Raw genomic sequence first — 72089 nt, 5'->3', positions numbered from 1 at the left:
GTTTGGAAAATTAAGCCCTGTTTTTTTTTTTTATCTTTCCTTTCTATCAAAGGCAGAGAAAGGGGAAGAGGTCATCATTGACTCTGGAAGGGTAGCAGAGCCCTCTATAGTAGCTGAAAAAGAGAAACTCAATAGAAGAAAGTCTGTTTGGGCCAAGATGATAGAGGATGGTAGCCTTGTGAGACCTCCAGTCCCTTGTGTGAGATGCTGGCAGACACCCGCCAGCTGTAGCGCAAGACACTCCTGGGTTTGTGAGGAGAGCCGCCGCTTGGGACACTCACAGGGGTATCACTGCAGAAAAATCACCACAGGAGAGGCAGGAAATGGAAGACCCATGTGGAAGTCAAGACGGCTGGTTTCAGGGTGCATGTGGGATACCCCCCGAAGACTCCTCAAACAATTTGGGATAAATTTGAAGGGACCGGGCTTCTGTAGAGCAAGTATGGACAGATCCAGAGAAATACTGCTTTGTCATCAGTACTACACCTCTATTCTTTAAAACTGAATAGCTTTATTTTTTTCTCTTATAATAGTAGTGCATGCTTGTACAAATTCCAGAAAATTCAGAAAACTGTGAAGGAGGAATATACAAGTCAGTTGAGCTTTCACTGTGTAGAGATAGCCACTGTTAACTTTTGAATAATAGCTTACTCACTTCCTGGATTTTCAATTTCCAGGGGAAATCACACACACACACACACACACGCACACACGCACACATACACATGCACACACACGCACACACACACACACACGCACACACACACACACACACGCACGCACACACACCCCAATGATAAAGAGAAAATCTTATTCTGTTTACCTGCCTCTCAGGCCAGGCTGGGGAGCTAAAGCTTCACAGGAATCAGGCAGGAGAAAAGCTGAACTATCAAGGTGGTGGGAGTCTGAGTGACCACCATGCTCCTTAAACTTTCAGTATACTTTTCAGCAAAAACTTACAAAAGACTTGCAGGGAATAGATTTATTTTGAAAGGACTGAGTTTTACATCTGGATTTTATGAAGTGAAACAAGGCCAGCTCGCAAGGGCACAGAAGTGTGGAGGCCGATAGAAACTACGTGATGTAAACCTCAGGGGAGGGTGTTGAACTCTCAAAGCCCTTGGAGTTGGTGGTAATCGCGTCCAAGTTTCACCAGCGCTAAAGCCAGTTCACCCCCAATGGGGTCCTTAGCTGGCTCCTCCTCCCCCCTCATATATAATTTTAAAAGAAATCCTTATACAAATTGCTGTATAATGTACTTAAAAAAAAAAGTTATACAAGTTTAGAAGTTATGTAATATTCTTTTGAAAAACTTTTCACTTAAAGCATATCATAAATAACTTTCTGTATCAAAAACATATCTAGATCCTAGTGTTTTAATAGCAGCATTATATTCTACTATATGGATGGATCAAAATATGTTTAACCACTCTTCCATGATTAAACATTTAGATTATTTTGGTTTTTCACTATTATAAACTATGCCACAACAAATACTTTGCATATACATCGATTTATATTTTTCTTATAATTTTTTAGAATAATATCCTGGAAGTGGGATTTCTGAGCCATAGAGTATGCCCATTTTGGAGGTTTTGAGATACATATTACCAAAGTGTCCTTCACAAAATTAGAAGCAATTATTCGCCCTCTACTCCTGTATGAAAGCCCATTTTTCTATATGCTTGCTGTTTATTTTTCTATACGATTCTTATATATTTTTAACAATTTCTTAGCTGAGAAATTGTAGATCTTTTTAAAAAATTGTTCTACTTATCTGATAATAGCAAGGATGTATTTTCTCCTTTTTTTGAATTGAATGACCATAGAAATGTAAATTTTCATCACATATATTGTAAATATGTTGTTCCAGTTTTTTTCTTTTTACTTTTGACATGGCTTATGGCATTTTCGGCAGTATAAAAGTTTTTCTATTTTCTTTTTTAACATATTTACATGTTATCTTTTGCTTTATGGTTCCTGTTTTTAGTGCCATACTGCAAAGATCTTTATTCATCCTAAGAGTATAAAATTATTCACCTATGCCCATATTTTTTCTCACACTTTTGTAGGTTGATATTTTGATTTTTAAACATACTGATTGTTTTTCCTAGAAAGTTAAAGCAATGATTTAACTTTATTTTTTCTCAAATAGCTAGCCAGTTGCCCCAATATTGTAATTTCTTCTGACTTGAAATGTCTGATTTAGGACAATCTTATTTTGACTCCAGACTGGGGACTGAGGAATGTAAGAAACACATATGGAATCTGACTATCTATGGCTAATGCTACTCTCATAATATCAAAGTTTTGCATTTCCGGAGCTGCACTTCACACTAACCCCACCATGCCTCTTGCTTGCCGTTTTCATTATGATGCATAATTTTGAGCATGTACCCATATACGCTGTTTACTAAGCAGCCAGAAGGTCATGCCCAATTTTTCTTCTGAAGACAAAATGGTTCTATAATTCTTTAAAAAAAGGGAAAAGCTGACTGTTTTTCTCTTTTCCCCCACTCAGCACAGAACACTTATGTGACCCAATGTGTGGGGTTTTCTAACTCTAAGCAATTCTCCACTTCTCTGCAGACACCGGCTGGGTGTCCTACAATTTAACCCAATTCTGATTCTGTCTGCATGGGGATAGCATCAGACCCCACAGGTTAAGGGCTCAGTCCCACAAGACTGCCCCCACTTCAGATGACAGTCCCAAGTCTAGGGGTCACCTGTGCTTCAGATTTATATCAGAGGTTCCCACGACACCCTCCTCAGATCCAATCATTTGCTAGAATGACTCACAGAACTCAGGAAAACAGTTTACTTACAGGTCACTGGTTTATTATAAAAGGATATAACTCAGGAATAGTCAGATGGAAGAGATGCATAGGGCACGGTATGGGGGAAGGGCATGGAACTTCCATGCCCTTTCTAGGGGCACCATCCTCCTAGCACCTCCATATGTTCACCCGTCCAAAAGCTCTACAAACCCTATCCTCTTGGGTTTTTATGAAGGTTTCATTACAGAGGTGTAATTGATTACATCATTGATTACATCATTGGCCATTGGTGACCTTCAGCTTCTCTCCCCTCCCTGGAATGGGCTAAAAGTTCTAACCTTCTAATCACATGGTTGGTTCCCCTGGCAACTTGGCCCTGTCCTTAGGAGCTTTCCCAAAGTCACCTCATTAATATAAACTCAGGTGTGATTGAAAGGGGTTTGTTACGAATGAATAACAAGACAGTCTTTTCACCTTCATTGTTCTATGACTTACGAAATTCCAAGGGTTTTAGGAGCTGTGTGCCAGGATCTGTGGATGAAGACCAAAATGTATATTACTTATTATATCACAGTATCAAAGTAATAAACCATTTGAAAACGACAAATTGCAAGAGAGATTTTCATTGTTTGACTACTCTAGTCTTAAAAAAATAGAATTCATTTTCTATCTCTTCCAAGCCTTCAAGAGGTTTCCTCTCTCAAGCCAGTTTGTAAAAGGCAATAAGCTGGCTGCACCTTTTAATGATGCTATTTCTGTTCTTGCCAGCCAGCAGTTAAGAATTGCTCCTAAGGACTTTGGATCTGAGTTTAGGCTGGAACTCTACAGGCATCTTCATTAACCTGAGCCCATGGGTCTGACCTGTGATGAACCGTCCTCTTTGCTTTAATTTCAAGACTCTAGTTCTTAGTAAAGTCAACCACAAGCCTCCAGGGAAAAGGAGAACCTTCCACCTGAACATTGTTTACTAACTTGTTTTATTCTGTCACACACTAAAATTATTTACCCAGAAACTAGGTACTGAACAAATCCTTTTGGCCATTGTGAACCCATGATTATATCCTAATTTATACTATAGTGTTTTGTGTATTTAGCATTTTTACTAAATTATATATTCCTTGAGGGCAAAATCTTTGTCTTGTACTTAATCGTCTTCTCCTGGAGCACCCAGTACAGTGCTGGGGACACAGAAAGGCAGTGTCCTTATTAACAGGTTTTGGCTTTAGACAGATCAGGGGTAGAAATCTGACTCCATCACCAATTAGCTGCATGACTGTTGTCTTAGTTGCTTATCTGCAAAATGGGGAGCTTATTTCCTCTCTTCCTCCTTCCTTTATTTGACAGATACTAACCGAGCACCTACTAAGAGCCAACAACATGAGATAAAAGATAAAATAATGAATAATATAGGAATGGTCTTTGTTCTCCTGGAACTGTTTTAAGATTAAGAAGGATGACAAAAATGAATATAATGATGGAATATAATGTGAGATAGATAGATAGAGGGAGGTGGATAGAAGTGGATAGGAATTGTTTAATAAATGAACACTGATGGGGAGAGGCAAAGGAAATGTGATTCTTTTAAAAATATATGATTGATTACCAGTGATAGAGAAAGAGGAAAGCAAAGAAAGAAGGAGCTGAGAAAAGAATTCAAAGGAAAGAGATGTGGATGCAAAAGAAAATTAAAAGAGAAAGAAGAAAAGGAGTAGGTGAAGAACAGATAGGAGTTTAATTTAAGCTAATAGGTTAGTCATTAAGACATAAAAGTGTCACCAAATTGTGGCCAGCCATATTGTTAGCAAATCTCACAGTATGCTCAACTCATTCATTGCTGGGTCCCTTGAGCCACCTTTTCCACCCTCTGACTTAGAGTTTAGTGATCAAGTGCTAAGGGACAGGAGAAATCAGGATAACTCAGAGGCTGTGAGCTTGTGTGACTGGAATAATGGTAACACCATTCATGGAAAAGAAAAGTTAAGCATAGAAATTAGTTAGGTCTCAGAATTTGACTTTAAACTTGTGAAATTTCAGGTATGAACAACTTGTCCAAATGAGATAACTAATGGCTAGTTGGAGGTTGGAATGCAAATTGGGGAAATGGTCCCTTTGGAAAGACCCATCTGAATAAGGCCCGTTGAAGCCATGAAACTGGATAATCCCTGAGGGAAGGATAGAGGCAAAGAGAAGTCAAAGAGTAAATACTGTACCTTGAGGGTCATCACCTGAGTGGTAACTAGGTTCCTTCAGATGACAAGAGGAGGAAGAGCAGCTATCAAAGGGAACTGGAGTTGCAGGTGGAAGAAGAACCAAAGAATGTGGTTTAGTAAACCCAAGAGAAGAAAATGTCTGTTTTAGTCCATTTTGTATTGCTATAACAGAATTACCTGAGACTGGGTAATTTATAAAGAAGAGAGGTTTATTTGGCTTATGATTCTGGGACAGCTGCATCTGGCATGGGCCTCAGGCTGCTTCTACTCATGGTGGCAAGTGGCAGGCAGCTGGCAGGTATGGGCAGGTCACATGATGAGAGGAAGCAAGAGAGAGAGAGAGAGAAGGTGCCAACGAGCTCTCGCAGGAACTAATAGAGCGAGAACTCACTCATTAATTCCTCCTCCCCCAGGGAGAGCATTAATCCATTCATGAGGGATCCACCCCCATGACTCAATCAGTTTCCAACACTGCCACATTGGAGATCAAATTTCCACATGAGTTTTGGAGGGGACAACCCATCCAAACTCCATCATTCCACCCCTGGCCCCCGAAAACTCATGTTCCTCTCACATACAAAATACAGTCATTCTATCCCAACATCCCGAAAGTCTTAGCTTGCTCCAGCACCAACTTAAAAGTCCAAAGTCCAAAGTCTCATCTGAGACCAAAAGCAAAAGTCCTTCTAGCTGTGAACCTGAAAAACAAAACCAAATTTATCTACTGCCAAGATACAATGGTGGAACAGGCATTGGGTACCCATTCCCATTCCAAAAGGGAGGAATAGACCAGAAGAAAGGAGAAACAGGCCCCAAACAAGTCCAAAACCCAGCAGGGCAGACATTATGTCTTAAAGCTGCAAAATAATGTTCTTTGACTCCAAGTCCTGCATCCTGGGCACAATTGGGCATCTGGGCCCCCAAAGCATCAGGCAGCCTCATTCCCACAGCTCTGCCAGGTGCAGCCCAGTGGGCTATGCTGGTGCCTGCAACTTTTCCAGGCCAGTATTCCACTCTGGTAGCTCCATAAGTCTGGGGTCTCCTTGGTGGTCCTGCTGCCTTGGCTCTACTAGACATTTCCCTAGTGGGGGCTCCGTGTGGGGGCTCCAACCCCACTTTCCTGCTCAGCATTGCTCTAGTAGATGGTCTTTGTGGTGGCTCTGCCCCTGTGGCAGGTCTCTGCCTGGACCCCCAGGCTTTTCCATACATCCTCTGGAATCTGGGTGGAGGCTGCCATGCCTGCACTGCTCTCACATCCTGCCGGCCTGCAGACTTAACACAGCATGGACGCCACTGAGGATTCAGGCCTCTACTCTCCAGGGCTGCTGCACAAACCACACTTGGGGCTGCTCCAGTTGGAGCAGCTGGGATGCAGGGAGCATGATCCCAGGGGCAGCTGTGCCCCAGGTCTGTCCTCCAAGATAACTCAGTCCTTCTAGGCCTCAGGGCCTGTGATGGGTGGGGCACCCTTCCAGAGTTCTCAAATGCCTTTAGGGCATTTTTTCCATTGTCCTGGTTATTAGCATCTGGCTGCCTCACTGCCAAGATAATGTCTTTAGCAACCAGTTTATCTGCTTCACCCTTGTGTTTTTCCTCCTGCTCTCCACTTTTCTACCACATGGCCAGGCTGCAAGTTTTGCAAATCTTTATGCTCTGCTTCCCTTTTAAATTCTGGCTTTATGTCATGCCTTTGCTGCCATAATTCAGAGTAGGCTGTTAGAAATAGCCATGCAGTGTCCTTAATGCCTTGCTGCTTAGAAATTTCTTTTGCCAAATGCTCTGGTTCACAACTCTTAAGTTCCAACTTCCACAAAGTCCAAGGGCATGGACACAATGCAGCCAGGTTCCTTGCTGTGGTGTAGCAAGGGTTATCTTTTGTCCAATTCCCAATAAGTCCTTCATTCCTATCTGAGACCTCATCATCTGCATGGCCTTTACTGTCCACATTTCTATCAGTATTCTGCTCGCCACCACATAAGACATTCCAAACTTTCCCTCATCTTTTTCTCTTCTTCTAAGTCCTCCAAACTCCTCCAACCTTTGCCCATTACCCAGTTCCAAAGCTGCATCTGAAAGGACGAGTCGACACCAGTTGACGATCCACCAGAGAGAGCCCGTTTATTAGGCAGCACACACACACATACATAGGGCTTTAAGGGAAGGCTGATTGGCTTGGGGTGGGTGTGGCCGAGAAGGACTTATGTGATCAGGGTGTGATCCCTTGGGGCATTTGGGTTCTTACATTCCTCAGTGTGATCCCTTGGAGCATTTGGGTTCTTACATTCCTCCCTTTTTCTTGTTTTAGGAAAGGGGACGTTGAAGTCATCGAGCTACTTCCTGCTGAACTGGGGCATTGTGGGGGGGGCAAAAGGAGGAAGGTACATAAATACCCATTATGAAACCCCAAAGGAGGGTGGAGAAACAAGTAATTTCAAAAGGGGAAAAGTCCATAAACGTTCCTTGAAGCCACAAGTCGAATATGCACCGGTTCCATTGTTCGTAGTTGGAGACTGGAGGGAGCAGCCAGGCATCGGTGGCAAGGACGTGTGGAAATGCGTTTCCTCTGTAAGGTGGTGTCTCTTCAGCATCGGCCGAGGCACTCACGAGATGAGGCGGGGGGTTCATCGGTACCCAAGGAAGATGCAAGTACCTCCTTTTTCTGCAGTGAGGAGGTCTAGTGCTCTGCGGTTTTGGAGGGTGACCTGAGCTAAAGAGGTAATTTGTCTCTGTAGAGAGGAAAGAGATTCGGCAGTGGAGGTCAGAGCCCCTTCAAGTTTAGCATTTATGTCTTCGACCACCCATCCTAAGGCTCCTCCCGACAGGCCGGCTCCGACTGCTGATGTTGTTCGGGAAATACCGGCCATGATTAGGAGGAAGGTGGCCCCTTTTTTGTCTTGAGGGTGGGTGAAGAAGATAGAACAGTTCTGAATTGGTGTACAGAGTGAGTTGAGGGACAATGGTGACGAGAAGGCATGGGGCAGTAAGATTGGACAGGATGGAGGTAGAGAGGGTTCCATTGCCCCAGAAGAAAGAGGCTGGTGGGGCGACGGTGTGGTTATAAATGGTTGAGGAAGGGAAGCGTTTAAGGGGATGGCTGCCAGGAGCGGTCACATGAGAGAAAACAATTTCCGGGAGAGAGAGAGAAAGATGAGTGTTTCAGATATGATCTGTTGCCAGGTGTAAATGGGTGACCCCAGGGAGCTAGCAGAGGGGCCTGAAAGCTCCCTGGGTGAAATGAAAAGAACAGGAGAAGGCCAAGGAGAAGGTTCATGTCTCCGGAATTGGGGGTAAGGCTGAGGTCCGGGATAGGCGGAGTTTGAAAGGGTCGGTAGGATGAAGTTCTTTTGCAGAAGGTGTGAGAGCGAGGGTAAGGCCATGGCGGGTGGTATGGGCCCTTCAGTTGCTGTGATCCCCGGGGGTAGGAGGGGCCTACCATACATGACTTCAAAAGGGGAAAGATTGGAGGGCCTCTTTGGGAGAGCTCTGGCCTTGAGTAGAGCGAGAGGTAGAAGACAGACCCAATCAAGGTGTAATTCCAGAGACAATTTAGTTAGTATGTCCTTTAAGGCTCTGTTGGTTCTCTCTACCTTTCCGGATGCCTGCGGTCAGTAAGGGCAATGTAAGTGCCAGGGGAGAGAGAGTGACTGGGAGAGTTTTTGTACTATCTGGGCGGTAAATTCAGGTCCATTGTCAGATTGAATGGAAGTAGGCATCCCAAATCATGGGATGATTTGGGAAAGGAGAGTCTGGGCTACGGTGGAGGCCCTTTTATTGGATGTTGGGAATGCCTCCACCCATCCTGAAAAGGTATCAACAAACACCAAGAGGTATTTGAGGCGCCGGACAGAAGGCATGTGTGTAAAATCGACTTGCCAGTCGGCTGTGGGTGTGAGACCTCTGGCCTGGTGGGAGGAGTATGGCCCAGGTTTGAGAGGGGTGTTAGGATTGGTACGCTGGCAGATTGTGCATGAGGAGGAGATTTTTCATAAGAGGGCTTTGTCAGATGGGGTGATTGAGAAGAAGGTCTGTAAAAACTGGGATAAAGCTTGGGGGCTAGAGTGAAACAGGTCATGGAGCAAGCGAAAGAGAGAGGACTTATCATCACTAGGTGGTTGGGGATGAGAGGGTGTCTGTGAACCCTGGGGGCCGTAAGGAAGAATGGGAAGTTGGTTTTGTGTCTGTGGGTGCCGTGCCGCAGTGCGTGCGGCGAGGTCAGGCTTACAATTCCTGCGAGTGATTGGGGAATCGTCCCTCTGGTGGGATCTGCAATGAATGATTCCTAATTTACAAGGTAAATGGGATGCCTTGATTAATGTGGAGATTAAAGCTGAGCTGGTGATTGTGTTACCCTTGGTGTTAAGCAGACCGCGTTCTTTCCATATGGCGGCATGAGAGAGAAGTGTATGAAAGACATATTTGGAGTCAGTGTATAAGTTAAGAGTTTTTCCTTCAGCTAGAACGCAGGCTCGCATGGCAGCGATGAGTTCAGCCTGCTGGTTGGTAGTACCCCTGGGTAAAGGTTGGGTTTCTATAACCGAATTAAGGGAGACTATGGCATACCCTGCGTAATAATTGTTTCCTTCCTTGAATGAGGACCCATCCATGAACCATGCGAGATCAGCGTGAGACAGGGGTCCCTCAGTGATGGAAGAGCGGTAAGGTATGAAATTCTGAAGGCTTTCTATGCAGCTGTGCAAAGGGGTGTTGGGGGAATCTGGTAAAGGCAGTAGGGTGGCCGGATTTAGGGGTGGGCAGGTAGTGAAGGATAGGGCAGGATTTTCCAGAAACGAGGATAGGAGGGTTAGGATTCTGGAAGGTGGGAGGGATTGGAGAGCCTTATAGGTAAGGAGGTCTTTGAGGTGATGTGGTGAGAGAATGGTGAGAGGTGCCCCAAATGTTAATTTGGATGCCTTCTTATGCAGTAACTGCCCCACTGCCAGGGCTCTTAAAAAGGGTGCCCAGCCTCGTACAGTGGGGTCCAACTGTTTTGATAGGTACAAGGGGGTGAATGGGAATGACAGCAGCGTTAACAAGGCGGAGATCTTGGATGAGACGAAAGGCGCCATTAGGTTTTTTTACAGCGAGTATGGGAGTATTGAAAGCGGAGCGAATGGGACGGAGATACCCCTTTTTCAATAGGTCCTGAATGATGGGGCTTAACCCGAGGAGGGCTGTTGTGGTTAATAGATACTGAGCCTGACAAACATATTTGGAGGGGTCTTTTAGTTTTATGTGTACAGGGGAACACTGGGCCAGAGCGGGGCTGGCAGTGTCCCAAACTGTGGGGTTAACAGGGTGCGTTAGCATGGGTAAGGACTTCTTTGGAGGGGTGGAATTAGTAGGGTCTTGGGCTTGAACTAGCGCTAGGAGGAAGGAAATGGGGGAAGAGGAAGAGGACAGGGGCAAAGTAATGGAGACTTGCAGCTGTGATAGAATGTCCCGACCCAACAAAGGGACAGGGCATTGTGGCATGACTAGAAAGGAATGGGAGAAAACGGATTGAGTGCCTTGAAGGCAGCAGGTTAAAAGAGGGATTTTGGGGGGAAAGATTTGTTTACCTCCTACCCCGACTATAGGAGAGCTGCTGGAGGTGGTGGGGCCTTTATATTCCCTTAAGACCGAAAAGGTGGCTCCAGTGTCCAGGAAGAAAGATATTGGGTGGCCGTCCACAACCATGGATACCCTGGGCTCTTGCTTTGTTATAGAGATGGTCGGGAAGGGCCCAAGGCTCCTTCAGTCCTCCTCAGTGAGGCCCACCATAGGTGGTGTCCATGGTTTGGGGGACTGTGGGGCAGTTGGTCCCTCACCCCTTCGGGCAAGGGGGCAATCAGATCCCCAATGTCACTTCTTTTTGCATTTTGGACAAGGAGTGGTGGGTGGCCTGGGGGTGGGGCAAGCCTTTGCCCAACACCCTTCCTTTCCACAGTTAAAGCAGGCTCCAGGTGGAGGCTTAGAGGTGGAGGCTGTGGGAGGGCGCCCAGGGGGTTTGATAAGCCGGGCCAACATCTGGAAGTTGGTGTGGTCGGCCTTTTGTTTTTGACGTTCTTTTTCCTCCTCCCGATTATGAAAAACCTTGAAGGCCACTGACAGGATTTCGGTCTGAGGGGTTGCAGGACCCTGCTCTAATTTTTAAAGTTTAGTTTTAATGTCGGGGTAGGATTGAGCCAGAAAATAAGTCATAAGGACATGCTGGCCATCTTCTGAGTTGGGGTCTAAGTTAGTGTATTGTTGAAAGGCCTGAGTTAATCTATTGAGGAAATCAGAGGGAGTTTCCTCCTTTTTTTGGACAATTTCTTGAATTTTTTGGAAATTGACGACCTTGCGAGCCGATTTTTTGAGGCCAATTATTAAGCAAGAGGCAAAACGGTCTCGAGCCTGGATTCCCTGGGCTGTGTTATAATCCCAATTAGGTTCCTGTTCTGGGACTGCTTGGGGGCCTGGCAGGTGATTCGGATTGGTACGATGGGTGTCAGTGGCATGGGTTTGGGCTGTATCCCAGACCCTGCGGCGTTCCTCGGGGAGGAGGGTATTGGCTAGGAGCATGAAGATGTCATGATGTGTGAGGCTGTAGGCCTGCAGGATCCATTGGAATTCTTTAATGTAGGTGGTAGGGTCGGTAGAGAAAGAGCCTAGTCTTTTTTCTAATTCTGTAAGGTCAGCTAGGGAAAAGGGAACATGGACCCTAACTACTCCTTCAGCCCCAGCTACCTCACATAGTAGGGTGATTGTTGAAGGGGCGGGGGGAGGTCCTCGGGAACGGGTGAAAGGGGGGCTGAGTGGGTCAGGGGTAGGTGAGGGTAAAGACGGGGGAGTGGATGGCGCTGGAGGCAATGAGGGAGGAGGAGGGCGGTAGGGTGGGGGTTCATCAGCAGGGTCGAAGGTGGAAGAATCGAGGGGTGACTGTGAAGAGGGTTTACAGGCTAAAAGTACTTGAGAGGGAGCACAGGAGGAGCAGAGGGTGGGGTTCTGAGCCAAGAGGCGAAAAGCCTCTATGTAGGGGATCTCCTTCCATTTTTTTAGGCGCTGGCAGTAGTTAAAGAGTTCTTATAGAATGTTAGGATCTAGTGTGCCCTCAGGGGGCCATGTGTTTTGATTATCTAAAGGATAATAAGGCCAATCAATCTTGTGTACAGAATTTGGTGAGGAGTTTGGGCTCAATATCTGGCCTGAGGGAAAGGTTGGTGAGGTTTTTCAGAAGGCATTGAAGTGGAGAGTCCCCTAGGGAGGAGGAGAAAGCGCCCATTCTGGTCTCTTAATGGGAATTTAGACAGAAATCGGACAGAGATTTAGGACAGATCCTTCGGCCGGTTGGGAAAGGCGGGATCCTAGAGGGCGTCCCCAGTAGGTCACGTCAGTCCCGGCAGGTTCAGTTACGAATCAGGAGGAGAGAAGGGAGGTGTGGGTCGTTACTCAGACCTCCACTTCTCTAGGGCAAAAGCCCGGTGCCTGAAGGAACCTAGCGCCAGGATTTTCTGGTCGGTCCCGGACCCGGGAAGTGGAGAGAAGAGAGTGGTGGACAGGAGGGTGAAGGAGAGAACAGAATGGGGCTTTTAATCTCCAAAAATGAAAGTAAAAGTTTACCGGGGCTTTGGAACCTGTTATAGTTTGGGAATTTATGTTGGTCGTGAAGACCGTGGTGGGGTGGGGTATGGGCGTTAGGGGCTACCGGACGATCTAGACTTCCTGTGGTAGCCTGAAAGGGCTGGTGCCCTTTAGGAAAGGGGGCTTACGTAATGATGAGCCGGTGGTGAGTGGAAGGAGCCAGCGCCAAAAAGAATGGACGAGGGTGGACCATCAATGGTGAGCGGTGGAAGGGAGGCCGGTCCTGGAGGGATGGAGTTCCCGAGGGGCGACTTGGAAACTGCTGCCGCTGCAATCCAAAAAGCGTCGCCACTCGAGAGAAGCTCCGTCCCGGGTTTCGGCACCAAATGAAAGGACAAGTCGACACCAGTTGACGATCCACCAGAGAGAGCCCGTTTATTAGGCAGCACACACACACACACATACATAGGGCTTTAAGGGAAGGCTGATTGGCTTGGGGTAGGTGTGGCCGAGAAGGACTTATGTGATCAGGGTGTGATCCCTTGGGGCATTTGGGTTCTTACATTCCTCAGTGTGATCCCTTGGGGCATTTGGGTTCTTACAGCATCTACATTTTCAGGTATCTGTTTAGCAACACCCCACTCCTCAGTACCAATTCTCTGTTTTAGTCCATTTTGTGTTGCTATAATAGAATTACCTGAGACTGGGTAATTTATAAAGAAGAGAGGTTTATTTGGCTTACGATTCTGGGACAACTGCATCTGGTGTAGGCCTCAGGCTGCTTTTACTCATGGTGGAAAGTGGCAGGCAACCAGTGGGTACAAGCAGATCACATGGAGAGAGGAAGCAAGAGAGAGAGAGAGGAGGTGCCAGGCTCTTTTTAAGCAACGAGCTCTCACAGGAACTAATAGAGTGAGAACTCACTCATTAAACCCCCTCCCCCAGGGAGAGCATTAATCCATTCATGGGGGATCTGCCCCCATGACTCAATCAGTTTCCAACACAGCCACATTGGAGATCATATTTCCACATGAGTTTTGGAGGGGACAACACATCAAAACTCCATCAATGTCAATGTCGAGAAAAGGATGGTAGGTGACCAGTAGTGATCAATGATACTGTGGACAAATAAAATGAGGACAAAGGAAAGAGCCATTGGATTTGAAAGTAAGCACAGTGACATTTAAGAATGATTTCAGCAAGGTGGAAGAAGTGGACATCAGCTAGTAAGGGACAAGGGAACAATTGAGAGGACTGACTAGACAGTCTCCCAGCATGGGCATTACATGGATGAGTGGGTGTCACATGGGTCCTCATGAGAAATGTAGATTCTCAGACCTCTACAGAATCAAAATCTACATCCTGACACTGCTCGCCAGGTAATTCACATGTACTGTAAATGTTGAGAAGTGCTGCTGTAGAGTGTTGTTCAGGGAGATTCGTGGGGAAAGAAAGTTGGCAGAGTAGTAACTTGAGGTGACAGCACATTGTAAAGAAGGGTTTTTCAGAATAGGGGACAGGTGTGCAGGTTTTTAGTCAGAAAGAAGGGACAGGAGAGGGGAAGACATTCAGAAGAAGAGAGAGTTGATGAAGAAAGGAAGTGGATGGAATCAGGATGGAATCAGGGCAAGGATTGCTGCAACAAGCAAGAGAGAAGCCCCTCCCTCTGCCTGAAGGAGGGAGAATGCAGGGAGTAAATATGAAGATGCAGAGGAATTCAGAAGTGGAGAGGGAGGTGTGGTCACAGAAAGTGTAATAAAGGGGTCATTTTCTTACATGCTGCATGGTCTGAGGACAAGGGCTGGCCTGAATCATCTATTTGGGGATCATCCAAAAATGTTGCTGCACCTTAGTAATGAGTCACAAAGGAGAACAGGTGAGCAGAGTCAGCATCAGCAAAAGCGGCGTAATCCATTGCCCATTGTGATTTCTGGGGCCCTGGAAAAAGAGTTACCAAAGTTATTTCCTCGATCATTTAAAAAAATTTCATGTAAAATGGCTTAATCGCATCTTAAGTAGTATCTCTCTCACATGTGTCTTCCTGACAGTGGAAGGTCATATGAAAATTAAGTTTTCCTGCAATTAATATGAATTTAGCATTCAAGCTATGTGTACAGGCCAGTAGTTATTTGCGAACTTGCTTTACAGGTAAACAAACAAAGAAAAAATGAAAAAAAGGGGCACAAGGTATAAAGAACTCTGAAGAGTTGTTTTATGGAAAATAAAAATAGATTTCTTTTGTTTTGCCTTTTGTTAAGTCCAGGTGTACTACATAATGAGAGCACATGTGTGTTCAGGAGATCACAGGAAAGCAGAATTGCGAAGTGCCTCTACTGATGCAATGAATGGGACAAGAAGGTACGCAACTTAACAGGACTACCTGCAGGCCAGATGCTGCTGCTTAATGTTTGATTTCCAAAAGAAAACCACAGAAAAACCTTTCATTACAAAAATGATTGGCGTACTTTGAAAAATTTGCTTAAGAGGAGAAACACATCGTAAGAATTTGTAAAGGGGACATAATTCCCTTTACCCTTTTCCCTCATGCTCTTAAAATCAGAAACAATCTTTGAAGCAGCACTTTTTAAAAAATGTAAAGTTTCCTGTGTCTTCCTACTAGCCCATATTTAGATCTGTGTGGGAGAGAGAGAGAGAGTATAGTTATTGGGAACCGTGTTGAGAAATAGATAGGAGAACTTGCTTGAACTGAAGAAGTACAGAAAAGAGAGATTTTTGTCTACCAAAGAGAAATTTTTCTTGTTTCACGAATTTTCTGAGGGTCACCCTAAAATAAGTTTTTCTTTAACTAATGCGAACTTGGTATTTAAGTTATACAAATGGCCCAATTGTTATTTACAAACTTGTTTTTAAATCGTTCTAGCTTTTTTGCAATAGGTTTGCCATCAGAACACAGGTGTCGTGAAAACCAACTCTAAGTCAAAGCCAAATGGGAAAGGAAAAGACTCATATCAACACCATCGTCATTGGATATGTAGATTCAGGTAAGTCCATCAATACTGGCCATGTGATCTACAAATGTGGTGAGATTGACAAAAGAACCATCAAAATATCTCCATTGGCCATTTATATTTATAGGAAAAGACTGGTTAATGATAGCAATACCTTGTAAAAGTATAATGTTTTGTGGACCATTTTGGTTTTTTGTGTGGCAGTTTTAAATTATCAGTTTTTAAACTCAGTACATTTTAATGGAAACAATCTGACTGAAAATCTGCCACAGAATTTTGAGGCCCATTAAAGTTTAATGAGATAAAAAAATTTTTTATCCATGATTCTCACTTTTACTAACATAAAAGTTTAATTTTTCAATACCCACTTGGGGTTAAAATTGGAAATGTACTTCCCCTCCCTTTTTCTTTAACTAATTGTGAAATAAAGCAGGGACAAATGAGCTCTGTAGACTAGACAGGGTTTGAGGTTTTTAATCCAGTGCAGATGTAGAGGGTTGATTGAAATATATGCAGAATCTCACACTGTTTGTCAAACAAACACTCATGTCATGTCTGCTTCAAAGTCACAGTGATCCTAGCTATTTTACAACAAAACTAGTTTGATGTAATTTCGCAGTTGAGATTCTTACATAAACTTAAGTTGAGAAATCTTAACTCAAGATTATTACCTGGCTTCAGTTTAAAATATTCTTATAATTAGGCAAATAGTTGCAGAAACAAAAATCCACCATGGAAAGTATAAGTGATAGTTGCTATGGCAATCTGCCTTAGACTCTCTGGCTGAGTTGGGAATGGTGCTTCTGTCTACACTTTCCAGAAGTCTCTTTGCCAATGTTCTCTGCCACCACAGATCTTTTCCTCAGGGGAGTTTCAGTGAATAATTCAGCATCTCACCCAAGTGGAAAATTCCTGTCCTCTACATGTGCCAGCAGGTAGGTGGGGTTTCAAATGCCTGTGACAGCTTGTTGTATTGAAATTCTGCTGAGACAGAAAATCATGCCTTGCACACCCCAGAATTGATTTTTTTCCTTTACTAGTCTGGTTAAAAGTTAGGACATATGAGGAATAGAATAGCAGGGTTTTAGCGACATTATGGTCATCTCAATCACTCTTCAAGAGACCAGCCCATTGGTATCTATCTCCCTTTAGCGTCAAGCAACTTAGTAAACACCACTTGTCTCTGGAGTTCAGAATCAAGGCCTTCCTTGCTTCACTAGTGGAGTGACTTCATGGTGGTGTGGTGAGCAGACCATCTCACTGCAGTAGCCCCCATGCCAATGTGTTACTGCTTGAAGTGAGGATGGCAGCATTTGTGGTCTCTCTGTTCTTAAGGATTCTAGCCAAAGTTTGCAAACTCAAATGTCTACAGGGAACAGACTGATGTAATTGAGCAAGGCAGGCAGATGGAGACCTGGAGGACTGGAGCACCCTTGCCCAATAGAAAGGCTCTGGCTTGGTTTAAAGTGGCCAGCCCTTCTCAGCTCCACCTTGTGTTGTCATACAGGAATATGACTCCATGGTGCCAGATCTTTGGATTTATCAAGAGAAGTCAGATATTTATGTGAAATCTATTTATTACGAACTACTAGTAACAAATTCATAAAAGATGGTGAACAGTTTTTCAAGTGTCCAGAAACATTTCACCTCCTTCAATTCTTTGCTCAACTGTTACCTTCTCAGTAAGGATTTCCCTGAACACCACATTTGAATGACAACCCCCACCCCACCCTGTCACTTCCTCATTCTCCTTCTCTGCATTATCTTTCTCCATAGCACTTAATGACCATCTAATACTGAGGGCAGGAACATTTATCTGATTACTCCTCTTCTGGATGTCCAGCATCAAGAGTCGTGTTTGGTCCACAAAAAGTACTCAAGAATATTATTGAATGAATGATTGAATGAAGGAGTAAAGGAATGCAGGTCTGATGCACATGGATAGGACTAGATTAAGATCAGTGAGGCATGCAGTGTGCAAAATTTAAGAAGGCACTGAGCTTGTAACACCATGGGAGCGGGCAATTCCCTAAATTCTGTGTCCTAGAAACCTCACTCCCTTGCCCTAGTCTGCTGCCCATGCTCTTGCAGTTGCCATAATGATCTCTGATTCAATCCTGAGGGTGGAATGAGAGAGAAGGAATGGGATTAAAAGTTAATGTGCTACTGTTATTTAAAAATTTATAACACCAATGAATTTCTAATATGCCCATCAACAGCATGCATGATATTGATCAAAAATGGTACAGTAATCTTCAGTAAGAATGTAAACCTTCTGGGGATGGGGAACTTTAGTTTATGCTGTCTTCATTTTTTACATAGAAAAATGGAAAACATGATGAACTCATATGAATATTTTCCATCAGCAAGGAGAGACAAAATTGATTTCAATTTTAGGTGTGGGTTAACCAGATTTGAGAGTGCCTATTTGTTGAAAACCACCAAAACATGGAACAAATTTTTAAAAAGAATTAATGCCTGTGGAAGAGGTATTATAACCCATTTTTAAATTGAAGTCAAGATAAAACTTTGAATGAAAAGTAATAATTTTAAGAAAAGTTTTCAGGTACTGTAACAAAGGCCAGCCAACATTTTTCATACATCGTTTACTGGCTGGAAAGGAGTAAATTCTGCACTCATACCCACCAAAGTGACAGTGATCCATGATATATAGGATTAATGTAGTGGCAAATGTTATAGGTTGTAAAATGGGAAATTTTGACTGAGACTCTGAGGTATAATAGCTATCAGATACCAAAGGGGGTAGTGAGGCAGATCAGAATGCAAATCCTTAAAGAAACCATTGAAGAACTGGTTTCTCAGGCAGAGTTACACAGGAAGGACCTATCAAGAGAGCCTCTAAAGAACCCACAATAGTTTCCGTGGGAGAATCAGCTTTAAACATCTACCATGCCTGATAGTGCAAAGCCTTTTATAATGACACCAGTAAAGGAAGAATATTCTGTACTCTTTTCCCCTCCTTCCTCCAATTCCAGGGGCCTGAGAGTCTTGCTTGGCAGGTTGGGGAGGAGGAGCAGAGAGAGAGAGAGCGCCCACCACCACTCTTCCTTGAAGTCCACCCTTGCTAGGAGAAGGAAAAAGATTTAACACTAAATCAAAGAGTTTTGCATATTACATGGGACTGGGCATTCTCATTATTGGATGGAGACTTGTTTTGTGACATAAAATGACCTCGGACTATTTCCTAAGAGTGAGCAAAAAAGTCATGGAACATGCTGGATTTCATTCAGAGGAAGCAAATTTTAAAGGGACAGTGGGAGGCAAAACTCAGGTTTCTTTTCAATCATATCTCATAATTGTGCTTGTTCAATGTGCTGATAACCCAGGGCTAAAGCAGATGCTGTAGTAATTTGATGGCCTGTCTCTGCAATTGTTAAATTTTCTAGAAAACTTGTTCTTATGAAGAATTGCTATTTAATTAATAATATTGGAAAGAAAAAAAAAAGATGATCAGGTATAGTCATCTGTGCACTTTTGTGGCTGTGTAGTAACTAGGGGTTAAAGAAGGAAGGAGCTCAGAGCAGAGGTCTTGGAGAAAAGAATGAAGCCAGCTAGTCCTGGAGAGCGGAGGTGGTGGTGTCTATCCCTTCCTTGAGATTCTACCCCTCAGCTATTATAAAAGATGAGATTCTCCCTTGCAAAATAGAATCAATCCCTCTGAGTTCGTGCCTTTCAATCCAGAAATTGTAAAATGAGATATTGAAACACAATTAACAAACTCTAATAAGTGAGATAACTATTAATTCATTGTTGAATAAGGCAAGGAAGTAGAACAAATGTAGTCTTGGAAGACAGAGTCAGATTTGCCACTTATGATGTCTTCATCTGTAAAAAATATGGATATTAATATAGGTCTTAGGATTGTTGGAAGAATTAAATGAGATCATGTATATAAAAAAAGTATCATATAACTTGGACCACAGCTGGCATTCAGTAAATTAGAGATATTATTACTAAAGTAAATGCTAGAAGACTCACCATCTGTATTGGGGAAAAATATCCCTTGTATCATCATATTACTTATTTCTGTTATCATCATTATTATGCAATGATAGGTTTATAAACCTTTTGCAAAAACTTACATTAAAATAAATGCATTTATTTAGTATAATTTGCTTGCCTAACACAAGTAATACAAGCACATGACAGAAGACTTGTGTAATAGTCAAGGAAAGACTCCACATACACTTGTACCTTCCCAGAATATGACCTCTTTTCAATTTTATTTAATATCCTAAAAATATGTTTGGAGGGTTTCAATAATAACTTTAAAATGCCTTAAGAAGATTAGGAGAGCTGTTATTAAGTGAGCAGTTTTTCTGTCTTTAAGAGGGAAAAAGCTAGTTAGTTTATTTTAGGATGGTAGAGTCTCAGCCTAATGCAACTGAGGAAATGACTCCCAGTGCAAATCGTTTTGCAACTTTCTTTTGTCTGGTTCCATCTTGGTAAATGTTTATAGGACCTGGCAAACCAAATTGGGCTAATTTCCCAGAGTCCCAGAGGGTGAAGGGTGTTTTTTTTTTTTTTTTAAAAAAAAAGAAAAGAAAAGAAAAGAAAGAAGGAAAGAAAACAAAAATCAAAACAAAAAATACCCCTCCTGAATGTCTGTAGTTTTCAGGAGCTTCCAACAAGATATAGCTTAAGTTGTGGCAGTATGTCCATAGAGTTACCAGCGTCACCTGCCATCAGCCAATAAGAACAGATGATCAAATTCCAGCCCTCACTCAGCCAGTAAAATGTTGTGATTTTGATGTTGGTTATATACGTTATTATATAGGTAAATACCTGAAGACTGTTTGACTTTAGACTATTCATGTATGTATCACGTCTGTACCTAAGTCCCTGATTTTCAATATGCCATCCTTTGTATACGTGAACTTATGTGGGGACAGTTCTTCCTCACAGGAGCTCAGGTCCTGGGTCCCTCAGGGAAGGCTGGTGCACTTGCCAGCTGGGAGTGGAACTCCTTTGAGGATGGAGGAGTGGGATGTACAATTTCCAAATTTTACTTTTTTATATATACATGTAATTATATCTCAATAAAATTTTATTAAAAATCATTTTGCTCCAACCAGTTTAATGAAAAGTAATAATTGACATTAACCTCCCCTCCACCAAAAAAACACAGGAAAAAACCTTCAGTGGCTTCCATTTGCCTGTAAAATTAAATTCACACTGCTAAAGAAGATATTTAAAGCTCTGTACTAAGTAGTCCTGAGCTACACTCACCAGGGTTTTTAACCTACTTTGTGTCATGGACCCTTTTGGGGGTCAAGTGAAAACTATGGACTCTTTTTCATAGTAATTTTTGTGTGTTTTGTTTCTTTCTCTTTCTCTTTGCTTTTTTAAAAGGAGTAACTTATGACATTATTTTATTTTATTTTTTCTAAAAATGATCAAAATAAAAAATGTGTTTCAAGTTGTTTTGGTTTTTTTCAGCAGCTGGCTGGTACAGGGATCACACCCTGGACCTTGGTGTTATCAGTGTCACAGCAATGTTTTTAAATGCATACAGTAAAACACATAGGGGTACAAAGGAAAATAATCAAATGGAAATTATATCAAAATACTTTTAACATTTGTGATATAGTAATATATGTATTTCTTTATTCATTAAATAAGATCTAGCATAAGTCTAATAATTACTATAATTTCAAAGTAGTGATGAGCAGAAATGGTAGTTGAAGATATCTGTAACAACTGTAATGTACAATGAAATTATCTGTGATTTTTATTGGTGACAAAGTCACAAGTACTGCTAATACTACTGTGATTTCCCCCGCACATTCAAAATGGAAGGAAATGCTAAATTTTGGCTAGAGGTCAGTGAAAATTAAATCGCATTTCTTTCCCACCCAAGATTAATCTCCCTTCACACACCCTCCTCCCACCCTTCCCTGTCTGAATTCCTGCCTATTCCCTAGTGAGTGGTTTTTTCCAGCTTAAACCCCAATAAGCCCCAAGACTCTGCTTCAGTGCAGACACCCATCCTAAAACCTGCAGAAACAGCAAGTGACAGGAATGTGTGGATGGGCAGGTACTCCGTACGTGACAGTAGTGAATGGTGAGATACAGAGCCCAGGTCCCCCCGCAGGGCATTCACGTACAGCACAGGAGGGAGGGGCTGTGGGGCTGGGCCTTGCTTCCCCTCCTCACCCTTCCCCCGAGCCCCTAGGGCCATTTGTTAAAAGAAAACAGTAAAAGGATTTTTTAAAAAAACCCCAAAACAAAACAAAAAAACCCCCATAATGTACTAGAGCCGAATAAAGATAAGCCCAGAGTTGGCCAGTGAGTAACCACTGTTTAATCAGCCAGAATGAACTGCCAGTTCTCCCTGACACCCCCACCCCTGCATCTCCATAGTTTCCTTTATGCAGAAAGTCCTTCTCTCTATTCACTTTTAATCAAAATACAGCCAGTCCAGAAGCTGGCATTTTCTGCTTCTCCTAGGTTGATGCCATCTGGCTCCTCTCTGTGCTCCCAGGAAACTTGGTTCAAATCTTTTTGTTTTATTATTATTTTTTTAAGCACAGGTCACATTTTGCCTTGGGTTATGTTTATTGACATTCTCTAATTGATTCTCGAGGTCTTCAAGGCCAAGACACTACCACATTTCTCCCTGCATCTCCCACAGCACCTGTGCTCTGGTATACACAGGACCGTGCAGAGTCAACAGTCAGGTTGACCATGTGGGGCCAGTCTCTGCCTGCCCACCTCTCTCAGTCGTCTGTCTTTCTCTCTTTTACTAATGGGTCTTAATTTTTCAACCACAAGAAATAAAGCTGTGACATAATCTTTCAATTATTGAAGGGGTCACACTCTAGCCACAAACTTCCCAACCAGAGAATAAAGATGTCATACAGTCTTCCTCAAGGAAAGGACATTGATTCATTCAGTTATTCATTCACATAATCCCTCATTCTCTCAAAAACCAGGTGAGAGCTTACTGTGTGAAATACATCAGATTAGAAGTGTTGGTATACACAAACTGTGATATAAGTTTGTGAAACTGTTTCTGAGTAGGCCAGAGACAAAGATTGAATTGTGTCCCTCCAAAGTTCACTGAAGCTTGAATTGTGTCTCTCAAGTTTTATGTAGTAGAAACTTGGTCCCCACTGTGACTGTTTAGAGGGTGGGAAATCCTATTACGGTAATTGAAAGGTGGAGCCTTGGAGCAGTGATTGGATTGTAGGACCGTGCAGTAGTGAATGGATTAAAAATGGTGGTCAGTGGTGTGGTTCTGAGGGCTTTAAAAGAAGATGAGAGGAGAGTCTGTTTTTCTTTCTGCTCTCTCTGCTTCCACCATCTTGCAACGTGAGACTCCTGAGTCATTGTCACCACCATCAGATGTGTTCCTTGGACTTCGGACTTTCCAGCCTCAGAAACTGTAAGCAATAAATTTCATTTTCTTTATAAATCACCCAGTTCCAGGTATTTTGTTATAAGCAACAGAAACAGACTAATACAGAGACTAATGCCTCTTTATGAAAGGCACTCATTCTCATGGCATGTTGTGGCGTTGCCCAAGCAGCATTCTATCAATACAGTCAGTTGTCAGTGCCCAGGGCCGCACTGAACAACCGTAGCTGTGGACTCCCTGTCTCCATGCAGTTACATTCAAAAACATTCAAAGCAATACAATCTTAGTTTGTATCCTGGATTTTACAATTCCTTGCAATATGACCTTGAGAAAATTACTGAAGATCTGAGTCTCAGTTTTGTCATTTATAAAACATGGATGGTAATATCATCTAACTCCTAGAGTTGTTTGATGGTTAAACACATGTACAGCACTTTGAACAGTGCCTAACACATGGTAAGCACTCCATGAATGTTGAAAGTGTTAGCTGAAACAAAGCACCTCCCAAATATCTGTTTCTTATCAAGCATCTGCTTTGTGCCAGGCACTGGGTTGGGCATTATGGATATAAGGCTGGACAAAACATAGCCTCTTCCTCCAGGAGCTCCTAACATAATGTAATGTTTTACAATCTGTGGGCCAGAGATTCTTTGGCAAGATTTTTTTCCAAGAATCTATTTGTTCATTAGACTGAATAATCTGCCTTAGACATGTGCTTTATTTTGAAAAATATATGTAGGTACTTTGGAATTAATAAATGTTAAAATCATTTAAAAGGACTCTTTATTTCATATTTTTTGTCATTGAGACTTATTGTATCAACCAGCATTAAGAGACCAAATGTGATCATGCAGTGATCCACAACATTTTTTGGAGGATATTAAAAGTAAATTCTTATTGTCAAATGGGCTGGATCCACCGGTTGGTTGAGCAGACACTACAGTCTGACAGAAACCCAAATAGTCATTTTTGCTTAGGCATAGAGGAAATTCTGTCCATGAAGAGTAGCAGTCAGTACGAAGATACTGCAGGATAGAGACAGACCTTCAGGGAATATTTGACCAAAGAGTTTCCAGATGCTCCCAGAAGGGTTGAGAACCCGTCACAAAGAAGGAGGAGATAGAGGGAAACTCCCAAATTGACCTAACGGAAAGGACGTCAGTTAAGAAGCAAGCTCTACTGCTATTCTTCTGACCCAGCTGAAGTGGAAGATCTCCAAAATTCCCAAGACCAGAGGGGGCAACCTGTGGTTGCTAATGCAGTCTAGACTTCTGTGGATGCCTCATAGGTGCAGGTACTGATGGAGGTCCCACCAAAGAGACAGAGGTTGCAGAGAAGCATTTGATTCCCTTCTGCCTGCTGTTGTCCATGGACTGTAGAAATTTATGGAAATGTTCATACTCATACGGTTAGTTGCCAACCAGCAGGTGTAAGTACTTAGATCACCTCTTTTAATAGATGGCAGTGTGTAGGGGGAAAACATGAGTGAGTTGGCCTCTGGCCCCTGTCTCAGTTTGAATTTTCTCTTGGCCGCCATCCTAGGCAAAGTCTTTAAAAGACTTCAGTGACTTTTCTGGAAAATCACTGGGGACTATTGCCAACACTAAGAAACTCATACCAGCAGAGATTTGATATGAGAGAAATTCCTACTTTTTTCTTAAAAGTCCCTTGCTTTAAAATCGTTGTGATGGAATGTTCCTTTATAGGTGAGATCATTTCTGGTCCAGAGCAGAAGGACAGTACACCTTGTTGCAGAAAAGTTTGGGTGATCTTTTGGTAGATATATCATTCTCAAACAACTTGGTGATCTCCCTGGGAAAATAAATCTATCTGTTTTGTTTGATTTTTGGTTTTTTTAATCTGAGAACTACCATCTTTGGTTACTCCCAGAAAAATCGTAATCCAGTAGCAAGCCAAGTTTATTGGCTGGGAGATAGCACTCAGGTCAAGTTTATTGACTAAGAAAATGACTATTTATATAATGGTCAAACCTCAACCTGTGTTAGCCCTCCTTAGTCACATTCCCATACCTCAGGCATTTACTTTTAAGGGCTTACATTCTTTTACCGAAAAAGCTGCTGTGGCCCTGATGATTACGTGAGGTTGTTTAATAGTTAAGAGCACAGCTTTGCAGTGAAACACACTGACTCATGAATCCTGGCTCTGGAAATAACTGGATGGGAGATCTTGAGCAACAAACTCCTTGAGCCTCAGTTTCTTCTTCATTAAAATGTGCGAAATACAACCTACCCTTATAGATGTGCCAGAAGAGTGAAATGAAATAAAAGGTTTTTCCAAATTTCAGTCATTTGCAACTGCCTGCTTAATATGAGTATTTGCCATATTCAAATACCATGTGTGCTCTTATTTCCTTAATGTTTTCTATAAATTATCTCAACTTTTTGTACAGATAAAGTTTAAAAGGTAAATAGAATACCATTATTATTTCCCTAGTGATAGAGTTTAAAAGTAAATATAATGGAGACTAAACAATGTTATTATGTTCTAGGTGCCATACTGGCAAGCCACCAAAAAGAAAAAACAAAAAGAAAAAGTTCTAGGTGGATATTTTTGTCTGCCAAAGTTCCTGACCTAAGGTCTGCTCTCTTATTTCTGTCAGGTGTTACAGAGATATTAGCTCCAACATGGCACTTTATTTTTGATTTAATTAAATCAATTGAAAAATGATTGAAAGGAAATAACTTTCTCACTATTTGATTCAGTGTTACTTGTACTTTGCCTATGTGCTACATAATTGTGTTTTAGGTATCGCCAGTGGCATGTGCGTCACATTTTAGAAAACTGAGATAAAATTTGTAAAGACTTTTTGTTTCTTAATGAACTGACATGTACACTTCTAAGACACAGAGGTACGGGATCATGTGTGTGAGCAGGCACAATATCCACTCAGTAACTACAGTTTTGACATAGAGAGAGTAGGAGAGATGGCTGTATGTTCCCTCTGACTATTGCTTGAGTTTCCACCAGAAAACCTGAGGTCAAATCCCAGACCCAACAGTGGGTTTTCAAATTAGGAAATAACCCCTGACTTAAGGGAGGCTGGGACGCCTCACCCATCTGCAGAGCTCTCGGCTGGGATAGTGTTCCCAGGTGATGGGAGAGGCTGGAGAGGGCAGAGCATGCTCTGAAAACTCTCATCCCTGTCCTCACATTTTTATAGTCTGTTATGTGCTGATTGTGGCCCCCAAAGTTCATATGTTGAAGTCCTAACCCTCAGTACCTCAGAATGTGATTATACTTGAAGATAGGGTCTAAAAAGAGGTAATTAAGTTAAAACGAAGTCATTAGGGTGGGCCCTAATCCGACATGACTGGTGTCCTTGTAAGAAGAGGAGTTTAGGACACAGACACAGACGGAGGGAAGGCTATGTGAAGACGCAGGAAAAGACGGCCATCTACAAGCCAAGGAGAGAGGCCTCAGAAGAAAACAACCTTGCCCACCTCTTGGTCTTAGACTTCTAGCCTACAGAGCTGTGAGTAAATGAATTCCTGCTGCCGAAGCCATCCACTCTGTGGTACTCTGTTATGGCAGCTCTAGAAAACTAACACAGAGTCAGTGCTTCCCATCTTAAGAAAGGGAATAAGGACTGAAAGGTTCAAAACCCATTGACATTGACACCCAAGGTCACTCACAGGTTGGCATCTTTGGGAAAGCCAAGATTATCTGATTTCATACAATTGTTTTCTTATTTGCCATCTTCTCAATCCAGCCATCCAAATTCTTCAGTTAAAAAAAAAAAGCCCCCCCCCAAAAAAGTCTAGAAAAGATTTTATTATTTTGTCAACTTAGAGGACAACTTTTAGTGAAATTTAATATAATCTTAATAAGAGTTGGATTATCTCAAATGTCAAAATGAAATTCTGTTTCTTAGTTCGCTCAAATCCCAGATAAACTTATTTTCCCTCTTTTGACCTTTTCCTTAATTTTATTTCTTAGGCACAAAATAGCATTTCAACTTTGTTTTTTTAAATTTATTTTTTAATTGAAACGTAATTGATTATACATATTTATGGGTTCAGAGTTGACTATCAGTATTTGTGTACAATATGGGACGATCAAATCAATATTATTAGCATGTTCATTATTACAAATCATAATTATTCTTTCTGTTGTTACCCAATTTCTCCCTAACCCCCCCCTCCCCTTTTCCCACCTCTGGTAACCATAGGTCTGTTCTCTCCTGAAAGTTCAATGTATTATTGTGGTCTGTTTTTCTTCCTTTCTTCTTTTCTTTTTTTTTTTTTTTTTTTTTATTAAAAGATGACCGGTAAGGGGATCTTAACCCTTGACTTGGTGTTGTCAGCACCACGCTCACCCAGTGAGCAAACCGGCCATCCCTATATGGGATCCGAACCCGCGGCCTCGGCGCTCCCAGCGCCACACTCTCCCGAGTGAGCCACGGGCTCAGCCCATCCTTTCTTCTTTTCTTTCTTTCATTTCAACTTTGGTGAATGCTATGTCTTGACCATAAGTTCTGAGGTGAAACATATCCACATACAATCTTCATGTTCTTTCTCCTTTCCCCTCTCCCTTATTTTTATAATCCCTGTGTTTACTAAAGGCCCTTCCCTAAGGTCTGCTCTCTTTAAAAAAAGAGAGGATTTCAACATTATCTTCCCTACCACTCTGGTACATTTCTGAGCATCCTTGGCATGCATAACATTCTACTAAAGTGCCACGTTATGTTTAAGTCCACCAAGTTCATTATATATTCTTTCTGCTCATGGAGTATCCAAAGAATGCAGCACAGCCAGAATATCAAAGGCTTTCCTACCTAGGGCTAAGGAGAAACTCTGCTTTTATCTGTATATCTTTGTAGCTATCTCCAGAATTATGACTATCCCTGATTAGTTTGTAAAATGTTTGTCATTGTACATTCTGTCTCTTAGAAAAGCTCTCCTAGCCCTGTGCATTCAAAGTTAGATATGTCTTTTTTGTCATATCCTTTATGATCACAAACATTGGCCAGATAAACCAATGCTTGAGGAGGTTCTAAGTGCCCCTTGGCTTTCCACTTGGGTAGTTGGGACAGAAAGATGGTTTTTGTGTATTTTATGGAAGGAGAAAAGTGTTTTGGGGCCTTCAATCCAGAAGTAAAGGGGAAGTGTTAGAAAAAAATAACATGTCTCATCATCAGCCATGACGCAGATACAGAGGAAAAGGAACAAGAGCAAGAGAGCATTCAGACCTCCAGATAAATGGTGGGTCACTCAGTCCCTAGAGCTGCTGACAAAGTGTGATCTTCCAGGGATATGGAAGATGAGAACTGCAGATCAGAAACCCTTAGTACAAAGAGCAGCTCAGAATCATGGGTCGACACACAGCAGTGATTACTCACTGTTTTTTTGTGAGCACTGTGTTTTCTTGGGAATAAATCCTTCCCTCTTACGATTTTTCCTGGCTGAATTTCAGGGCCTACCTCTTAGTTATACCTTATGTTCTGATTCATAAATTTTTGTGAAGGCTCAGCCTGTGAATAGATCCTTTATCCCATTTTGAAAGTTTCTACACAGTTGAAGTTTAGAAAATCTAATGAAGGGAGGCCGAAGGCAATCTTCAAGTTCTGATCCCTGTACTTCCCCTCACGCACCTTGGATTTCTGTTCCAGGAGAGCCCAATATTTTCTCTTTCCTCTTATTTCTGTCCTTCGTAATGACACTATTTATAGAAAGTGAGGCTGGGCATGCCCTCCCTAATTCCTGTATCTATCCCTGTACACATACACTTGCACATGGACACACAAACAACCATGGTTTAAAAGTCAAATTTGTCCAGCATGTGGCCATTTTCCAACCATGTTCTGTCTTGTTTCTACATGTGTTAAATTAACGGCAAAGGTCTCATCTTGGGAGTCTACTGTGCTCTGGTCCTTGTGTCCCTGCTGTTGCATGCTTCCATGTCCACAGCCTCACCACCTGGGTCCGACTTAGTACATTGTGATGGGCCCTGTCAGGAAGTGCCCTGGGGAGAACAGTCAAGTGCTCAGTCAGTCCAGGCAACATCTGGCTTTGGTCTTTTGTTGGCTCTTAGAGGCCACTTCAACACTAAAATTTTCCCTTCTTGTTTCGGTCCCTCTTTCTCTTTGTGTCCAGTGTTGCTACCTGGAGATTGAGACTCAAAGAAAATTATACCAGAGGGAGGTTTGCAAACTATAAAGTACTACAAAAAAGAAAGGCACTTGTGCCCTTGTTAACATCTTTATAGATCTTCCAAAGCTTCTCTGCTGAGACCAGAGCCTGGAAGCTGGGTGCCAAGCCATCCTGAGAGCAGAAGAGGTGTCCTCACAGACAGCCTTTGCCCTCCTCCCTTATCTCCTGGCCCAATTTTCTAAACAGCTTCTTTCCCTGCGACCTTCTGTAGTACAAAATGTCCTAGTTAACTGGGAGTAAAAAGTAGCAAAGAGCCATCTTTACACATCAAATTAATGGTAAATGTATATTCTAGCCTTATTCCTGCCCATCATGTTTATTTCCTTTTTTTTTTTTTTACAACAGACATGATAACACTAGTCATTCACTCATTCATTCATGGATAGACATATTTTGAGGAGGAAGCACTGATCTAGATGCAGTATACCTCTAAGAACAAGTCAGAGAGGGTCCCTGATGTCACCCATTCACATGAATGGGTGAATGCAGTTTGCCTAACCTCTTGGAACCTCCTTCTAGAGGGTACTGAGAGACTGTGGCAAAAAAACTCTAATATGACCCCTGAGAATCCCATCTTCTGATACTTGAGTGTAGGTGGGGCAATAGAAAGTAACAAAAGTGATGGAATGTCACTGCTATGATGATATTATGGTATCTAAGATTCCATCTTGCTAGTAGACCTGCTCTAGAAACTCCGTGGCAGACTTTGAAGAAGTGGCCATTCTGGAAAGCAGCTGCCAGCCAACATCCAGCAGGAAGCTGGGGCCTTCAGTCCTGCAGTTACAAGGAAATGAATGTTTCCAGCATCCTGAGTGAGTTTGGAAGTGAATTCTTCATCAGTCCAGCCTGCAGATGAGAACACAGGCTGGCTGACATTTTTATTACAGCCTTATTCAGATAAGCCATTTCTACACTCCTGATCCACAGAAACTGCGAGATAATAAATGGGTGTTGTTTTAAGCTGCTATGATAGTGGTTATTTTTTACGTGTTGTAGAAAACTAACAGAGACCCCATGGACAAGGAGAGTGACCTGGCCCACCACTGCCCCACCAGCTCCTGTCACTGGTTAGGCTGCTTGCTCTCTTCATCTCTAATATATTCCTTAGGATCCTTGGTTTGCAGAGTCCTGCTTCTCCACAGAGCCCCCCTGACCTGGGCAAGCATGTTTACAACCTCCCTAATTCTTGAAACTCCTTAAAACCAGAAAAATGATGGAGTAGAATGGTCTTAAGCAAGACCGTAGACAAGTAGACATCCCTGAAATACTAAGTCGGGAACTGTGTCACTGAAGGGATTTCAAATACTTATCCTCCAGCCCCACCCCCTCCAAGTACCTTTCCTCTTAAATGGCCCACAGACCACAAATTTCCACTGTTGAAGTCATCATTCTTTTGAAGTGAGGAATTATCTCCAGGCAGTCCATGTTATGACATGTAGTAATTTTCACTCACTCAACAAGTAGATTAAACTTCCTCATCTATAAAATGAGTATAATAATAGCACCTATCTCATATAGTTGCCATAAGGTGAAATGAGTTAATGTATATAAATTGTGTAAATAATTTTTTGGAATGTTGTAAACACTATGTAAATGTATGCTATTATTATTAATGTGGTTTGTGGTATTGTCATTTGTTATACAGCACAGACAGTGACCTAGACATTGGGAATACAGATATGCATAAAATAGACCCTGCCCTGTGGCTGGTTCATTATGTATCTGTCTGAGAGCTAAGTTCTGAATGAAGAGGTCAACAGAACAGGAAGTTTTATGGAGTGGGAGCTCAAAATCAGCAATACAAATTCCAGAGCCACACGGCATATGCTGGAAAAGCCTGTTCTAGATGGATGAGGTCTGGAGATGGGAGATATAAAAGATGGCTCCAATAGCAGCCTATGTCCTTTTGTGTCTTTGGAGTCAATCAATGCTGAAAGAGAAGACATGGGTGAAGACAAACTCCATCTATATCATAATCTTTACATGATCAGTCCTGCTAATGCAAAGAAATTAAACTGTGAATATTTACCATAGCCATTGGATTATTATTCATGACAAATATATAGTAAAATACATGGTAAACACAGGGTGTAATAATATTTATTTATAGCTTCGATAAAAGTGTGATTCATAGGAAAGTTAGATTTGACTGCTCTTCTTTCAGGAAAGCTAGTGGGAAATTCACAGGTGCAACAGCCTTCTGTGGTGAGCAGGAGCAAAGTGCTGAGTCTATAGTCTGGTCCCAGTTCTCCTGGAACACAGTTCCTTTTCCGCAGATGGAACACGATGGAGCAAAGATTCCAGTGAGCACAGGGGGGGTGGACTGCTCTGCCATGCATGAGCAGTTTAATGAATCTCTTAGGGACCAGACTTAGCCTCCTAACAGACAAGCCATTCAGAATTAAGTGCATGTGTCCTTGGGGCTTCCCGATTAAGGTATCACCCAGAATAAGGGTAAAAAACAATGTTAGGGCATGGCTTACATTGTATTAGAATTGGTTGCTTGTGAGTGTGTCTCAGTTTGTGGTTGAACTTTGTATGCCTTTTTTTACCTCTGTACCTTGCATGGTGTCAGCAAATAACACAATATTCAATATGTATTTACTAAATAATGAGTCATTAAGTGCTAATTAACAAAACAAGACATAGAATGGTTAAATATTCGAAAGAGGGGCAAAATAACTAATCCAACAGTTCTTATTCCTATTTTTGAGTTTCCACATTGATTGAGCGCACATTTTGAACAATTTGGATGTAATTCCAGGAGGAATAGAATTTCAATCTAAAAGCAAGAGACTTTGTTGAAATGTTGTGTCGATAGCAATGACAAATTTCTTGAGCTCTCCCCTAGACTTTCTTCCTAACTTCTCTGTACAGCTGACTAGTGCTTTGTTTTTCTGGCATAGAAAACATGAGAAAGAATTCTCTGGTGCCCTCTCCTAAACTCCTTTATAAATGTTTGTGTACCAAGTAATACCAGATATTTTGATTTTTTCTCCTGGCCTGCCATGAGGTGCCTTGATTTTCACCACTGGGTTGTTCTTTAAGGCTTGAGATTTTCTTATGAAAGACCCTTTGCATATCAGCTAGTGAATATGTAAGCCTGAATTAGGTTTGCTCTTTATTTCTTGGAGTGGAGGAAACCTCAAAATGGGGCATCATGAAGAGGCAAGGTGTGTAGTGGTGAACAAGAGAACCTTGTGATAGGATCTGAGCTCTGCTGTTCACTATCTTGAGTCAGTTGTTTATACTTTATAAGCCTCCTCTTCCTCTAAAATGACAATACAAGTATTTAGGTGAGGTAATATGATAATTTAAGGAGATGGTTTGTGTGAAAATACTCAGCATATAGTAAAGTGATCAATAATTACGAACTATTCCTATTATGCTTTGATTGGGAGGCAGGCAAAGGAAAGAGGAGGAAAGGTTAAGAGCTTGGGTGCGGTCCAGCACTGTATAGAAGAGGGAGGGGGCACAGGAAGGAGAGTTTTAAAAGTGAAAGGTACAGACGAATTTCTCTAAACTCAGCATCTCTCAAAGGGCTAGTTCTGGGGGTCGATACCTTCGCTAATGCATTCTACAAGAGCATCATACCTGTTCCCCATCAAATTTCTAGGACTCAGATGTTTTTAGTATACTTCATGCAATAGAGTACCAAAGGCAGAATAATGGCCCACCAAATATATCCATGTCCTAATTTCCAGAGGCTGTGAATATGTCACCTTACATGGCAAAAGAGACTTTACAGATGTAATGAAGATTATAAACCTTGATATAAGGAGATTATCCAGATTATATGAGTAAGCCACATCTAACCCTTAAAAGTGGAAGAGAGGGCCGACCCCATGGTGCACTCGAGAGAGTGCAGTGCTGGGAGCGCAGCAGCACTCCCACCACGGGTTCGGATCCTATATAGGAATGGCCGGTGCACTCACTGGCTGAGTGCGGTGCAGGTGTCACCAAGGGTTGTGATCCCCTTGCTGGTCACGAAAAAAGACATAAAAAAAAAAAGTGGAAGAGAAAGAGAAGTTAGTTAGGGAGATATAGCAGGATAAGAGAGAGGAGAGATTCAATGCCTGAGAGATACTCAACCCCCTATTGATGGCTTTGAAGATGGAAGAAGGCAACCATGAGCCAAGGAAGGCAGGCAACCTCTATAACCTGGGTGAGGCCCTCAGCTGACATCCAGCAAGGAAATGGGGGTCTCAGCCCTGCAACCATAGGGAGCTGAATTCTACCAACAACTTGTACAAGCAAGGAAATGGATTGTCTCCTAGAGCCTCCAGAAAGAAATGTAGCCCTGCTGACACTTTGATCTTAGCCCAGTAAAACCCGTGTTGGACTTCTGACATAGAGAACTATAGGATTACATCTTTGTTGTTCAAGCCACTATGTTAATGGTCATTTGTTTTGCAGTGATATAAAACTAAGACATGGAGGTAAAGACAAAACCATTTCATTTCATTCATTCATTCATTTATTATTCATTTACTCATTTTTTCAAACATTTATTGAGCAGCTGTAATGAAGCAGGCCTTGAGCCAGGTGCTGGTAATACTCATGAAAGCATGAGTAAGACCCAGTCCCTGTTCTCAACATATTTATAGCAAGTCAGTGGAAAAACCAGAAAAAGAGTTCCAACTCCTTGAACAACTTGTTCTGCCTTAACTCTCAACGACTCAATCTCTCCTCCTGCCTAGAATTTCAAAACAATTAGTCAAAGTGGAGGTGTGTAATGTTTTACAAAATTATTGACATGGATTTAGCAGGGCAAAATTAAGGAAAAACTAATGCTTTTTACCTCCGTGGTCTATGTGCGATGAGATCATGGCTTTGCTGCCCTTCATTAAGTGAGGCGTTTGCCACTTAATGAGCAACCATATCACATTGCTGCTGCCCAGTGACACAGTGACATCCTTCTCCCTGAGAAGAGCAGCCTGTAGAGGGTTGTCTAGGTGTACTTAAGAATCAGCTGGAAGGCTTATTAAAACACAGATTCCTGGGTCCCACCCCTAGGGATTCTGAGTTAGTAGGTCTGGGTTGGGATATGAGAATCTGTGTATCTCACAAGCTCCCAGATAATACCTCCTGTCCATGGACTACACTTTGAGTATGTTTGGTAGTTTGCTTTTTGTTTATTGATAAATATGGCTGATGGAGCTAGGATGATCAGAAAGAGACAAACCACAAAATAGCACATCTGCCACTGGGTGTCATACTATTGAATACCTGACCCCTGATGGTCCTCTATCCTGCTCCTTCTCATTTTTGTTCTCAGATGAGACTTACCTGCCCTCCTATGATAACCTGGAATGCCCTGCAACTTGCTGCAAACTCAGACCACTGAGAAGCAAGGGAGAGGAGAGGAGGGTAAATGATGTTTCTCTAGCCTGTAAGTCCAGACAAAGGGGCCTGATGTCCTTACCATCAGAAACAGCATCCTCATTGATAAGATAAATTAAAAAAACATTGAAATCTCTACTTATGCAACTCGGCATGAGGACAGAGCACATGTCCCGCTGAGGGGCCAGCAAAGTGATTACACAATGTGCTCTGTGGACACTGAGGGCATCAGGAGACATTGCAAACTTTCCCCATCCCCAACCTCTGCTAATCTCCCCTCACCGAATTCTGTTGTCCTTCATCTCCTTCACTGCCATCCTTCCATGAATGTTTTAAGGTCAAAGGGCACACTGGAATGTATTGACACAGACCACTGCAAATGACTTACTGTCCCATCCTATGGCATTGTCCTTCCTAAGATCTTTGATTTGATCTATAAATGGCCATAAGCCTCAATAAGGTGATTCCAGACAATAATCTTGAATTCCTAAACTGAATCCATGTACATGTCACTTCACTTTGTTCGGCTATATGATTCTGTTTCCTCTTTTCAAGATTCAGAAAGGTAAGATGGCATTTGGGTCTGTTGTTTGGAAAAATCCAGTTGAAATTCCAAAATATCTTTTCCATCATTTGAAAGGACTTTGTCAAGTACTGCTTGCTTGATTAAAAGGAAAAATATCATCTATTGTGCAAGTTAGTTTTTGCTTAGGTGTTCTTCCTAAACAAAAAATCTTTCTAGAACTACGGGGAAGGTAGTTTATCTCCAGATGACTGTGGTAATGGTATTTCCTTTGTGCTGGTTCTCTGTAAAAAGTAAAAGACGTCTTTGGCATATGGAGATTTACACATCTGTAAATTTCTTTTCTTTTAATATGAGTAAAAGAACATGATTGCTTTTTATTGTTAAAGAATTATTTAGTTTTGTTTTTCTCTAAAGAAGAGATTCTTAACTTACTTTATGCCATGAACCTCTGTGGAAATCTGGTGATGCCTACAGACCCCTTCTAAGAATAATGTTTTAAGTGTATTTTTAAAACACCATGTATAGGACTATAAAGAAACACAATTATTTACAAATACAGTTAACTAAATATTAAATCAAATATGTTATTTAGTAATCCATATGCTTCTTTATTAATGCATTAATTAAGATCTAGCAGCAAGTCTACTCCTTACTATAATTTCAAAGTTGTAATGAGCAGAAACAGTATTTGAGATATCTGTAACTATAACAGATATGAATACATCTGTGATTTCTATTGGAGACAAAAGACATGGTTGCTTATTACTGTGGTTTGTTATCTATATTCTTAATTGAAGGAAATTCTGTATTTCAGACAGAGATCAGTGAAAATAAAAATACAATTATTCCCATTTACATTCATGTCCCTGAATTCTACCCACAGACCTCCTTGGGAGTCCATGTACCACAGGTTGAGAAACTGCTTAAAGCACCCCTAACTTTAATGTCTTCCCTCCCTCTGATTTTCTCTTCATTAACTCTAAATGTTAATGAATTCAAGAAAAGAATTTCTGTGAATCAGCCAGCCTTTAACAAAGAGAGGCTATTGTCCTTTGTGGGGAGGTTTTCTGGGCTTCCTATGGAATTCCAGAAACTATAATGATCAAAGCCCCTGAACCTCATGGAGTTTTAATTATTCAAGTAACACACTAATCCACAGTCTCTGAATTTTTTCTAAACACTGAAGTATATATACTAAATGTGAGAAGAAAAAAAGTTTTTCTTGCTCTAAACTCCCACTCTCTTGCTCAGAAGGGAATCACTGTTGGCCATGCATTTATGTGTGCATATACACTTTATAGTTCTCTGACCTGCATATGCCTCTGGAAACATGAATGTGTTATCGTACTTGGCAGTTAAAAAAGAAACTACTGGGAAAGAAGAAAGTACTCAATTTCTTTCACCAAAAATTAAGCTAATACCATGGAAAATTGTATCAAAACTTGGCAATGTCATGCTCTGTAAGACTGTGCTGCTTAGAGGTTATGTCAGTGGCCACAGTGAGTAAAAACATCTGAAAATCTGCTCCTTCATAAAAAAATCAGCAGAAACACTAGCAAAAATTGTCAAAATCAACTTTTTCAGAACTCTGGAAATTAACCAACGGCTTATAACAACCCGAGGAGTACTTATTCAAGAAAAGTGGTTGAAGTTTGGTAAGAACAGTTAGACTTCTGGTGTTTTATAACACTGTGTTCTAACCAGCTAAGCTAACCATCCAACCCCTTGCTTTCTGGTGTTTTAACTTGACCTCTTCCCATACCTCTCTTCCTGGCTCTGAATTAACCTTAAAACTAACAGTCCTGCAATCACAGTGAAAATCGGCATTCTAGCAGCAACTGGAGAGGACAGATCTAGTTTGGAGTTCCCCCAGAGCATCCCAGATAATTGTCATTGTTTAGTCTTTCTGGTAAGGCTGGACTTTAACTGATCTGAATGAGAGCTCTCTCAGTGTGAACACCCTTTTCTCTGGAGACAATTGCTGAAAACAATCAGCAGCAATTGTTAAACATCTCAGCTGCCTGAGGTAGTGATACAATTGGGGTAATGACAAAGCTGACCAAAAAGCTTAAAAGGAAAAGATGGGGAATGAAATGTACATAGGAGTCTTTGAAAAGTCTGTCACATTCCTGAGACTGTAGAAGACCACATGTATGTGAAGGGACTGCCTGCATATTCAGGAAAGACCTTAGAAGACCCTAAGCTCTCTTCTATGGCTAACCTTGAGGCTCTGTACAAACAAAAAGTGGTAATCACCTTTGACTACATATTCCAATCACCTGGGGGAACTTTTAAGACTACTAATACCTCCGTTCCAAACCTAGTATTTAAGATGCAATTGATCTTGGGTGTACCCTGGGCATTGGGGTTTTTAAAAATTACCCAGGTGATTATAACATCCTGACAAAGTTGAGAGCCACTGACTTAGGTTGTTCTCATATTCTTTTTAATTATATATGTAATATATAAATACATTTTTGTTCATTTTCCCTAAATGTGATTCTTAATTTTTAAACATTTTCAAAGTACTGTATATGGGATAGGGACTCAAACTTTAACTGGCAACTGAATTACCTGTGAGCTTATGCAGATTTCCACACTCTTATCTGATTCAATGAGCTTGAGGTGGGATCTGGAAATGTGCATTTTTAAAAAGTGCCCCCTTTTTTAAAATAAGAAGGTTAAGTTTATACTTAGAGAAGAGTTCAAAGAATTCCCTTATACCATTTATCTGGTTTCAAACATCATGTGTAACCATGGTACACTTATCAAAACTAAGAAATTAACACAGATGCATTTTTGCACTAATGTCCTTTCTCTTTTCCAGTATCAATACAGGATACCATTTTACATTTAGTTGTTATTTCTCCTTAGTCTCCTCCAATCTGTAACAGTACCTTGGTCTTTCCTTATCTTTCATTACCTTGACACTTTTGAAGAGTATTAATTAGTTACCACATAATTTTTTTTCAAATTTAAAGCCAGAAACCCATATGACTTCATTAATAGCATTGAATTAATCTTTTTTCTTTTTAACTTAATTTTTAATGGACCCATAATAATTGTTTATATTTATGAAGTGTAATATGATACTTGGGTACATTTATACAGTGTGCAATGGTCATATCAGGGTATTGAGCATATCCATCACCTCAAGCATTTGTCACCTGTTTGTGTTCAGAACAGTCAGCATCCTCGCAATTAGCTACTTGAAGTTATATAGTAATTTGCTGGTGACTGTAGTCTACCTATATTGCTATAGAACACTAGATCTTATTCTTCCTAACTAGCTACAATTTTGTATCAATTGATGATCACCCTTACCATCAGTCTCTAATAACCATGATTCTACTCTCTACTTCTATGAGATCAACTTTTTTAACTTCCACACATGAGTGAGAACATGTAGTATTTCTCTTTCCATACCTGGCTTATTTCACGTAACATAATTTTCTCCAAGCTCATCCATGTTGCTTTGAATGGCAGAATTTCATGCTTTTTTTTTTTTTTTTTTATGGCTGAATAGTATTCCATTGTGTATATATACCACATTTTCTTTATCCTGATCATCCATCAGTGGACATTTAGGTTGGTTCCATATCTTGGCTATTGTGAATAGAACTGAGATAAACAAGGGAGTGAAGGTATCCCTTCTGTATGTTGATTTCTATTCCTTTGGATATTTACCCAGCAGTGGGATTGCAGATTATATGGTAGTTCTATCTGTAGTTTTTTGAGAAACCTCCATACTGTTTTCTATAACACCTGTACTCATTTACATTTCCACCACCCATGTATAAGAGTTCCCCTTTCACCACATCCTTACCGGCATTTGTTATTTTCTTTACTTTTTCTTTTTTTGGTATTTAATGGAAAGTTTATGACTAACACAGGCTATTATAACAGCTAAGCCCCATGTGAGAGAAGCTGCTGTAACATCATAGCACCTTTGCTTTAACTTCCAAAGAAAAAAAGGCTGTGGTAAAAAGCTTTAGTAACAGACTGAATGTGATTTTATAGGCAACCAATTAGCAGATTAATTAATCATTTAACTTTCTTTACTTAAAACCAATATTCCACTCAGGAAAGATGAACCCCAAATCCATCCTCTTCTATTGACTAACATAACTGAGTACAAATGAAGTCGATGGTGTACCCCATCAGCATGCTGTGTTGTATGTCAATAGAGGCCCTCCCCTGCCCCAAGCCCTGGCCCCCTGGCAAACACAGATAAATAATTATGCATTGCATGATGATACCATGAGGTTCCATTTTTAAGGAACTTTGGTTCATGCAATTGGCTGTCATGGAGGTCACACCCAAAACCTGCAGACCAGCATCCAAAGTCAGTCAGGGGTGGTGGATCATAGCATCAGCTGTGTTCCCTCCACAACACCAGGTGAATACTGTGGGCAAGTATGCTGGTGGCAAAGATCAAGCCCATGTCATTGTGCCCATCCAGTCCATTCAGCCAAGATGCTTTGCCTGTCAGGAAGCTTGAGCCTTTCTTTGATTCCCTGTACTCTGGCCGAGGACACTGGCTAATCCGGCTCCCTGTCCACAAGTCAATGATGTACAGGTAGTGGTCATCAAACAGCAGGGCAAAGATATCTCCAAAGCCAAGCAAGGCCAATTAGTCTTGATGACCCTGAGAATATCACAACTGGCAAAGACCCACTGGTAGAGACCTAGTGCTGAACTATATATTTGCCATCAAAATGAAGTCTTGGCTGCAGGTGGACACTTCCATCCTCAGAGACAGACAATGTCTTTCAGCACTTACAGTTGATTTCTCTCCCAGTTGGACAAATCTTGATCCTGTATTCATCCACGCTTGAGAGGATGTAGTCTCTGGGACTGTGAAGAGAGACTTGACTTTGCACTTCAGCAAAACCACCTTGGTGACTCATTCTGTGTGCCTGGTGAGTGTGTGCAGGCATGTCCCAGCAGATAAAACCCATACTTTCATGGTGAAGTCTGCAGAGCCACTCACCAAAATACCTGGTTCATCATTGTAGTCCACGCTAACTACCACCCCTGTGCGACCCCAAAAGTGCTGGGTACTGGCTCTGGAACTCTATTCCCAGCAGGTGACAGTGTTGTCAAACGTGCCTGTCACAAGCTTCTGCTCATCAGACCTCACTCCTGTACAAGTGTGGGTCTGGCTGCCATAAATACACTGCCCTGTGCTCACATCCCACAACTTTGCAGACAAGTCATCTGACCTAGTAGAGAGAAGCCCATCTTTGTAATACAGTGCATACACACTGGCACTGTGTCTAATTAATGATGAGGTCTCAAAGACTTCATGGCCTTCTAGTTGCTTCATTCTCAATATAACCTTCCAGTGCAAATGTCCTGAACAGAACCATCCATCTACCAGCCCCGATTTTCACACGTAGTCTGCCACATATCTGTACATGCACTTATCACCTTATTCCACTGTCTACAGACGAGGCAGCATGTGGGTAAAGTCTGAGGATGGAGCATTTTAACAGGTAAAAACTGAGCTCCAGGGGAAGGAGTTTGAGCAAGTCCAGCTTGAGGAGAGTCTCCAGGTTATTGGAGAGATGCCTGAGCTGGACTGCCCCACTCAGACTAATCAGGTGATCCTGAGTTTCATTTTTCTGCCAAGTTTGTCAGAGAAAGAAATGTAACAGAAATGCTGTCAAGCCATGTCTCAAAGTCCTTTCTCTCCATAATGTTATGGAAAAATTGACCTGAGCGAGCTTCCAGGGGGGACCTCGTGCCCCATTCACACCAATTAGGTGCGCTGGGGCTGCCAGAGCCTGGCAGTGACTGGGTCTGCTCTGCCCCGCAGCTGTGTGCTTGGGTTTATTGCCACCACTTGGAGTTGGCAACCTCACATGGGACTATTTTCTGTCTTTGATAATAACTATTCTAAATGGGGTGAGATGATAATCTCACTGTGGTTTTGATTAGTATTTCTCTGATGAATAGTGATGTTGAGCATTTTTTAATATACCTGTTGGCCATTTGTATGTTTTTTTTAAAGAAATGTCTATTCAGGTCATTTGCTCATTTAAAAACTGGATTATTTGGTTTTTTACTATTGAGTTAAGTTCCTAGTATATGCTGGATATTAATACCTGGCCGGATGAATAGTTTGCAAATATTATCTCCCATTCAGCAGGTTGTCTCTTCACTCTGTTGATTGTTTCTTTTGCTGTGTGCAGAAGCTTTTTAGTTTGATATAATTCCATTTGTTTATCTTTGCTTTTGTCGTCTGTGCTTTTGAATCTTGTTCATAAAATCTATGCCCAGTCCTATGTTCTGAAGCATTTCCCTTGTGTTTTACTTAGGAAGTTTTATAGTTTCAGGTCTTACATTTAAGTCTTTAATCCATTTTGAGTTGATTTTTGTATATGGTGAGAGATAGGGGTCTAGTTTCATTCTTCTGTAAATGGACCTCCAATTTTCCCAGTACGTCATATTGAAGAGATTGTCTTTTCCTTAATACATGTTTTTGGGTCCTTTGTTGAAAATCAGTTGGCTGTAGGTATGTGGATTTATTTCTGGATTCTTTATTCTGTTCCATTGGTGTATGTGTCTGTTTTTTATGCGAGGACCATACTATTTTGATTACTATAGCTTTGTAGTATATTTTGAAGTCAAGGAGTGTGATGCCTCCTGCTTTGTTCTTTTTGCTCAGGATTGCTTTGGCTATTCGGGGTATTTTGTTGTTCTATATGAATGTTAGGAATGCTTTTTCTATTTCTGTGCAGTATATCATTGGTAGTTTGATGGAGATTGCATTGAATCTGTAGATTGCTTTGGGCATTATGGTCATTTTAAGAATACTGATTTTTCTGATCCATGAATATGAGATGTCTTTCCATTTTTTTGTGTCTTCTTTAATCAATGTTTTATAGTTTTCCTTGTAGAGATCTTTCACCTTGGTTAAATTATTCCTACGTATTTTATTTGTGTTGTTGCTATTGTAAGTGAGATTACTTTCTTGATTTCTTTTTCTTCTAGTTCATTGTTGGTGTATAGAAATGCTACTGATTTTTGTATGTTGATTTTGTATCCTGCAACTTTACTGAATTTGTTTATCAGGTCTAGGAGTTTTTTGGTAGCACCTTTAGGTTTCCCTCTATATAAAATCATATCATCTGCAAACATCTTTTCCAATTTGGATGCCCTTTATTTATTTCTCTCGCCTAATCATTCTGGGTAGGACTTCCAGTACTGTGTTGAAGAAGAGTGGAGAGAGTGGGTATCCTTGTCTTGTTTCAGTTCTTAGAGGGAAAACTTTCACCTTTTCCCTGTTCAGTATGATGTTAGTTGTGGGTTTGTCATATATAGCCTTTTTTGTATTAAGATACTTTCCTTCTATACCTAATTTGTTGACTGTTTTTTATCATAAAGTTATGCTGAATTTTTTCAAAATTTTTTTCCGCATCTATCAAGATGATTATATCATTTTTTCTTTTGTTCTGTTAATATGATATCTATCACATTTATTGATTTGTGTATGTTGAACCATCTTTGCATCTCTGGGATAAATCCCACTTAATAATGGTGTATAATCTTTTTGATATGTGTTGGACTTGGTTTACTAGTATTTCATTGAGGATTTTTGCATTTATATTCATCAGAGATAAGGACCTGTAGCTCTCTTTTTCTGTTGTGTCATTGCTTAGTTTGGGTATTTGGGTAATGCTGGCCCTGTGGTATGAGTTTGGAAGAATTCCCTTTACTTAAACTTTTGTAAATAGTTTAAGAAGTATTGGTGTTAGTTCTTTAAATGTTTGGGAGAATTCAGCAGTAACGGCATCTGGTTCTGGGTTTTTCTTTGTTGGGAGATGTTTTATTACTGAGTCAATCTTCTTACTTGTTACTGGACTATTCAGGTTTTCTATTTCTTCTTGGTTCAGTCTCGGTAGGTCTTATGTGTCCAGGAATTTATCCATTTCCTCTAGGTTTTCAAATTTATTGGCATATAGTTGTTCATAATAGTCTCTAATAATCCTTTATATTTCAGTGGTATTGGTTGTAATGTTTCCTTTTACATTTCTGGTTTTATTTATTTGGATATTTTCTCTTTTTTCTTGGTTAGTCTAGCTAATGGTTTGTCAATTTTGTTTATCTTTTCAAAAAACCAAGTTTTTGTTTGATCTTTTTGTGTTGTACTTTTAGTCTTAATTTTATTTATCTTTGCTCTGATTTTTATTATTTCCTTTCTTCTTATTTGGGGGTTTGGCTTTTTCTTGCTATTCTAGTTCCTTGAGGTTCATTGTTAGGTGGTTTATTTGAAATTTATACATATATATATATGGTGTTTATTGATATCAACTTTCCTCTTAATACTGTCATGGCTGTATTCCATAGGTTTTGGTATGTTGTATTTCAGTCTCATTTGTTTCATGAAAAAGGGGTGAAACTGCCCGGCTGCTTCTCTGGGAGGGCATGGATGCACTTCAGTTCTGACAGCTCAGGGGCATGTTTCTGCGTTGCAGGCTCAGGTGCACAGAACTCAGCTGACTGGTGGAAATTGGGGGATAGAAGGAAGAAGAGGGGTGGTCTTCCAGAGATGGGTCTGACTGTCTGATCTTTGGCCAGGGATGTGGGGATGCATCAGTTCAGCAGGACTGCTGTTGGCTTCTCAGGCATGTAGGACTGGAGTCACAGCCGCTCTTAGGCTCAAGCTTCGGGCTGCTGGAATCAGGGTGTTGTAGCCTCTCATGTGAGTGCACTGAGATGAAGGCAAAGTCTTAAGGCTGGGGAAGCAAAATGCCTACTGGCGCCTAGAGCAAGGCATGCTCTTGCAGTGGCTCTGGTTTCAAGATGGCGTGTATTGCCTTGGCTTGGGTCATGAGGGTGGCGGTTGAGGAGTGCACAGTATGTGCTTCTGTTCTGGAGCAATGCAGTGCATATTTTCTGGGCAGCTCCCTACACTTGGCTACAGGCTTGCAAGGGCTGTGGAATTCTTCTGCAGTAGGAACTGCAGCGCTCTGTGATGAGGATGGAGGTTGCTGTGGGCCTTCTGCCCACCTTATCCCCACAACAGCAAGTCCCTCCTGTGGTGGAGAAAAGGCCTCTAAGGCCATGTGCCTCTCTCTCCTCTCTGTGCTGCCATTCTGGGCTTTTGTGCTCTGCAGGGATCTTGCCAGTCTCCTGTCGTACTCCTTGCTCTCCCACAGGTGCTCCCATTGATATGCAGCTGTCTGTTAGTTGTCTGGTCCTTTCCTACGGGAGGAATGCACTCCAGCCACCTCTAACTGGCCGTCTTTCCCTGCCTCCTCTCCTCAGCTCCCAGTTTTTTTTCTTTGTGGCTGGCTGGTATGGGGATCCAAACCCTTGACCTTGGTGCTATCAGCACTGCACTCTAACCAACTAAGTTAACCAGCCAGCCCCCCACCCCAATTGTTTTTTATATGAAATTTAGAAAGGAATCTCCTTGTGTCTTCAGCCCCTCATCTCAGTATCTTCCCTCAAGACAACCACTGGTAACTCTTCTGTATCCTTCCAGATATTTTCTATCTAAATATATACACATAAGACTATGTATAGCAATATAAATATTGCTATATTTATGTCGTTGGGCAATGTGTTTTTATTCATGTAACAATTTGATTTGGTGATTTTATGAGAGTATATAGGATGTTTCATTTAGCACTTGGATATCCTGGGAAGGGTAAAGTGTCTTCTAAATGGAGAATCTTGTGTAGCAGATGATGTTCAAAGCAACAGAACCAAAATCCTAGATGACGGAGGAAACACATTTTTCTGATTTTTTTTGCAAAATGCTCACGAAGATGTATAAAATGAATGGATGAAAGGCATATAGCAAATGGATATACAAATTGTCTCATAACCTTTTCTTTATTGTTTGCACTGAAGTACTTTAAATGCAAATAACAGAAACAAAACAACAGGCTACAAATGAAGTCTTGATCTGCAGGGTAGGAAGAAGTCTTTGAGAAATAAAAATCTATTGTTAAGTTTTGGAAACTGTTCTTGGCAAAGTCATTCAAACTCTTGTTACCCCCTTTTCTGCATGTATTTAGTGGAATTAACTAACTTTATAACAGTGTCATGAGAAAAAGTTTTAAAGTAAATCTTACTTATACAAATATTTTGAAATACACGTGAATATGAACTTAAAAATGCTTCTTCTACTGGAACAGAGAAAAATAGCATTTTAACTGGTGCCTGTGGTTGGAACAGAAATATGTGTGGTCTCCACAAGAGGACAAAACTGTGTTGTGTTCATGTATGGTTATGATTTTTTTTTAATGCATTTTTCCAATTCTGCCTCGCTGAAACATCTGGAGCATTCAGCCTTTGAAAAGAGATCTGATATAGAGAATAAGCTTCACTCCTTGGCAGGTGATACATCAAACAGCCTCATCTGTCACTGGAATAGTTATCTAGTTAACCATTAAGTTGAACAATTGGGGCAAAGAGAGCATAACTGTGATAACTCATGACCCTTCTGAGTTTTCGTATTCTGACCTTGAAACAAATACACACACAAACACACACACATATATAGTTCAACTAAAGAATAAAATGTTTTATTTAAAAAAATAGGTCTTGATCTGAGCCGATCACTTTGGATCCTTATAGTACAACATGGTAGTCCTATGAGGTCAAGTTAATGGATTTGGTCCTTAAATGACTTTAGTTAACTTTCCACAGTGAAAACTTATTTTCTACAGGCACAGACCATCCTCCTAACCTTAGCCAACTTCTATGCAAATCCATTCCTGTATCAGTCAGGGTTCTTCCAGAGAAATAAAATAATAGGGTAGACAGATATAGAGGTAGAGACAGATATAAAGAATTTTTTTTTTTTTTGAGAAATTGACACATGATTGTGGGGCCTGGGAAGTCTGAGATTTGTAGGGCAAGAAAGCAGGCTGGAAACAGAAAGTATTTGATGCTGCAGTATTGAGGCAGAATTTCTTTTTCTTGGGAAACCTCAGTTTTTGTTCTTAATGCCTTCAACTAGTTTAAGAGGTGACCTACTCTACCTAAAGTCAAATGATTGTAGATGTTAACCACATCTATAAAATACCTTCACAGCAACACCTAAACTACTGTTTGAATAATAACTGGATGCTATAGCCAAGCCATGTTGACATAAAATTAACTGTCGCTGTTCCCTTGCTAAAAACAGCAGAACAAACTAATAGGGTACATTCATAAATTCTAAAAAACCCACTCCTGTTGGAAAAATCAGCATATATTCCGAACAACAGTGGTCAATATTTTTTAGATGCAATTTAGAAGTGAAATGAGAGTGACACTAATGTTAGAAATATCACTAGTATCAACACATTGTTATTGTAGTAGGGTGCAGTTGCCAATCAAAGGCACAAATCATATTTCTGGTGATCTAATTATATCCAAGTTAGCAAAATACCATGTGCACAGAGGCACTTAATAAATATCACAGAGTGAGTTACTATTCACCTCAGCTCAAAGAATATTAGCTTTGGAAGGGATTTCAACATCATTAGTCCAGGGGTTCTGTAGGAAATGGTTCCTGAAGATATTAATAAGTGTTAAGAGAAAAAAACTAAGTTTTAATATGCCCATTATAAATAAAATGGTCACCATAATTAAATAGCTCTAGGCAACTAATTCTTGTTTTGTTAATCTTAGCTTAAGAGTCTATTTCCATAAGGTTGACCACTTCTGGAAGTAAGAATTGTAGAAGTTCTAACTCAGACTTTATGAAGTCTGACAGGTGTCAGCTGTCTTTGTAATAATGATGCCAGCTTTGTTTTGGCAAGTTTAGATCTCCAAGATTATTTTCCTGTGAAGTCAAATAGTCAATAATTCTTTGTTGAAGATCTTTTGAGTTTTTTTTTCAGATCTGTGGCTTGTAGCATGAGCCTTTAGGCAAGTGGAAGGGAAAAGCAGAAACCGTTTATTGATGACAAAATGGAATGGCTCTGATAGTATATAAGACAGAATTATTAGAATAAAGAAAACTGGAATCCTCTATTAATATATGTGATTTATAAGTATCCTGAAAATAAGAATATATTTATATCAATAACATTTTATTTAAATGTAATTAAACTAGAGAGGTTGAGTGTCTCTTTTCTATTTGAGAAGGTTTTCTTTCCCCCATACTGTGAAATAGATAACAAAATGGCTCTCATAATGTGTACAGATAATTAAAAATATGAAACAAACATATTCTTATTGTTGATAGTATTATTCATTTTGTAATGTTGGGAACAAATCTTTGGTGTGTCACAGAAGCCTCCTGGGAAACCCCAAAGATAGCTTAGATAAAATAACATCTTAACATTTCATTATGTAGTCTTTGGAGACTAGATTTGGGAAAAGCAATATTGAAAACAATTGTCAAAGAAACATTCTATAGTATTAATATATATAAACAAAAGTCATTGGTGTCTAAAGACAAAAAACAATTAAAGTCTTAGATATTAAAATAATCAGAAATAATTCTTAAGCACAGCAGTAAGTGATAATTTGTAGAATTTGAATTTTTTCAGAAATAAGACATTTTGGTCAAAGAAGAATTAAGAAATCAACACAAAACCACAAAGATTTAGGAGCCTCTTAAGAAGTTCTCTCTCTATGGGATAAGGAAGTTCTGTTCTCTGTAAAAACCACCAAATAAGAAGACATGATTTTGTTGTTGTTGTTTTAAAACAGTGGACTGAATATTCAAGGACCATTTTCCCCTGAATTGTTAGTTTTACCTCTTTATTATCCACAAAGTTCTCAGTTTCACAATTCTGATATAACTCTATATATGCTTAAACATGCACACGTACATGTGTGAGATAAAATTTTTTTAAGTTTTAATTTTAGTTTTCAGATATATTAACTGTATCGTTAATTTATATAAGACTATGAATGTACTACATCAAATTTATCATCATAATTGGAGCTTTAAAGATTAAATACATATTACTTATTTGCACTACTTTTGTAATTTCTAGCTTTATAACTGTTAATCCCTTAGAAAGTGTCCAGATAACCAAAGATTTCAGATGACAAAAGTTTATCCATAAGTTAATCTAATGTTAGTCCAACCTCTAAGAATCTTAAAAATTATACTTATGTTGGAACATTACACAGTAACAAAATTGCTGTTGGTATTAAAATTTAGACATATGGCATTTAAAAGTTTTCAGAAAGTGTAAGAATTGTGTCAGAATTATTTGCAGCAGTGTTTGAAGTTTATAAGAAACAATTCTTTTAAAAGATAATAATTATAGCAATTCAATTTAGTCAAACATATGTTTATAGTTTTGTGACCTTAAATATTCTGTGAAAAACTAACTTATCTTACCTATTAAACAATCAGGAAATCTATAAAGTTAAAATCAATTAGGGGCCGAGCCCGTGGCGCACTTGGTAGAGTGCTGCGCTGGCAGCGCGGCGACGCTCCCGCCGCGGGTTCGGATCCTATATAGGACTGACCGGTGCACTCACTGGCTGAGTGCCGGTCACGAAAAAACGACAAAAAAAAAAAAAAAAAAAAAAAAAAAAAAATCAATTAGGCTTTTTCAGGAGTAATGAAAATCCAAGTCATACAGAAAAGAACATGTACATTTTAACCTTTCACACTGTAATAAAACCATCCAGAGAGCATATAGCTTTCCTTATTGAGATATTTCACATACCATACAGTTCAACCTTTAAAATGATTTTTAGTATATTCACAGATATGTGCAACCATCACCACTGTCTATTCCAGAACATTTTCATCACCTCAAAAGAAACCTGGTACCCTTTATCTATCAACTCCCTATCACTCATTGCCCTTGCCCCCACCAACCCAAACAGCCAGTAATCTCCTTCTTGTCTCTATGGGTTTTCCTATTCTGGATATTTTGTATAAATGGAATCATATAATATGTGGTCTTCTCTAACTGGTTTATTTCACTTAGCATTATGTTTTCATCCATATTTCAGCATGTAATCATACTTCATTTCCTTTTATAGCTGAATAATAAATATTCTGTTGTATAGATATGAAATGTTTTGCTTATTCATTCATCAGTTGATGGACATTTGGATTGTTTCCATTTTTGGCTAGTGTGAATAATGCTGTGATAAACTTTTGTGTACACGTTTTTGTGTGGACACGTGTTTTGAATTCTCTTGAGTATATACCTAGGAGTGGAATTGCTGGGTCATAAAGTAACTCTACATTTAACTATTTGTGGAAGTGCCAAACTGTTTTTCAAAGTGGCTGCACCATTTCACATTAAATCCAGTCAAAGAGATGGACAATAAACAAAGTAAATGATAAATGTCATAAGAACTGCTGACAGAAGCATAGAAGGATGTGTCATGTTTAGAGGTTAAAATTTCAGATGAAGTGAGGAGGCCATAAATTCTATCAGCCAATTAGATATACGTTATCTCATTAAAAAACAAAACAAAACAATGAGATTAGTAGTTTTATCACCATGAGTTAACCTAGATTCAGAGGAGTTAAGTAACTTGCCCAAGATTACATAGCAGCTAAGTGGTGAAGCTGGAATTTCAATCCATATTGCTTTGACTTCAAAGTTTGTGTTCTTTTCCCCACATCACATTTTCATGTGTGCATTTCGCTTGCCTAAGAGTTCGTTCTTTAAAACATAATCACAATAAATTTGGAACAAAATTGACAATAAGTACATGCAACTCATTTTTCTCAAGAAATAATCCCAGCAGGAATATGAACATACTCAAAAAGACTTTGACCTAATTTGTGCATGAATATATCATAAATACTACGTGGCAGAGAATGACCATTCTTTCCTATTGTCTCCTGGAACTCTTCCAGAGCAGAACATTGCATATTACAATTGGGGAATTCCTGCATTGTTATATTTCTTTTTTTTTTTTTTTTTTTTTTTTGTCGTTTTTTCGTGACCGGCACTCAGCCAGTGAGTGCACTGATCAGTCCTAATATAGGATCCGAACCCGCGGTGGGAGCGTTGCCGCACTCCCAGCGCAGCACTCTACCAAGTGCGCCACGGGCTCGGCCCCTGCATTGTTATATTTCTAATTAAAAACAAACAAACTTCATTTTAATGACACTTCAACATCTAGCCAGGTTTAATCTGTTGGAATCCTGCCCTACTTTTTCCATTCCGTGAGCATTCCCTTATAAGCTAGACATGATCTGATGAATAAAAAACATTTTTTAAAGGGTTTTGTATAGAAATTCTCCTTTTAAGTTAGCTAAATGGGTTTCTAATACCTATGCATACTACTCATACCTCTCTCCAAGGGAATCCCTCTTCACATTATGAATGTATTCATGAAAATAAAACCACCAATTCAACATAATAAATGGAGTCATAAAAGTCTCACATAGTCCTTCTTAGAATGTTGTGCCACTGTCATTTATTACCTCTGATTGGCATGCAATTTTCAGTTTTATTACTTGTCTTTATTTTCTCAGCATCCTTCATAATTGTTTTAATGATAGAAGCAACTAAGCCTTTAATTTAACCTCCAAAGGTTTTACCAAAAACCTTCTCTCTAGTCAGAGGACACGGTGAATAAGAAACATCGATCCACCACTGAGGCAAGCAGCAGAAAATACCAGCAAGCCCTGGCAGAACTGGAAAGTGTCCTCAGCTACCTAGAGGGCCTCTTTGCCCAGATACTAGTACCACTAGTGCTGATCCTTCTTGACAGCAATGCCCCACAGCATTCTGTGAACTTGACTTCTCCCTGCTGGCCCTCAACAGCGTGGACCAGAGCCTGAGCACAGCAGCTTGTTCACGCCATCTCTCCTGAGCCATTTCCATGGCTGACGCCTTGGGTGAGCTGCTCCTCCTCTGCTCATGGGTACCATTGTCATGGCACAGGGGCACCACGACTGTGAAGATTGGTTTTGACCTGAGCTCAACTACTGAGTGCCCAGCCAGGGCCAAAAACTGACTGTGACCCTGTCCTGTGGCAGACCTTCCATCCAAACCACAGCTCGGGAGGATTACGTTTGGTTCCAGGCACCTGTGATGCTTAAAGGATTCTGTGAGTGAATGAAGGTTCCTCGCAATCATGAAAACACAATGGCTGAATTACCTTTCTCCTGTGGTACCGAGTCACTCATCTCTTGCTTGGAGTTGCTTCCTGGTGAGGGAGGAAAGTGCTGTGCTTCTGGCTGGCTGTCTTTCCTGCTCAGACTTCCTAGTAGGCTGATGGTGTGAGGCTCTGACTAATAATCATCATTGAACAACATCTCTTTGAATCAAAGGTTAATTTTCCCCAAGGGTGCTGGGTCACACATTTCTGTTTGGGGTTGGACAATAAAGATGGGTCTATAGACAGATACTCCTATGGAGGTAGCCCTTTTCTGCTTTTTGCTCTGTCCATTCAGAATGTTTGCCAGCGTTATAATGTGGGTGTGACTCATGAACTTAAATATAAAATAAATAGATCCATTTAAAAAAAAAAAAAAAGAAACTGAGCTATACACAGCCAGTTGTTCCTGCAAACTAATTGAAAGATACTGCATTCTAAACATCCTATTTCTAACCTAAGAATATAGATATGAAGTTTTTATAGGTAACTTTTTAGTTACTTTTAATAACAAAAATAATTTTCAAAAATTTTCTTTCAGATTCTCTTTCTGTAACACGATTTAGCTGCTACTTTTTTTTTGGCAGCTGGCCAATTCGGATATCTGAATGCTTGACCTTGGTGTTACAAGGCTGTGCTCTAACCAACTGAGCTAGTGGGCCAGTCCCAGCTGTTACTTTCTCCCTTATTGTTTTGTTTTGTAAATGTATTTCTGGGTTCTCCATTCTGTTCCATTGGTCTCCCTCACTGTTAAAACTACTACCTTTACCTCGAAGCAACGGACCATGTGTCTATCTTTTTGAAAATATTTGCTAGATGGCACACTACTGCCAGTGAATTTGTTCTCACAAATTAGGTCAGAAGATTTGTAACCTTTGCTTTTTGGTCTTACCTTTCTTTGTGTGTGATAACTATATCAATAAATTTGGTTTTGCAGTAAGGTGAACCTTTGTGTGGCACAAAAGATTTTTGTGGTCACACCCCATTATTTCAACATAATCCACTTAATTGGATGCTTATATATAAAATGCTCTAGGTTGTAATACATGGGAAACAAGTGAACAAATAAAAGCATCATAGTCAACCTCCCCCTGCCTTCTTCCCTGTGTTAGTCAGTGTTCTCCAGAAAAACAGAAGCAATAGCATCTGTATGTGTGCATGTGTGTGCATAGAGAAAGAGAGAGAGCAAGAGAGAGAAAAAATCATTTTTAAGAAATTGGCTCACGAGATTGCGGGGGTTGGTAAGTCCAAATTCTACAGGGCAGGCCAGAACTACAGAGACCCAGATACGATCTTGAGTTCAAAGGCAGTCTGGAGGCAAAAGTCCTTTTTCCTTGGGAAACATCAGTTTTTTTTCTCTTAAGGCCTTCAACTTATTGGATGAGGTCCACCCACATTATGGTGGGTAATCCACTTTACTCAAAGTCTACTGGTTTAAATCATAATCACATCTAAAAAATACCTTCCCAGCAATGTCTAGATGGATATTTGACCAAACATCGGGACACCATAGCCTAGCCAAGTTGGAAGATAAAATTAAACATCACATTCCCTTACCCCAGTGGACCATCCTGGGCACTCTTGGATAGGTCACCCCATCCACTGCAATTTGGAGATTTTTCTGGGTTGGCTGAGCAGGGCCTTAATTATTCAGCAGTCTGTAGGGCAGCTCTAAACAAGGTGTACCCATATTAGTTTGATGGGACAGGTCAATGAGTAGGGAAATAATTACTTTCTGTTCTAGGCTCTGAGGTTATAATAGTGAACAAGACAGAGGAGGTTTCATGAAACTTAATTTCCACAGGTATGATTTAAAAAAAAAAAAATTATGTCCACAAGAAAATATCAGTTACGTGCCTTGGAAAGGAAGAAACTAAAAGGAAAGAAGATGCCATTTAAGTCAGGCCTTGAAGACAGGTGAATTATTAAAGAATGAAAATGGGAAAGGGTTGTTTAAAATACAAATTAGAAACTTAATTAATGCTTTTAAATTACTTCCTAGAAGGGCCGGCCTGTGGCTCACTTGGGAGAGTGTGGTGCTGATAACACCAAGGCCATGGGTTCGGATCCCTATATAGGGATGGCTGGTTAGCTCACTTGGGAGAGCGTGGTGCTGACAACACCAAGTCAAGGGTTAAGATCTCCTTACCGGTCATCTTTTGTAAAAAAAAAAAAAAAAAAAAAAAATTACTTCCTAAGAAACAACAGCAACAAAAAATTCTGGGGATTTTTTTGCAATTAATTCTTAGGAATAATCGTTTATTATAATTTTCATTTGTCATTCCGAGCCACATGCCCCTTGTCTTCTTGATTTCTTTATATTCTACAACTATTTTATTTTTTAAAACACATCAACAGAAATTATCATGTAAAATGCCTTGTTAGAAACTCTGGATTTAACTAATAGAAGAGGAAAATTTGAAATTGGTAAGCCCTAGAAAACAATAAGGAAAAACACGCTAGCATTTTCTGATGTTGAATTAAAAATGCAAAATTATTTCACATTCTGGAAATGGTGTGACATTAATGTGAGTACTTTTTTCCTGTATCCAGAATTTCTCAAATGAGAATGAAAATTTGAGTATCTCAATAAAAAATTTTAACAGATGCTTTAAAGATCTTTCTCTTCCCTTCCTTTTAAATACATGTGAACATTTAAAATTTTTATCTTTTAATTCCATTTTCCATAAACTTTTAAAAGTTTCCTCGTACTTGTGTTCACACACCCATATCCCCAGCCACCTTCAATAAACAAATTCTCTGACCCAATGGCCTCCCTGAAAAAGTCCTACTTCTGCCCTGAGCAACTCTTTTTCTCTATGAGCTCCTTAGAATAGCTGGATAATGAATACATTTTCACTTCTTAAGGGTCTGGAATGAGAACTAGCCAAGGAAAAAGAATGCAACACAGATAAATTAAGGCCTACAGGCAGAGGGAAGACAGGAAATACGAATAAATATTGAGAGCTCCTGTACATTAAGTATTAAGTCTTGTATATTAAGAACATAGTTAGTGTACAGCTCAGCATCTGGTTTTAATTCTGTAGCAGTTTACCTTTAGTTAAAAATAGGTGTGATAGTTGCCAATAACTTTCCCTGGGAGATTAATATGACATGGTTCACATAGAAGGAGGAAATACCAAGTCATCTCAACACGACATATTTTCATTTTATTGGACTATGTAAACATGGTGTCCAGTCCTTTAGAACTTAAAAATAACCAAAGAACATAAAAATGAGACCTTTTAACATCTTCATAGGACATTAGCAACTCTTGCCTCATCCTGTCTTTAAAATTATTTGTGAATGTGGCAGACAAATTTGTGGGCTGTTCTAAATACATCACTAAAACCAAATGTTCTCAGTCAAGGTCAAACCAACCTGTAAAAGAAGTGACAAATTTAAAAAATCACCAAATGACAAAATGTTAGATGGAAAATGGGCAGAACTGAGGCGAGATCCCAGAGTGTCCAGCTGAAGTCCTGGGCTACTTGACATTTTTGTCTCTATTACACCAGTTTATTTACCTTACTCATATGCTCTTCTGTAACTAAACATCTTACAAGCCTAGAATGGCAGGAACTTTGGAACTTTGGGTCTTTTTCTAGTACCTTCTTTTGTAGGTGATCTGCTTTTTTTCTTGTGAGTTCACCTTGTCATACCTGGTCATACATATTTTCTTCCTTATTGAAAGTTTCCAGAAGACCTTAATAAACCACAAGGGCAAGAGCATCACACCACCTATATAGGGTGAAGAGACTCAACTCCCTCTCCTGGTGCTGCTGTGGCTAACTGTATGAGTTCTATCAGAACTCCCATTTGTTCGTCAATAGAGCCACAAAACTGGACACAAAGTTTTCTCAGTGGATTCCAGCATTAGCATACTGTCACTCAATTCTTCATAGTGTTGGGGAGTAGGCTCTAGGGTCTAGTACAGAATATAGATTCTGTAATGGTTAATTTTATGTGTCAACTTGACTGAGCTGAGGGATGCCCAGGTAGCTGGAAAACATTATTTCTAGGTGTGTCTCTAAGCGTTTTTCTGGAAAAAATTAGCATTTTCATTGATAGAAAGATTAAAGAAGATCATTCTCCTCAGTGCAGGTGGGGGCCTGAATTTGCTCTCTCTGCTTGAGCTGGGACATCCATCTTCTCATGCCCATTGACACCAGAACTCCTAGTTCTACAGTCTTTAGACTTGGACTGGAAGTTACATCATCAGTTCCTCTGGTTATCAGGCCTTTGGACTCAGACTGAATCACACTACTCACTTTCCTGGTTCTTCAGCTTATATGTAGCAGATCAAGGGACTTCTCAGCCTCCATAATCACATGAGCTAATTTTCATAATAAATCTCCTTGTATGTGTGTGTGTGTGTATCCTATTGTTCTGTTTCTCTGGAGAACTCTGACTAACACAGATGCTTAGGTAAATAAGTGTAGATTCTATCACCTCCTTTTCTTCTTTCACCCACCTACAATAAAAGCCAACTCCAAGAGAGACAAAAAAATCAGTGCTTTCCCATAATACTCTTTCTTCCTATTATCTGGCATGACACTCCTTGTTGGCATGCTCTCCAGTTTTTGTTCCAAATTAAGATTCCAGATACTTATTGTAACAATGGTCTGTAACTCCACTTTTTTTTTTTGGTACATGATTTAAGAAACTAATGCACTAAAACCAAACAATTATTAGTTCAAAATCTGGTGTTATTTTAACTTTGGTTTGTAACTCCACATTTTGTTTTTCACATAATTTAAGAGACTACTGCATTCAAAAGAAATATTAATTTATATTGGGGGGCATACAACGTATAAAGATGTAATTTTGCATAATCCATAACTGAAAAAGTTGGGGATGGAGCAGTCAGGAGGAGAGTTTTATGTGTCATTGAAGTTATACCAATATAAATTCAAATTAAAGTTATAACTTTAGGATGTTAAATGCAATCCCCATGTTTACCACAAAGAAAATAGCTTATATAATATACACAGAAAGGATATGAGAAAAGAATTTAAATGTTTCATTACAAAAAAATAACTAAACACAAAAGAAGAAAATAGTAATACAGGAAATAAGTGACAAAAAGCTATAAAGCATATAGAAAACAGTAACGAAATGACAGAATTAAGTATTTCTCTAACAATAGTTAGTTTAAATGTAAGTGGAAGGAAGAAAGACACAACAAGCACAATAATTTTTTGAACTTTCAAAATGAAAGAATGGAACTAAGGCCACCAGATGTGGGAATGGGAGAGGGGGAGAGAGGTTAGTGAGAAATTGGTGAAGGACCACAAAAAAATCATTACATTGTGTAATGTTAAATATAGTAATTATCCTGATTTGAGCATCATATATTGCACACAGGTATTGATATTAGATCCAAAGACATAAATAGGTTGAAAGTGAAAAGATAGAATAAGATATTCCATGTAAAAAGTAATCAAAAGAGAGCAGGGGTGGCTATAATAACATCAGAAAAAATAGACTTTAAATTTTAAAAGTTTACAAGTGACAAAGAAGAAGGATATTATATATTAATAAAAGGTTCAATACCTTTGAAAATATAAGATAGATACCAGCAAGAAAATATAAGAATTATAAACATTTATGCACCTAATAATAGACTACCAAAATACATGAAGTGAATTTTGAACAGACTATCAAAATACATGAAGTGTATCTGACAGAACTGAAGGGAGAAATAGAAAGTTCTACAATAATAGTTGGAGATTTCAATACCCCACTCTCAATAGATAGAATAACCAGACAGAAGATAAGAAAATAGTGCATTTAACACAATAAAACAACTAGATCTAACAGACTTATGCAAAACACTCTATCAACAACAACAGCATACACATTCTTCTTAAGTGCACATGAAGCGTTTCCCAGAATAGACCATATGCTAGCCTACAAATTAAGTCTCAATATATTTAAAAAGGTAAATATCATATAAGGTATCTTCTCTGATCACAATGGGATGAAGTTAGAAGTTCATAATAACAGAACACTGGAAGATTCAAAAATTTGTGGAAATGAGCACTCTTACACAACTGACGGATCAAAGAAGAAATCACAGGGGAAATTATAAAGTACTTACAGATGAATGAAAACAAAAACACAGTATGCCAAAACTTATGGAATTCAACAAGAGCAGTAAAAGAGGGAAATGTATAGCTATAAATGCTCACATTAAAACACAGGAAAGATCTCAAATCAAAAACCTAACTTTGCAACTTAAGGAACTACAAAAAGAAGGACAAACTAAACTCAAAGCTAGCAGAAGGAAGGAAATAATAAAGATTAGATCATAGATAAATAAAGTAGAGAACAGAAAAATAGCAGAGAAAAATCAATGAAACCAAAAGTTGGTTCTATGAAAACATCAACAAAATTGACAAACCTTTAGCTAGATGGGCTAAGGAAAAAAGAGAGAAGACCCAAGTCACCAAAATCAGAAACAAAAGTGGGGCCATTACTACTGATTCTACAAAAATAAAAAGGATTATAAGAGACTACTATGTACAATTGTATGCCAACAAGTTGCATAACCTACATAAAATGAACAAGTTTCTAGAAACATAAAACCTAATAAGACTGAATCATGAATAAATAGACAATTTGAATAGACCTATAACTCATAAGGAGATTGAATCAGAACATCATACTAAATAGTGAAAGACTGAAAGATATCTTCTAAGATAAGGATGCCTGCTTTCATCACTTCTATTCAATGTAGTAATGAAAGTTCTAGCCAGAGCAATTAGGCAAGAAAAAGAAATAAAAGCATACAAAATAGAAATGAAAAAGTAAAATTATATCTGCTCACAGATGATATGACTTCATATGTACAAACCTTAAAGATTCCTCCCCCAACATGTTAAAACTAATAAATGAATTCTACAAAGTAGCAGGATACAGTCAACACACAAAAATCAGTTGCATTTCTACATACTAACAATGAACAATCTAAAAAGGAAATGACAGAAACAATTCCATGTATACTAGCATCAAAAAGAATAAAATATTTAGAAGTTAACTTAACCAAGGAGGTGAAAAACTTGTACAATGAAAACTACAAAACATTGCTGAAACTAAAGAGGGCATATATAAATGAAAACACATCCCATGTTCATGGATTGGAAGAATTGATATTAAGGTGTCAATAATAGTCAAAGTGATCTAAATATTTAATGCAATCTCTATCAAAATCCCAATGATGTTTTTTGCTGAAATAGAAAAACCAATTCTGAAATTTATGAAATCTTAAGGGACCCCGAATAGCCAAAACAATCTTGAAAAAGAACAAAGCTGAAAGACTCACACTTTCTGATTTCAAAACTTACTATAAAGGCACAGTAATCAAAACAGTGTGGCACTGGCATAAAAACAGACATATAGACCAATGGAATAGAATGAAGCACTCAGAAATAAACCCTCGCATATATAGTGAAATGATTTTTGATAAGAGTGCCAAGACTACTCAAAAGGGAAAAACAGTCTATTCAACAAATAGTGCTGGGAAACCTGAATATACACATGCAAACAAACAAAAAAAAGTTACCTACCACCACATACACAATTAACTCAAACTGGATCAAAGACCTAAATTTAAGAGCTAAAACTATAAAACTCTTAGAAGAAAACTTAGGGCAAAATCTTCATGACACTGGATCTGGCAATAATTTCTTGGATGTGACACTAAAGGCACAGGAAACAAACAAAAAAAATAGACAAATTGGACACTATGAAAATTTAAAAGTTTTGTGCACCAAAAGACAATTATCAGCAAAGTAAAAAGGCAAGTCACAAAATGGGAGTAAATATTTGAAAATCATATATCTGATAGAATTAATATTCAGAATATAGAGAAACTCTTAAAACTCAACAGAAAAAAAAACTCCAATTTTAAAAAATGGGCAAAGGACCTTAGACATTTCTCCAAGGACGATATACAAATGGCCAATAAGCACATGAAAAGATGCTCAATATCATTAGTCATTAGGAAAATGCAAACCAAAGCTATAATGAGACACCACTTTCTACCCATTAGAATGGTTACTATTAAAAAAAATTCCCCAAAAATAACAAGTGTTGGTGAGAATGTGGAGAAATTGGAACACTTGTACACTGTTGATGGGAATGTAGACTGGTACAGCTGGTGTGGGAAACAGTATGGCAGTTTCCCAAAAAATTAAAAGTAGAATTACCGTATGATCCAGCAATTCTGCTTCTGGGCATATATCCAAAATAATTGAAAACCAGCTCTTGAAGAGATATTGATACACTCATGATTATAGCAGAATTATTCACAGTAGCTGAAACATGGAAGTATCCCTAATGTCCATTGATGAATGAATGGATAAGCAAAATGTGATACATACATACAACAGGATATCAAAGGAAGGAAATTTTGATATATGCTACAACACGGATGAACCTCGAGAACATCATGCTACGTGAAACAAGCCAGTCACAAAAAGACAAATACTATATGATTCCACTTATATGAGAGTATTTGAAGTAGTCAAAATCATAGAGACAGTAGGATGGTGGTTTCCAGGGGCTTGGAGGAGGAGAAAATGGGGAGTTATTGTTTAATAGAGTTCTAATTTTATAAGATGAAAAGAGTTCTGGAGATAGATAATGGTGATGGTTGTATAACATTATGAATGTATTTAATGCTTCTGAACCGTACACTTAAAAATGGTTAAGATGGTAAATTTTATGTTCTATATATTCTAACACAATAAACAATATTGGGAAAAAATGTGACCCCTAGGGCACGGGTGAGATTAGATAGTAGAGTGTGAAGGGGACAATTACATTTTAATGCCAAATACAATTCTACTGCGTTATTTTTACAGTGAAAATGTAATCATGTATTTCATGAGTAACATGTTAAAAGTTATACGAATTCAACAAAGAACTAGTATCTAGAATATATAAAGAACTCTCAAAACTCAACAGTAAAAACAACCAATCCAATTAGAGAATGGGCAAGAGATATGAACAGATACTCGCTGGGGTGGATATCCAAAGGACAAACAGCACATGAAAAGATGTTCAATATCATTAGCCATAAGAAAAATAAAAATTAAAACCACAGTTAAATGTCATTACACATCAATCACAATGGCTAAAATAAAGAATAATGAAAACAGCAAATACTGACAAGGATGTGAAAAAACTGCACCCACCTCTTGGTGGGACAGCACCACTGGAAGATAGTTTGGCAATTTTTTATTAAAGTAACCTATGAGGGCCGGCCTGTGGCTCACTTAGGAGAATATGGTGCTGAAAACACCAAGTCAAGGGTTAAGATCCCCTTACTGGTCATCCTTAAAAAAAAAAAAAAAAAATTAAAGTAACCTGTGACCCAGCAATTGCACTCTTGAGCATTCATTCCAAAAGGATGGAAACTTATGTTCAACCAAAATGAATGTTCATAGCAGCTTTATTCATAAAAAAAACTGGATGGGCAAATAGTTAAACCGTTGGGCTTACATACTGTGGGATACTATTGATATATGAAACAACTTTGATGACTCTCTAGGGAATTACACTGAGTGAAAAAAGCCAATCCCCAAACATTATGTACTCTATGGTTCCATTTACATAACATTTTTGAAGTGACAATGTTTTAGAAATGGAGAAGATTAGTGGTTGCCAGAGGTTAGGGATGGGGAGGAGTGGGAGGGAGGTGGGCGTGGTTATGAAGGGGCCACAGGAGCAATCCTTGGGGGGAGGGAGCAGTTCTTGTGGTGACAGAACTGTTTTGCATCTTGACTGTGGTCATGGACATATGAATTTACATGTGATAAAACTGTATAGAACTAAATACACACACAGGAATATATGTAAAAGTGAGGAAATCTGAGTAAGATCAGTAGATTTGGATCAACATCAGTATCCTGGTTATACCATAGTTTTGCAAAAGGTTGCCATTGAGGAAAACTAGGTATGGGATACAGTGAATCTCTCTGTATTATTTCTTACAGCCACATGTGAACCTTCAATTATCTCAATAAAAATTTCAATTAAAAAACCCTGTAACACGTTGAGGCATTTGAATACATCAGTCAGCTCCTGCCTAGAGAGCTGCAGGCCCTAACCTGCCTCTAGAGAATGAGGCATTCTTTCCATCTCTCCAGCAGACACTGTCCTCCCAAACACTTTACCTGTGTTCTTCCCCCAAGCACAAATGGGAGAACAGACAGACATTACCCCAGTGAACTAGTTTTTATGATCATAAAATCTGATCATGGTCTAGGTCTAAATCAGAATTCTCAGTCTTGGCTGCAGATTAGAATCATCCAGGTTGCTTTGATAAACTACAGTGCCTGCACCCCATCCCAGACTGATTAAATCTGAATCTCTGGGGGTGAGATCTAGGTGTGGTTTTTTGGTTTGGTATTTAACCGCTTTAGGTGATTGTAATGTGCAGCCAGGACTGAGTACCATTGGTCAGAGTGGTCATTACAATGATGGCTTTTAAAACACCAGCCCAGGTCCCCTTTTCCCACTATCTCAGCCTATACTTCTGGGGTCAGGAGGAAATGTTTTTAGGGGCTCACTTTCCCTGCTCAGTCAAAGCTGACCCCAAGGTGTGGAACCTTTAGAAGAGGGTGTGCTCAGGGTGCACCAGGTGGGTGAGATCTAGAATGCACACAGGTATGCTTAATGTTCTCCAGGGTGTCCACCTGGCTGAGTTTCTCCACATATGGCTGAAGATCTGCCAGTTTTCTTTGTGGGCAACTTCTGAAGCTGCTGACAGGCAGATCAAATTGGGAGCAGAGCCCTTGAGGAATGGGAAGGGTGGGGAGAGGCAAAAGGCCTTGGGGTGACAATGTTTTCTTGGGCCTAGCTCAGCCTACAACTCAGAGCCCAAGATTAGGCCCTAAAATTCTGGAACCTCTCTAAGATTCTGAGTGATGTCAGAGAGGTAAATAGAGGCTGGGGATTAATCTCAGTGCCTTCAGGGTAAAAAGGAGGTTGGGGATTTGTTGCCCCCTGCAGCATACTTCTTAATAGGTTCTTCACACTTCCAGACACTCCCAGAAAGAAAGTGAAGGACAACTCATCCAACAACTCCTGTAGACAACGTTAGCATCTGGAAGGCAAGCAGAGCTATAAAAAACTGCCTGATGATATCATAAGCGCCACAAGAATTTTTCAAACAAGCAGATTCCTGGACTACTAAAAGCTAAGCAGAAGAATAACAGCTTTCTGGCCATTCGTGCTTTCCCTCCATGGTTACTTAGAAATTCCAGACATTTTCTTGACTGTTCTAGAGATTTAAAAAATTACTTTCTTCCTCAATCTAAGCTGTGTCCCATTATTCACAATTGTCACCATTCAGACCTTGTTTATTTGCTGCTAATAGGGATCCATTAAACAGTTTCCAAAAAGCCACCTGCTACTTGACCCCAAATTCATTTTGTTTACAGAATCCCAAGTGCAATTATTAAAACAGATACTCTTCATTTACATGCTGAGATTGTTTTACTTTGTCCTCTCAAGAGCTTAACCTCTGTGCATTATTTGCAGAAAGGAAGAAAATTATTTTGTCTCGTTCGTTTTATTTATTTGCAATTGCAATCACTCCTGCGGAGGGACCTCTCTAAGAAGTCATTGTCAAGGGAAACAAAAGGTTGAAAAGGCACAGCAGCTAACACCCAGAGGCTGGCTACCATCAGGGCTGAGGGTGTGCTGTGGGATTCCAGGAGTGCTGCTGCCTCAGACTTTCACTGCCTAGATTCATAACTTATCTTTCCTCTCCTGGTTTTGACTAAAAGTGATAACACAGATTGTTGTCCCCATAAAGTAGCTCTAAACCTACATGAAAAATCAGCTGAGTCTGTAGCAGATTCCTGTTTCTTTTTTTTTCCTCCTTGGATCAAAGGTGCTCAGATCTTTTGAAAAACTTAAAAGGAAATCTAAAATTCCAGACCAGATTGAAAATTCTGAAATCTTTATCTTATCACTTGACAAGGTTTGCTATGTTGTCCCCCTCAAAGCCCATGTGGAAATCTGATCTTAAACTTGGCAATGTTACAAGCGGTTTGAGTACGGGGGTGGATCCTTCATAAATAGATTAATGCTGTTCCTGGGGGGTAGGGGTAGCAAGTGAGTTCTCTCTATTAGTTCCCAGGAGAGGCGGTTGTTTAAAGGAGACTGGCACCTCCCCTCCCTTTCTCTCTTGCTTCCTCTGGCCATGTGATCTGCTTGTACCCACCAGCTGTCCTGCCGCTTTCTGCCATCAGTAGAAGTAGCCTGAGGCCTGTGCCAGATGCAGCTGTCCCAGAATTGTGAGCCAAATAAACCTCTATTCTTTATAAATTATCCAGTTTCAGGTATTCTATTACAAGGAACAGAAATGGACTAATACACTACCTTTTGTTTTTTCTCAGTCATTAAACTTTTTTCGGTTAGTGTCTTTCTTTGAAAATAATTATTGGCCTGTGCCCTAAGAAAATACATGTCTTTATAAAATACACAACATTTTGTTTTACAATTTCAGCGAACCCACAGACCATCTAAGCCTCCCAAGCCAAACCAATTTTAATTTTTATTAGAATAAAAATATTAGGTGATCCAAAGATTGAAATATTCAAGTAAATATGCAAATCAAAGAAGTCCCTGTCTTGTGCCCCAAATTCCTAGACATGACAAGAGAAGATTTTTTCTTTCTTTCTTTCTTTTTTTTTAAAGCTCTACACCCATGTTGTAAAAAAGAAGGAATAGCCTTAGTGGACCAGAGACTAAAAAATTCCTGAAAGATGGAAGGCAAAAGATGCCACACCCCAAACCAATACAATGAGGAATGTTGTACAAGGTGCAGGGGCATCTGAGATGCTCCTAGCCCAGAGGTGGCAGATGATGGAGCAGGAGGACCCTGAGGCAACCAACAGGGTGACTTCTCAGGGATGGTAAGAGCTGGAGCCCAGCTGGTCAACTCTCTGCTTTAACTCTGATTCCACATTTCTGCACAGCATTGCTCTATTGGAGTCTGCCCTTGGTGACTCCACTCCTGCAATGGATCTTTGCTTGGACCCCCAAGATTTTTCATATATCCTTTGAAATCTGGGAAGTAGCTGCCATGCCTCCTCAGCTCTTGCATTCTGCCAGGCTGCACACTTAACACCACATGGATGTCACCAAGGTTTCCAGTTTGTATCTTCTGAAGCTGCAGGTCCAGCAGCTCCTGGGGCCAATGCTGGAGCAGCCAAAGCAGCTGGGCTGAGAAGAGCAGCCTCCCAAGGTGGCCCTGGGCAGAGAGCTCTTGGAGGGCACCTCAGGCCAGTTCCCTGAAACCATTCTGTCTTCCTAGGCCTCTCGGCCTCTGATGGGAGGGGCAGCCTCAAAAACACCCTCAAGGTCTTTCTTCCATTGCCTTGATAATCCTTTCCCTCTATACTAATTTCCTAGCAGACAGTCACACTACACCCTTCAGTTCCTCCCCTGAGCATAATTTTTCACTCTTTATGTGGCCAGGCTGAGAGTTCCAATTTTTTACCCTGTTTCCCTTTTAATTATAAATTCTGCCTTTACATCCTGCTGTTGCTGCCATAATTCAGCATAAGCTGTTAGAAGTAGCCACACAGCTGCCTGAATGCTTTGTTGCTTAGAAATTTCTTCTGCCAAATACCCTAGTTCATCAGTCTTAAATTTCACATTCCATAAAGCCCTAAGACACAGACACAATCTAGCCAAGTTCCTTGCAATTATGTAACAAGGGTGAACTCTTCTCCATTTTCCAATAAGCTTTTCCTCATTTCCATCTGAGACCTCTTCAAAATGGACTTTACTGTCCATATTTCTATTAGCATTCTGGTCATCACTACTTAACAAATCTCTAAAGAGTTTCAAACTCTCTGCAGTCTTCTTGTTTTCTAAGCTCTCACCTCTTCTAAGCCCAGTTCCAAAGTCACTCCCACATTTTCAGGTATTTGTTATAAACAGCACCCCACTCCTGGTATCAGTGCATAGCAGAACAGTGTTGAAAGGTAGAGCATTTAAGAGGTGATTGAATTGTGTAGATTGCGCTCTCAGGAATGGATTCATGGGATAATGGGCTAATGGTTTAATGGGTTGTCATGGGTATGAATTGCTGGGTTTATAAGGAGAGCAAATGAATGCATTAACAAACGGTCTTGCCAGTCTTGCCATGTGATTACCTGCATTGCCATAGGACTCTGTAGAGAGTTCCCACCAAGAAGAAGGCCCTCACCAGATGTGTTCCCTGGACTTTGGACTTCTTGGTCCCCAAATAAAAAAATGAACAGCAAATTGCCCCAACACTGTTTTGTTAAACAGTCTTTCATGTAAGAAATAAATTTTACTTTTTTATGAATTACCCAGTTTCAGGTATTCTGTTATAAACAAGAGAAAATGGACTAGTACAACACCAGAAACAACCAAGTGGAAAATGCAATTGAAATGTAATTTTAAAATGCAACAGAACTACTCATAGGTGTAGACCTAATAATAATTGTGCAAAATCTAAATGATAAAACTATAAAATTTTGCCAAAAATTTTTTTTGAAGAAAATAGGCCAATTAACCAAATTCATACTGTAAACAGAAATGTTCAATATAATTTCTCCCTAAATTAATTAATAAATTTATTATCATATCAACCAAAAAATTTCAGCATATTTTTTTCTGAGAACTTGACAGGCTATCTTAAAATTGATGTGGGGCTGGCTGGTCAGCTCAATTGGTTAGAGCATGGTGTTATAACACCAAAGTCAAGGGTTTGGATCCCTGTACCAGTCACAAAAAAAGGAAAGAAAAAATGAATGTGGAAGAATGTCTTCAAGTATAGGCAAGTCCAATTTTGAAAAAAGTAGAAAATGTGAATTGTCCTGCTATAGATTAGAATATGCCATAGTTCTATAGTAATCAAAATACTGTATTTATGGTACAATATAGACATATAAAATAGTGAAACAAATAGAGTTAAAAAACAGACCCATGAAAGTCTACTATAAAATAAAGAGGCCATCTCAAACATGAGAGACTATTCAATAAAACAGTATTGGACAATTTTCCGGTCATTTTAGGGGGACAAACACTCACTTTCTCCCTCATCATTAATACAAATAAATTCTAGAAGGATTAAAGACACAACATTAAAAATAAAACTATTTTATAAATTAAAATTAAATATTATTTTGATAATGATCTATTGATAAAAAAGTTCATCCTAAGCCAAAAACAGCAAAAAATCTAAAATAAAGGATTGACAACTTTTAGATCAAAAGTTAAAGTTTGACCGAAAAAAGGTTAAAAATTAAGTGACAGAAAATATTTATATTTTATAGATTAGAAAAAGTAAGACTCTGAAAATATTCATAAGGAGTAATCAAACAAATGCAACAGAAACACAACAGAATAAAATGAGCAATAATCTAAGAGCAAAGGCAGTTCATTTCTCCATCAGCCAGGGAGGATGTTGTTGTTGGGGAACAATAACCATGATGGTTTCTGGTGCTTTGAGGAAACCTCAGATGAGTGGCCTTTTGGCCAGGCGTATGCAATTTCATATTGTTGGGGCGTTCTCTGTATCCCTGGGGGTTGCAGCTCTCTATAAATTGCTGTGGCTGAACCAAGAAGATGGCATATGCAGATTTCTCCAGAGATTATGCGTCCATGAAAGATTTTGAGATGGTGAAGAAAGCTGGTATCTTTCAGAGTGCAAAGTGGTTTTGGAATGCAAAGAATTTCTTTGGATTGAGTTTCATAGAAGTTTGTCACTGACCTGTGTTCCTGAACTATGAAACATGAATGTGTGAGCTAAGAATAGTTTCTCTTGATAAACAATTAACAAATAAAAAATAAAAATAAAAAAAGTTTAAAAAGAACATGGATAATTCACAGGAGAGAAAATATGGCCAATAAATATATAACAATCTGCTTAATCTCATTAGTAGTCAGGGAAATGCATATTAACGTGACAAGATTCCAACTTTTACTTACTGAATTGAACTGGGTTTGGTCATGGTACTACTAGAAGACTGAAATTGGACTTCCTCATTGTGGAACATTTCTATGGTGCTTTCTGAGCTTCTCCCACCACAACGTCTCATATTTGGCCATCTCCTCATCTCAGTATTTTCTCCACCTCAGCATTTTGCACCACATACACAGAGAAATGTTTTCAAAACTAGCTTTAATCTAATCAGTTATTGTGTATCCCTTTGCTACCACCCCTCCATACTAAGAAATAAATCATAAGTCAGCTTGTCTTCAATGGAGTGAAGGAGTCAAACCATTCCATGGTTAGAGAACACATTGACCCTGGGCCAGATGCAGGCCTGAGGGAGGCTTAGCAGCCTGAGGTGGGCTCTGGCAGTGACCACAGATGGGTTGTGAGAATGGGCATTTCTGGCTGTGATCAAAACACCACTAAAGAGCTGAAAACTGATCTCATCATGAATTCTGTCTCCTTCTGCAACTTTAATTCTGTTTGATTTTGTTTTTAATGTAAAAGGGGGCCAAATTTTAAGGAAAAAAATGGTAAAGTCCTCAAATATTCATTGCATAAAAGTCAAATAATGGACCAGATTGTTTTGAGGCTTCAGCTACTGTTTCAACTTATAAAGATAAAAGGGAATAGCTCTGAGCACTAACTATGTGCCAGGCAAGTGCTAAAAAGGCATTACAACATCACAGATGGATGAAGAGGAGAGACACAAAGAAGTTAAATAACGCGCCCTATGTTTCAGTGCTGGCAAGTATCAGACACTCTGCAAACCCAGGTCTGTTGGACTCCAGAATGGCACTTTTAACCACTATGCATTACTGCCTCAAGTTTACTGAGTGTTGTAGCTCTGTGGCCATAGTAGGAAACACTATTGACATGGTCCCTGCCTTCCTGAGGTCTACAGTTGAGTGGATAACTATGACAACCAAGCATACAACTGCAATACAAAGTTGCAACACAGAATAAGGACCAGGTTTCTCCATTACGAGACGTTAGCCATGAGTAGTAAAGAATTAACCTTACCCAAAGAGAAGTCTAACCTTTGACCAGGGAAGTGATGTCTAAGCCCTTGGTCTGAGAAGAATGCCTTTGCTTTCCTGTGGGCCTTGGGCCACAGAAGGTAGTTTAACAAAGTAGGGACTTTGGGCTGCATCTCTATCAGCTTGACCTCCAGAGGGACTGGGGACTAACAGTCAATCACATGGGTAGTCAACCATATCTACGTGGCTGAGTCCCAATGAAAACTGTGGACATCAAGGCTTAGTAAGCTTCCTTGGTTGGCAGTACTGTGTGCACATCATCACACATCATTCCCAGGACAAGTTAGCACTGCTCACAGTGCTTTCTGTGACCTTTCTGGTCTTCAGTTAACTCATCAGGAAAATGGGGACCTGCTAGCCCTCATGTAAGGAATAATACAAAGGATAAAAAAACTGAAACAATATATTTGAAAGCACATTGTGAACCATGAAACACTCTATAAACATAAAGAATTATTATCGTTTTGCATGCTCTCTGTTTCAAGGAGTTCTAGGTGGAAGAGTAAGTTCTAGACAGCATAGCTGTAGAGGTTAATGATACAGACTGTGGAGTCAGCCAGATCTGGCTTTGATTCTCATGTCTACCAGTTACTGAGGCTTTGGGTAGGCTACTTAATCTCTAAGCTTCAAATTATCTTGTCTATAAAATATCCTCATCTATAAAACAGAGGTAATATCTGGTTCACGAGGTTGTTGTATTTGTATTAGTCAAGGTTCTCCAGAGAGACAGAACCAATAGGATATGTATATGGATATATGAGAGGGGATTTATTAGGGGAATTGTCTTACACAATTATGAAGGCTGAGAAGTCCTATGAAATTCATCTGCAAACTGGATGCTGGTAGTATTGCTCAGTCCAAGTTAGAAATTCTCAGAACCAGGGAAGCTGATGGTGTAATTCTCAGTCTGAGGCCAAGGCTTGAGAGCCAGGGGTGACACTGGTATAAGTCCTGGAACCCAAAGGCTGCAGAGTCTTGAGTTCTGATGTCAACAGACTGGAGAAGAGAGTGTATTCCAGCTCCAGAGGACAGAGCAACAGATTTGCTTTTTCCTCTGTTTTTGTTCTCTCTGGACCCCCAGCAGATTGGATGGTGCCTGCCTATATTGAGGGCAGACCTTCCCCACCTAGTACACTCAGGCTCACATGCTAATCTCTACTGATAACACCTTCACAGATACACCCAAAAATAATGCTTTAGTAGTTTCTAGGTATTACTTAATCTAGTCAAATCAGCACCTAAAATTAGCCATCATAAGTTCACCCCTTGCCAACCTGGTGCTCATAAGTATCTCCTTAAACCATACTTAATCTCCAAATGTTGATCTAACTTATAACTGGAAGCTAAAAGAAGTGGCTCTCATAGAAGTAGAGAGTACAATAATGGTTACCAGATACTGAGAGGGAAGAGGGAAGGGAGGAAGTGATGTATTAACAGGAACAAAGCTGTGCTGTACACTCAAAGTAAACCGATGTACAGTACATGTGCACATTGAAACAACACAGTGTTCCCAACAAACATGTACAAATAAATGTTAAAAACAAACAAAAATAAGTAAAAATAAATGATTCTAAGTACTTAACACGTGTAGTTATTATTGTTCCTATCATTATTTTTTACTATCATTAATCCATTGTCTAATCAGCTGTGGGGGTGGGGCATGGGGATACATTGGCATATTTTCACGTAAAATTCAATGTGTCATCACTCTTTGCTTTATGTTACTACTCTGGTGTTAGTAATTTATTGTTTTAGAATATTAAATAGCTGCCTATACTAACAGTGTTAATATAGCTTCAAAACCCTAATTTACCACTACAGTATAATCAGGATTGCATTTTATATATCATTTTGGTTTTATTTTTGCACATATACTATTTGGTTGGTTTGTTGGTTGATTAAGTTATTAATATTCCTCTTTGTGCTACCAATGACTGTAAGTGGATTCTAACAAGAACTTATAAAATCATATAGTACTCATAGAAGTACACATATAGGTTATAACAGGGTTGGTAGAAATAGTGCACTCAGTATGTTTAAGAATAGCTTTAAAACTATCAGAGATCATTACCATTTTTTTCTCTCTTTTCTCCTCTTGAACATACAATTTCCTTTCCATATTTCCTACCCTTTTTCAAAGGAGAAAATAGTGTCTCCTTCTTCCCTGGAATAACCTCTGCCAGCCGTTCTCTGCACGTTTCCCCTTTTTTCCAGCATTGACTCCTTGCTGAGAATTTGGCACTGTGCCATGTCGAGCAGGGATTCTCACTTCCCACTGAAAGAAACCCAAGACACTTCTACTTTAGTGAGTTGAAGTTGGAATGAAACATGAGATTTTGGTATAACTGCCAGGAGAACATACCAAATGAGGGGCTAAAAAATAGAATTTGTTTTTTGTTTTGTTTTGTTTTTTAAATACTACATAGTGTGTGATGAGATCCATTTCTACACATCTCTTCACTAATTCCCAGCCTGTATCTGAGTCTCTACCCTGGAGCCTCACCCCATCTCTGGGGCTAACTAGTTCTCATGTTATTCTTTTTCCTATCCCTGAGCTTCAACCTCTTCTCAGAGATTCACCCACCTTGGACTTCCACTCCCATCTATAAGCCACACTCTTTCTTACTCCTATCTTAAAGCCATCAAGAGAGAGTGAGGGGAAAAGGCACACTCTGCCTCTGTAAAGATGCCCGGGGGAAAATGCACTCTTCTTTATATATTCCACTGGCCACATGGTAGTCACACAACCATAACTAGCTGCAAAGGTCTTTATTGTAGAAACTGTGCATTTTCTGCCATTACAACTTTACCTAGTTTACAGTTATTTGTGACAACACATTTTGTGTTGTTCCCTGACATTTTACATTTTTTTTCCTGCTGATCAGAAATATGTGGTCATGTAGAAATTTTTGAAAATAAATAAGAGGAACATTTGTTCAAATTTTGATATGTTTCCTTCCAGAACCCTCTACATTCCTTTTATTTATCTAGCTCAGATTAATTGTAAATGCAATTTTGTGATTCAATTATTTTTTTCATTTATTAGTCATATAATCATCTAATTGGGCGGGGTATTTGCTTGAGAAAAGTGTCCCTTATGACTGAAAGGAAGACATTGTCTACATTCTCAGAATCTGAAGAGGAAAATAGAGGCCAAAGAACTGTGCTTCTGGGAGCTTAAGGTGGCAGCCACCTATTCTTGTCACAATCCAGACAAAGAGGTAGGGGCTGTGCCCTTTGTGAATGACTGTGAGCACGAATAATCCAAAGAAAGAGGAGGGCTAAGTCCAGGTTCTTGATAAGTGAACACCAGAGGCCCTTGAGCCAAAAATATGTAGGCTAAATTGGGAGGAATGACAGCCTATAACTTCTGCACATGAACAATGTTCAAGGGGCTTTTTCATGAGATCCAGGTGTCTGCATGAAGAAGACTAAGCCTAATAACACCACCCGACTTTGAAATATGCTAAAAAGCTATAGTAATCAAAACAGCATGATACTGGCATAAAAACAAACATGAACCACTAGAACAGAATAGAAAACCCAGAAATAAATTCATGTATCTACAGCGAACTGATCTTTGACAAAGGCACCAAGAACATACATTAGGGAAAGGACAGCCTCTTTAATAAATGGTGCTGGGAAAACTAGATATCCAAATGCAGAAGAAAGAAACTAGACCCCTACCTATCACTATATAGAGAAGTCAACTCAAAATGGGCTAAAGACTTAAATGTAAGAGCTGAAACTTTAAAACTACTAGTAGAAAACATAGGTGAAACACTGCAAGAATTGGCCTGGCAAAAATTTTATGGAGAAGATATCAAAAGGACAGGTAACAAAAGCAAAAGTAAACAAATATGATTATATCAAACTAAAAAGCTTCTGCCCAGCAGAAGAAACAATCAAGAGAGCAAAGAGGAGAAAATATTTGCAAACTATTCATCCAATGAAGGACTAATACCCAGAATACACAAGGAACTCAAACAACTCAATAGCAAAAAACAAACAAATAATCTGATTAAAAAATGGGCAAAGGAGCTGAATAGACATTTCTCAAAGAATACATACAAATGGCCAACAGATATAT

General features: G+C 39.7%; 2 pseudogenes; one reads left to right on the top strand and one right to left on the bottom strand.

The window, feature by feature from the left end:
• Positions 1-39290: 39290 nt before the first annotated feature.
• Positions 39291-40618, bottom strand: LOC134370555 (F-box/WD repeat-containing protein 2-like; annotated as a pseudogene).
• A 3111-nt stretch (positions 40619-43729) lies between these two features.
• Positions 43730-50925, top strand: LOC134370554 (MAD2L1-binding protein-like; annotated as a pseudogene).
• The last annotated feature ends 21164 nt before the right edge of the window (positions 50926-72089 follow it).

The sequence above is a fragment of the Cynocephalus volans genome, chromosome 2 (assembly GCF_027409185.1).
Source record: "Cynocephalus volans isolate mCynVol1 chromosome 2, mCynVol1.pri, whole genome shotgun sequence".
Classification (NCBI taxonomy): domain Eukaryota; kingdom Metazoa; phylum Chordata; class Mammalia; order Dermoptera; family Cynocephalidae; genus Cynocephalus; species Cynocephalus volans.
Note: the sequence above shows the minus strand (reverse complement) of the source record. Positions and strands in the feature narration are given on the sequence as shown.